Raw genomic sequence first — 70344 nt, 5'->3', positions numbered from 1 at the left:
ACAATCCCAGAAATTCAGCTAATCTTTAAAACATTACCATTATTGGTCTTTTATGGTATCCACTAGACATAACATTTGTTGCCACCAAGGCAAAAAAATACCATTAGAGACCTACAGAAACCATTACAGTTTCCATTAAAACCAATACAATTCCCATTATAACCATTGTTATAATGGTTATAATGGTATAATAACTATTGTACTCTTTTTTGTGAAGAAAAAGTACATTCATTTGAATATGTACTTTAGCAAAAGAGTATTGCTGCATCCCAATTGGCCTATTATCCGTCCTAAATAGTAAACAAGATTAGAATGAGTGTTTCCCAAATTGTAGTATGTTGAAATGAAGATCTCAAAGGCACCCGGATGGTATCTGTTTAAGTTTAGTGATGGTTTCAACGTAATGATCTATTGCTAGAATTGTAATTTAAGTTATGCTGCAGCATAAGATGTAACACTTTGGGACATGCAGTTATTGGAAAGTAATTATTAACTTCAGGCAGGGTCAGAACTGGGGCCAAATGTTTAGGGAAGTCTACATTGTGAAAAATGTGTCGTGGTTAATATATCACAAAGCTGAACATGTACTACATTAATTGCTAGCCAAATTACTAATCTCCATTATGTTATACTTCCATTCAGCTATAAACGGCTTGTCAGGTGGTGGGGACGGTTGCAGTTGCAGGTAAAGATGTTTATTATAAAACTGGCAATGGGGGGGGGAACAAGAAACTGAGTGGGATCAAAAACCAGTATATCTAAACACACCAAGAATAAGGTTTGGTAAATCAGTCAAGAATACACTGAGAGTTACTTCGGAACTAACTGAATGTCCAGAGTCTGTATGTAGAGGGTTTGTGGATAATCTGAAGTAAGTAAGTAAAATTTATTTATATAGCACGTTTCACACAGCAAAGCTGACCAAAGTGCTGCACAGAGTAAGGAAAGTAACATAGAAACAGAATTAGACCAAATAAAAACAGACAATAGACAATAGAAAAAAATTATTAAAAAATTTGTTTAAATAATTAAAAATTTGATCAAAAAGCCTGGCAGAAGAGATATGTTTTAAGCCTATTTTTAAAAGTGGTAATAGAAGGTGCAAGGCGGATGTCCAGTGGCAGTTGATTCCATAGACGGGGGGCAGCAACAGCAAAAGCTCTATCCCCCTTTGTTTTTAACAGGGAACGAGGGACATGCAAAAGAAACCTATCAGAAGATCTTAGACATCTGTTTGATGAATGTGGTTTAAGAAGATCCTCGAGATAGGAAGGAGCTTGATTATTAAGAGTTTTAAAAACAAACATCAGAACCTTAAACTGAATCCTAAAACGGACTGAAGTAGGTGAGTGCAATCAGTAGTCAGGTGACCGGGAAGTGACAGTGATTGTGTAAACTTTGGGTGTGTTTCAATCAGCTCCCTAGTTCAGTAGTTCAGGGCACTGATCAGGGAGTCAGCCATTTTAAGTGCTATCTCAATCCTTTCAGTGCACTGAAACGTTTGCTCCTTAAAAAAAAATCCCACAATGCACCGCAAAAACCAGGGAGCATCAATACTCACTATGTTCCCTTACTGGAAATGACGTCATGTTTTCTGAAGTCTCTCAACTCGAAAAAAATGGAGGATGAACTCTCAGCCAACTTCTTGTTTTAGCTCCCAAATGATTACAGTACTTATGTTATTGATTTTGAACTTTATTTGACATTCTATATTTACGGTTTGTTTGAGTCTAACGACTTTTAAATGTTTAATGATTTTTAAAAAAAAAAACCACTAGATAATGTATGATCCTGCTTGAAGTACCATGACAGAAATGTGTGTGATTAAGCTAACAAATTTATGGACAGTGTAATTATTCTTATTGGTAAAGTTTTACAACGTGAGTACGTAGTCAAATTGAGTTATCAGTGTCCCAATGTGTAGTGAGACAGGATCCTTAACAGTGCCCGAACTCATTTACATGATATACTGATTCACTACCTAGGGAGCTAGGAAGCTGATTGAGACAGACCCCGGGTGTTGTAGCATGGGGTGGTCATGCTTCTAGGCCACAAGATGTTCTGGGAATTAGAGTTTGATGCAGACATGACACTGTTCCAACTTCAGTTAGACCATTTAATTTTATTGAGTTAAATATTTTGGTTTACAAGACAGCCTAAGGTGCGTGTTGATTTCTGTATTACATTTCATGGTCCTAGGGTTAGGGTTAGGGTTAGGGTGGCCATGCCGGTGGCTTAGTAGTTAGCAGGTTTGCCCCATACCTCTAGGGTTGGGGGTTTGAATCCTAACTCCAGCCTGTGTGCATGCCTCATGCTTCGGGGGTTTCCTCCTCCAGTCCAAAGACATGTGTTGTTGGCTGATTGACATTTCCAAATTGTCCATAGTGTGTGTGTGGATTGGTACCCTGTCCAGGGTGTCCTTGTGCCCCAACTTCCCTGGGATAGGCTCCCCTGCGACCTTGTGTAGGATAAGAACACACACACACACACACACAATAATAATTTGACATACATATGAAACACTTTCTCATACAGACATTCTTACTTGTGCATACATTTGGGTGTGTTTGTGTATTCAAGACGATTTTTCACTGCCTCTGGAGGCATTTCATTGTAACAGGATCAGCAAGGTTTTTTTTTTTTTTTTTTAATGCACAGGGCATACTTGTCAGTATATGCAAAGTTTGCCAGAGTGCATACAATCAATGTAGAAAAAATGTGCCTATGCTAACTCACATAACCAGAGTAGGACACTGTAGAAAAATAGAAATATTGACACTGTTACCGCTAATCAAGAGAAAATCTCAGTCAAAATAATTCTTTACATCTTTACAGTTTGACCACGAATACGCGCTACAAAAATGACTTCCGGACACACTGAAAATGTCCAATTTAGCTTAAATCAGAGTCTGAATGGATCATGCAAACACAGTGTCTCACAGTGATGTTTATTTCCATAACCAGACACCACCATATCGTATTGAATCAGCTTATTGATGAGAGAGGTCAGAGGAGGATGGCCAGACTGATTTGAGCTGACAGGAAGGCTACAGCAACTCCGATAACCAAAAACATTGCCTGGTCTTTTTCCAGTCTTCAACTGCCCAGTTTGGGTGAGTCCATGTCCACTGTAGCCTTAGATTCCTGTTCTTGGCTGACAGGAGTGAAAATCCAACGTGGTCTTCTTTTGATGTAGCTCCTCCACCTCAAGGTTTGCTATGTTGTGCATTCTGAGATGGTTTTCTGCTCACCACAGTTATTCAGAGTGGTTGTTTGAATTAGCGTAGACTTCCTGCTAGCTAGAACCAGTCTAACCATTCTTCTCTGCTCTCTCTAATCAACAAGATGTTTCCACCCACAGAACTGCTGCTCACTGGATGTTTTTTTTTTGTTTGTTTGTTTTCCCACCTTTCTGTGTAAACACTGGAGACATGAAATGCTGGGAAAATCCCAGGAGATCAGTAGTTTCTATAATGTTCAAACCAGCCCATCTGGCACCACTAACCATGGAAAGGTCGGTCACTGAAAACACATTTTTTCCACATTCTAGTGTTTGATGTGAACATTAATTTTATTCTTCTTGAGCCACTCCTTTGTTGCCTTGGCCGTGTGTTTTGGGTCATTGTCATGCTGGAATACCCATCCACGACCCATTTTCAATGCCCTGGCTGAGGGAAGGAGGTTCTCACCCAAGATTTGACGGTACATGGCCTCGTCCATCGTCCCTTTGATGCGGTGAAGTTGTCCTGTCCCCTTAGCAGAAAAACACCCCCAAAGCATAATGTTTCCACCTCCATGTTTGACGGTGGGGATGGTGTTCTTGGGGTCATAGGCAGCATTCCTCCTCCTCCAAACACGGCGAGTTGAGTTGATGCCAAAGAGCTCCATTTTGGTCTCATTTGACCACAACACTTTCACCCAGTTGTCCTCTGATCATCATTCAGATGTTTGTTGGCAAACTTCAGACGGGCATGTATATGTGCTTTCTTGAGCAGGGGGACCTTGCGGGCGCTGCAGGATTTCAGTCCTTCACGGCGTAGTGTGTTACCAATTGTTTTCTTGGTGACTATGGTCCCAGCTGCCTTGAGATCATTGACAAGATCCTCCTGTGTAGTTCTGGGCTGATTCCTCACTGTTCTCATGATCATTGCAACTCCACGAGGTGACATCTTGCATGGAGCCCCAAGCCGAGGGAGATTGACAGTTCTTTTGTGTTTCTTCCATTTGCGAATAATCGCACCAACTGTTGTCACCTTCTCACCAAGCTGCTTGGTGATGGTCTTGTAGCCCATTCCAGACTTGTGTAGGTCTACAATCTTGTCCCTGACATCCTTCGAGAGCTCTTTGGTCTTGGCCATGGTGGAGAGTTTGGAATCTGATTGATTGATTGCTTCTGTGGACAGGTGTCTTTTATACAGGTAAGAAGCTGAGATTAGGAGCACTCCCTGTAAGAGTGTGCTCCTAATCTCAGCTCTTTACCTGTATAAAAGACACCTGGGAGCCAGAAATCTTTCTGATTGAGAGGGGGTCAAATACTTATTTCCCTCATTAAAATGCAAATCAATTTATAACATTTTTGACATGCGTTTTTCTGGATTTTCTTGTTGTTATTCTGTCTCTCACTGTTCAAACAAACCTACCATTAAAATTATAGACTGATCATTTCTTGGTCAGTGGGCAAACGTACAAAATCTGCAGGGGATCAAATACTTCTTTCCCTCACTGTATCTACATGATTTTATGCATTGTGCTGCTGCCACATGATTGGATAACTGCATATACTTACATTAAATTGTATATTGTATAATTGTAAAAGTTTTAGGTACCCTAGTTTTTTTTTTTTTAGTACAAACTATTTTATGACGTCTACATTATCAAGTCAGTACATAAACATTTTAAATTCCCAAACATTAGTTTTCCAGCACACAATTAACTGTTACAGAAAATTTTTTTGTATGTCATTAAAGAAAGCAGTATATTATATAAGAGACCACTTTTCAGACACAAAACACAATGAAGGCTGCTGGGTTTTGCTGCAAAAATAAGAAGCGAGTGCGACAGTCAAAGTCTCCAGAAGAACCGTGTCTGGTTCTGCAACATGCTCAGTAAAACCTGCAGCTCATTTCCTTTCTCATTTCCTACCTGACACTACAATTTTTTTTTAAAAGCAAAGTGTTTCAGACCAAATATTGACTTTGTTTCATTCGTTAATGTTTACTGCTCTTTGTAGTATGTTTTTTTTTAATGCAGAAAACATTTAATTTCATTATTTTTGAAGGAATAATTGCTCAGCAACATTGCTTTGCATGTGCCTAAGATATTTTCACAGTACTATATATATAAAATATGCAAGGAGAAATGGTTGCTAACAGGTTATCTATGCAAACATGCAGGTATATTCAACAGTGTCTACAGACTTTTGACGTCTCACAATATTAATATTATTCGTTTGTCTAGTCATTTGCTCTTCTGGGCATCCTCCCTTTGAAAATAGACATCTACAGAACAACTATGGGCTGGGACAGTGTGTGGATGTTTTTCTTGTGTAAATATGAACCTATTGCCCAGGTCAAGAAAGGCGATACCTGTGCTCAGATCAATCTGATATGCAGTGTTTGTCCTTGGAGGGGCATAGAAACAGCAGGGAAGCATGAAGCCGATGATCAACATCTTAAAATGGCATAGGAGTAAACAATCCCTCAGATCTTGTAAAAGCTACAATAGGGTAGTGCCCATACACTACAAGTCTCCATACATAGGGGCAATTAATAAAATGTTTTCCAAAATTTGTCATACCTAGCTTACTGTATGTATGTATGTATGTATGTATGTATGTGTGTGTGTGTGTGTATATATATATATATATATATATATATATATATATATATATATATATATATATATATATTATTCCCATTTTTTTACCAAACGTACCTGTGATCTGATTATGTAACGCCATTACATTGGATCTGTTACTCCCCAAGCCTGCTTTTGGGCTATATTAAGGGTGTTAAAGTCAGGGCCTAGAAGGCCATAAAAATATAGTTTAGTGTTATTGACGATGTTCTGGCTTACAATAACTAAGTCTACAGCCTGTATACGATGCTTTAAAGCTTTAGAGGAAGTAACATTAAGGGAGCATGTTTCTAGGTACTGGAATACCGAGGCATCCTACACTATATGTCTAAATGCATTGCATTTTATTCTTCAGTTGTACTGGAGCTGGAGGTGAATTTATATTACTCGCTACGTTTTAAGCAAAGCCCTCCTTTATTTCTCATTCCAGTCAACTCTGGTATAGCATTTGAACTTTCTATTTGGGATGCGTGCGTCAACTTCCTGTGTAAAGTGGCGTCAAGACAAGTTGTGTAAAGGAACTGAGACAAGGACAGGAGCAGGATGTGATCGCTGTTAGCTGAGATAATGAGCCCCTTGTTTCCTGGCCAGACAGATGGCATCCAGAGCGGCGACACACCTACGCAATTATCAACATACTGATGTCATTCATAGTCTATCGCACACATGGGTAAGGATCGTGACAGAAACCCAAGTCAAGAGAGTTGAGTAACCAGAAAGTCATTCTGAGTCATTTAAATTCATCCAGAGAATAGTTTAGGTGATGTTGGGATGTAAGAAGACGGATAATAGTCCCTCATCTCCACATTTGTGCAACAATTTAGAGAATTTATTTTTTAAACTAGTTATATGTCTCTTTACAGTATATTGCTATATTTTAAAAGTTAGACCAAAAGTAAGAAGCATCACTTGCGGACAGGTGTGTGTGTACGTGCACTGCTGATTACACACATCCTTTACACACTTCCTTCATATGCTCAGATTAGTTAGAATCATCAAATCATTAAATATAATGGAATCTGTTCATTCCTTTTTATTAAATCTTAGGAAATTACTGTGGGCTCAAATTAATTCCCTTTAAAACTTTAAGCACTGTGTGTGTGTGTTTGTGTGTGTGTATTTTACTTATTTGTTTTCATGTTCAGTGTTGACTTAGTTTTATTGCTTAAAAATTCTGTTCTTTAGTGTGTACTCTGCCTTTTTCGCTCTTACACCTGCTAACAAAAAAAATTAATTACTGTCGTGTTTGTTATTAGATTGATATTTTTACTCAACCATACAGTGTCAAAAATCTCTACATATATAAATCAATTTAAAAACAAATAGTTTACCCTGTCATTATAGTAATGTAAGAAATGAAATTTTACTTCACGTGTCAGTCAATCAGCCAAAACATGTTCGATGTTCTAAGTTTGAACTTTTGGTGCTGATGTTACACCATAAAATATAATGGAAACTAACAGCTACCAGTTTAATATTGTGCAAACAATGGGCCTGTACCATCGCATACTTCCTTCAAACTGTGTTATTGCATAACTTGCTTATGACATTTCTAATAATCAGAGATAGTTATCGTGGCATGTTTTTTTTTTTTTTTTGTATTCTTTTTGGTTTTTTAAAATATAGGAAAACAAACTTTGGGCAATGAATTGGTCTCAGTTGATCGACCTGGGTATATTTAGTTAGCCGGTACATTTAACTGTATATTGTAATTTTTGTGCCATTTATTTGCAGTCTCAAGATGGCTTTTATGAAGCAGTCCATTTTAGAACAGAATAGAATATACAGGGTGTCTCAGAAGTCTTCACACATAGGGGAAATTAACACTTTTTTTTTTAGCAAAATGTCTTCTAAAATATTTAATACTTTTTTAATACTTCATATTTTTTTTCAGATAGCCTTTAAGAATGCCTTTAACTAAAGAAGAACGTACTGAAATCCTTCTCATGGCTGGATCGGGAGGCTGTCTCAAGGTTTCGATGGACTTTAACAGGAAACATGGCGAGCACATCACACATGACACTGTTGCCAACTTTATTAACAAATTCACAAAGACTGGAAGTGTTGCGAACCGACCGAGAAGGAGATAATACAGCCGCAATACAAGAGCAACAGGGAAGACCAAAACTTAACAGTTCGTTTGACTTTAGAAATGCAAAATAATGTGAAAACATATTTCTCCAAATCTATGAAACTGCATTCATAATGGAGTTCAGCTGGACTAGACGCAACCAGGCCTGATTACTGCAAACCCTGTTCAATCACATCAACACTTAAATAGAACTTTTTCAACAGCATGAAGTTGGTTAAAAGGTCTTACCCAGTAACATGCTATGCCAAAGTTGAAAGAAATTTGAGAAATGTTGAGGGAGAAGGTGATTGAAATGAATCAGTCTGGGAAGGGTTGCAAAGCTACTTCAAACTCTCTGGGACTCCAAAGAATCACAGTGAGAGCCATCATCTCCAAATGGAAAAACTCAGCACAGTAGTGAACCTTCTCAGAAGAGGCCGACCTTCCAAAATTCCTCCAAAAGCACAGCAACGACTCATCCAGGATGTCACAAAAGAGCCAAGGACACCATCAAAGGACCAAAGGCCTCTCTTGCATCAGTAAAGGTCACTGATCATGACTCCACTATCAGAAAGACACTGGACAAAAATGGCATCCATGGAAGTGTGGTGAGGTGAAAACCACTGCTAACCCAGAAGAACATTTAGGCTCATCTGAATTTTGCCAAAAAACACCTTGATGATCGTCAAACCTTTTGGGAGAATGTTCTGTGGACTGGTGAGTCGATGTTTGGAGGACAGGGGTCCTTTACATCTGGTGTAAACCAAACACAGAATACCACAAAAAGAACATCATAACTACGGTCAAGCATGTTGGTGGAAGTGTGATGGTGTGGGGATGCTTTACTGCTTCAGGGCCTGGGCCCTGATGTTTCCCTCAATAATTGAGGGAAACATTCTTCTCTCTACCAGAAAATCCTAAAAGAGAATGTCCGGTCTTCAGTCCGTAAGCTGAAACTCAAAGACAAATGGATTCTGCAGCAAGACAGTGATCCAAAGCGTAGGAGTAAGTCCTAGTCATAGAAGTAAGAAATAACGATAACCGTCTCCATATCATGGTTAAACTAAGCTGTGATAACTGATACAGTGCCCTCCACTAATATTGGCACCCTTGTCAAATATAGGCAAAGAAGGCTGTGAACAATGGTCTTTAAATATTTTTTATAAACCTGTGTTTTGCGTGCATTTGTTCGATCTCCCTGACAGCAGAGTATTTTTTGTGAATTTTTTAAACAAAAGATCAAAAGGTTAAACAATAAAGACAATTTTTCACAGCCTTCTTTGCTGATATTTACCGAGGGTGCCAATATTAGTGGAGGGCCCTGTATCTGAGCTCACTTTTATGGAAAGAGTACAAATACCCAATTAAACAAATACTGAATTTGATTCTAAAATGCTATCCCCGATTAGGCATAACCTGATCAACAAAGTGCATATTGATAAACTAATTGTTCTTATCATTGGCCTGAAGTTTAAATCTTACGATCTGTAAGCAACACTAAAATCATCACACTAAACTTTAGGTATTCATGCAGCATGTTCATGCTCAGGATCTGAACACACACACATACACACACATATGTACGTGCAAATACACAGTGGACCATTAAGATACCACTTTATTTGTCATGTCTCAATAAAAGTGATGTCGATTGAGGGTTCCTCCCAGAGAGGGAGGGTGGCATTTAGGACAGAGTAAAAGCAATATAAGGGGTCTGAGAGCTGGTAGAGGTAGCAGCACCTTTGCTTGACCTGAGGAGTGTGGACAGATCCACCCTCATTCCCACCATGGCGTGGAGTAAATCTATACTCTGTTTTCTGGCCCTGGCTGTTACCTGTGGCCTCCAGGTGAACGCAATGCGGGGTAAGAGATGATCAATGCTTTGAACAGTCTTGTAGCATCATATTGTAATATTTGTAATATACAAGTATACTTGTTTATCATAGTATATATTTACAACTATTTATACGATGTGTAACAGCACCAAATGACTCTTAAAACATGAACAATGTCCATAGGAAGTTTTTGAAAATGTTATATGAAGAAGCACTGTTTCAGAAAGGTGTAAGAGTGTGAGGATATTTAGATTAAAACGCACACACACACACACACACACGCACATATAATGCATGTTATGCATTGCATTAGAGAGTGCACCGTTTTACTCATTTTTTTTGTCGATTTGCGTATATAAGAGGACAAGGGTTCTGTAAATGCTGTACATGCATTATGCCACAAATAAAGCTTTTTTCTTTATATTGTTCTAGTATATTAATGAAAACAATATATGCGTTTGCTTTGTTATGTTTATCGCTACCATTTCGTGTCACCTCAGCACAAAACCGAAAATAACAGAAAGTAACGAGTAAGTAATAAAGAAAGTAACAAGAAAATATAAAAATATGAGACGCAGGTTCAAAGAATTGTGTAAGAATTGCTTGTTGTTGTTTTTTTTTTCTAGTTTGAAATTAGAATTTTACTGTGTATTAAAAGTCAATGAAAAAAAGGGAACTAAAATTCTCCTGAAGTTTCATCATAGAAGAAGTAACCAGTATTTGATAGGATCGATCTTTCGCTACTGCGCATCCTGTTTGCAGCTGTAAAAGTTCATGTCTCATTGAACAACGGCACAGGGTGACTAGGGGAAAATCTTTGGGGAGTTCTGTAGTGTCATGGATCAACTGTTGAAGTTTACTCACTGGAGTAAAACCTTCAAAAATGAACAACTCCATTGTAACTCGTTTCAAAATTTTGCTTAATGTCTTGTAATGCTTCTCCCCCCAGTGCGAAAGAGCAATCATGTCAGCAACATTTGCAGCATGTGGGGAAATTTCCACCTTAAAACATTTGATGGAGATGTCTTCCAGTTCCAAGGCACTTGTGAATATAACCTAGTCTCTGACTGCCATGGGCCTGTACAGGGTTTCTCTGTGCACGTGAAAAGAGCAGAGACCCCTGGGAATCCACAAATCATCAGAGTGCTGGTCACTATAGGAGACCTGGCCATTGGGCTCACCAAGAATATGGTTATGGTCAACGGCGAAATGTAAGACAACTAATTCTTAAAAGGAAATGCAACAATATCAGTGAACCGTTGTGTTGTTTTGTTATGGTTGAGAAGTTTACTTTACTAACCCCCTGTGAGCTGAATAATCATTGCTTTTTTCCCCTCAACTCTCTCTTTCTCTCTTTCTGTATCTCACATTAGTGTAAAACTCCCACACTATGTAGCAGGGGTGATGCTTGAAGAGAACTCTATCTACATTAAACTGTACGCCAAACTGGGCCTCAGTGTCACATGGAACAAAGATGATGCTGTCATGGTAATATCACCATTAAAATGTCCACTTTGCCAGGAAAAAGATATCTACAATATATTCTCAAAGTAAAAAAAAAAAAAGTATTGTCATTTGAGATGAGAGAATAATTTATGAGCTGTACAAGCTGTTAGTGAAAGTGCATTGGAAGGACAACATTACAAAAAAAGTTATTAGAATCGTTTGCGCAACCCATAGAATGGTTGTTGAGTGATTTAGCATATTGCATTGACATAGCCTTGTAAGGGCAAGTCCCTTTCTGATCATCACTTTTCCGAGAGCCAGAGTCAATTACTAAATTTACGTTTGCTGCTGTTGCATTTCAGCAGCTTATTAATTCATACAACATATACGCAAGCAGAGTGAAAATGTTATGTGAATTTAATAGATTTGAATGCCAAAGATTTTAGAAGCTCATATGTCCCCAAGTTCAACCACATTAAACTAGGAGGAGAAACTAATGCAGATGTAAAAGTAATGGAGGTGAGGAAAAAAGATGAAGAAAAATGCCTGAAGGTTGAAGGAGGAGACGCAGAAAAGTGTGCACTAGTTCAGTACAGAGCACTCAGTACTATGACAGCTAGCTGTGTGTGTGTGTGTGTGTTTGTGTGTGTGTGTATTTTGGTAGGAACCTATCCCCACAATTATAGGAATATCTGATTATTTTTGACCTTGTGGGGACATTGGCTGGTCCCCACAAAGAAAACTGCTTTTCTAAGTAAACAAACAAACAAATAAATAAATAAACAGCCCTGAAGCTGTAATAAAAAATAAAATAATATAAAAAAAAAACTATAAGAGCTTGTTAAGGTAAGGTTTAGGGATATGGATAGTATTAACTAGCTTCATTAATGATTATGTTAATGAAAGGTCCTCATACAGATATTAAGACAAATGTGTGCAAAGAAGCCATGTGAAAAGTTTACGTTGTAAAAACTACTATATAAACCAAATACCTTTCCTTGCCTTTCTAAACCAGCTGGACCTGGACCCCAAATATTCTAACCATACCTGCGGACTCTGTGGAGATTTCAACGGGGTTCCTGTTTTAAACGAGTTCCTAAGTGATGGTGAGTTGCACCAAAGTGGCTTCATTAAAAATTCTGTTAACACAAACATACGATATATTACAGTATACAATATGAGCCAAGGAGGAAGAAGTCTTCTCTTCTCTCAGCAAGTGTGCTGGAATAGTTGAATAGCTGAATAGATGCTTACATCATATTGTCTCACACAGGTCGTGTAATTGGCTTCATTGAGTTTGGCAACAAGCACAGGATCCACAACCCCAATAACTTCTGTGAAGACCCTTATGAAGAATTTGACAATGAAGAAAATTTGCTCGACAAGTGCCAATCTTTTGTAAGACGTAGAAAATTCTTCCAGCGGCATTTATTACTTTGAAATTACATATTGCACAATGAAAATGTGTCAAATATCAATTATGTTATTGAATCGTGTTTAACTAGTTTGTAATGTGTCCTACCGCCCTACTATTTTATCTTCGGTAAGATAGTTTAGGAAAAAGCTCATCATTTACATTAATTTGTTCACAAAATACTGGCTTAATTGGGTTGTCAGCTGTTTTACACAAACCACTTGAGGAAAGTGATGTTTGTGCTTGCCATATGTGCAGAGAGAAGACTGTTCCGAGCTGCTGGTGGATGAAACCTGGTCCTTGTGTAGGAATGTTTTGAGTCCAGAACCTTATGTCCAAGCTTGCATGATGGACAAGTGCAGGAGTCGCCCAGGGGACACTGAGGACACTACTCTCTGCAGCACCCTGTCCGAGTACTCGCGCCAGTGCTCCCATGCAGGGGGAAGCCCACCCAACTGGAGAACAGGAACCTTTTGTGGTAAAGACTTTAATACTGCTACTATTACTACCTTTAAATCCTCTGAAATAACTAACCTGGTTAGTCGCAACATACTGACCTGAGAGAATGCAGTCCTGTGTCCAATTATCATTGCTCAGCTAGTTTAAATACAGTCCTGACCCAAGCCGATTTTGATCTGATGCTGTGGTTTTTTTTTTATTCGCTTAGCTGTAACTTGCCCCTTTAACATGGAGTACTCTGAGAGCGGTTCGCCCTGTCTGGACACGTGCACACACACAGACACCAGCTCACTGTGTGAGGAACACAAGATGGATGGCTGCTTCTGCCCATCTGGTCAGTCACAAGTATACACCCAAGTATACATACAAGTAGTCACATGACCAAAAATGAAGTCTTCTACCATTTATCTTATTCTAAAACGTGATTATGATTTTGGCTGCTGCAGGTACTGTGTTTGATGATATCTCTGAGAGAGGCTGTATCCCTCAGGAACAGTGCCAGTGTCAGTACCACAAGAACGTGTTCAACCCTGGAGAGGTTCTAGCCAAGGATGATGAAGAATGGTAAGTGCAATTTTGATTGGCATATACAAAATCATTTCAATTCTATTCTAATGCAATCGACATCACGTTCACATTTTAATCTACAACCGCACCATACCAAGTCATTACAGTTACGTTATTCATCCTGAAAGTGTATTGGTTTGTTGAGGTGCTGCAGACTGATAGCGCTGTGTGTCTTAGTGTGTGTCAACAGGGAAGGTGGATCTGCAAGAGTCTGTCTCTCCCAGGTGTGTGTGCTATGGAGGAGGGTTCCCATTTCACTACTTTTGATGGGAAAGAATTTACCTTCCATGGAAACTGCTATTATGTTCTTTCCAAGGTAAGTGAATTACCACGAATAAACATGCGAAACATGTCACCAGGGTTGTTGATACAACTCTCAGATTGTTGAATGAAATCCACAATGTTTACGTTACATGCAATCGTTTCATCATGTAGGCTTTATCCAGAAACATTTCTATATTCATTCTTTAACTACATATAGTATATACCATCTTAACTTCTCACACAGATCTTGTTTACTCTTTGAGCCACTTAATTTGGCATTAATGTTTAAATTGCGATGTTTTCTATGTTCCTCTCTCTTTTCTGTAGGACTGTGTTGGCTCAAAGTTCACTATTTTGGGACAGCTTATTCCTTGCGTCGCCCAGCATACAGACACATGCCTGAAGTCAATTGCATTACTACTCAACAATGACAAGAGCAATGTGAGCATCAATTTTCCAATCTGTCAACCACTGATGCATGTCATCACACTATAACTGAAATTATGATAATAACACAAAAATCCACAAAATGTATAAACCGTACTGTTATGGGACATGCTATGTCCTGTCAAAAAGCCAAAAAAAAGGTGATACTGACTAACTTGATGATGGATCTGTCTTCCTCAGGCCTTAATCTTCAAAGATGATGGCATAGTAAGGCACAACGGAGATGTAATACTCCCTTACACCACTGGTAAGAATGATTTCATTACCGCATTTTAAGTCTGTACAATATGAGCAGTGTTAAATAAAAGAGTATATTCAACATGCAGTCTAATGCTTTGTGTAAATGTAATACTCACAGAGTAAAATAGTGATATTGGTTTCTATAGTAACTGTTGTGTTCACTACTGGTGTTAATAGGGCACTTATAACTAATAATTCACTTGATACATATCCAAACACAGCACCGTTTGACCCATATTGTGTTCATATTTCTATATGCTGAATATTTCATGCTTGAAGCTGGAAATATGATATATAGCATCATTGTAGAGCAGCTGGATTTTTGTTGTGTTTGATGCGAAACGCCAACCCACACCTTTGTAAGACCTTTGGTTCTTTGTTTCCCAGCTGAATTCACCGTATTCAGACCATCGTCCTTCCACATCATGTTGCAGACCACTTTTGGGCTCCAGATCCAGGTGCAGCTGGTTCCACTCATGCAGGTCTACATCACCCTGGATAAGCGCTTCCACACCAAGACCTGTGGTGAGTGCTCATTTGTCATTTAATTATTAGATGAGTAAACAAGAAATTGGCAAACAAGTAGGTATAAGACAGCATGACGACGTGATTGTCTAATTGTCTAATGTATGTAAGACCAACTCCAGTTTCAGGTTGAACATGCTGATATCACTGGGAGGGAAATTAACCTTGTCTTGAAACATTTTGCGCACTCGTAAACGCTTCCCTTCTCTCAATGCTGTGTTTTGGCGCAGGTCTGTGTGGAAACTTCAACTTGGTGCTGTCCGATGAACTGACGAGCCCACAAGGTGTTGTTGAAGGGACAGCCACATCATTTGGGAATTCCTGGAAGGCTCAGTCCAACTGTCCTGACCGTACAGAGAGGCTTGATGACCCCTGCAGCTACAACATTGACAGTGGTGAGAAGACCTTTACTCAAACTTCAACATTCTTTTCTCATGCTTTTCTCTCAGAAATTAAGTTACAGTAATGATAGACAAAATAACCCTTTATGAACCTGATTGTGGTATTACTAATGAAGATTTAACGATCTTTAGAGAGCTATGCAGAGCACTGGTGCTCCAAACTGAAGGAGAAGGAAAATGTGTTTGCCAAATGCCATTCTACTGTTAACCCTGAAAACTACTACAAGGTAACCTGAGCATTTTGGAACACTTTGCATTAACCGGACAACCTTAAAAAAAACATTTCAGTGCAAAACATTGTCTTTGACCATATACAGAGGTGTAAATACTCAAGCTGCATTTGTGAGAAGAGCGAAGACTGCTTGTGTGCTGTTTTCTCCTCCTACGTTCGGGCATGCGCAGCAAAGGGGGTGTTCCTGCAAAGCTGGAGAGACACAGTGTGTGGTAGGAATCAACCTCTTTTATCAGTGTGTGCTAGCATGACAAAATATATGTCAAATATTGTTCAATAAGAGATGAAGCAGGAACAAAATGTAGTACTGTATTAACCCCTAAGAAACTACTATTAACTGCTAATGAATACTGGGTAATTACTCAGAAAGTAATACACAATGTATTACTTTCTGAGTAATACTTTTCAGAAAGTAATCACACAATGGTTTGGTAGTTTGTAATGAACTAGGCAATAATTACATGTCTTGTATATCTTAGTGGTTAGCACGTTTGGCTCGCATCTCCGGGGTTAGTGGTTTTAATCCCACCTCCGCCCTGTGTGTGCCTCCCAATGCTTCGGGGGTTTCCTCTGTGTCCATAGACATGCATTGTAGGCTGATTGGCATTTTCAAATTGTCCGAAGTGTGTGATTATGCCCTGCAATGGGTTGGCACCCCATCCAGGGTGTCCCCCTTGTTGTGCCGTGATTTCCCTGGGATAGACTCAAGGCTCCCCCACGACCCTGTGTAGGATAAGTGATACGGGAAATGGATGGATGGATATACATAAAAGATTAATGGTGTTATGATCACAGGAATGAAGGGACCCAGAAGCAGAACACAGACTCAAGGCGTGAAGGTTAACAGGTTTTATTTAGGAGGTACTCTAGGAGTGTGTGGGAAAGAAGTGGGGTAATTGTGTCAGTAGAGGTTGGGACTGCACTCGAAGCTGGAACGATCTGGCTGTGAGTGGCTGGAGAACTGGGGTTATATACTCCACTGATTGGTGAGCTGATGAAGGACAGGTGTGCTCTATGATTACATCAGGGAGAGGCATGAAGTGGAGCGCTATGCCCAGACACACACGTACAAATACAAACAGAAATGAGAGGGAGGGAAGATCCTGGAAACACGGGGAAGGGGAAAAACAGGGAAACAGGGGGAAGGGGAAACACACGGGAGTCTTGGCCCAGACCATGTCAGATGAAACACAAGAACCTATTCTACTATACGCTAGTGTTTTAGATTGAAAGCTCAATAGATAGGTAGATAGATACCGTATACACACGGTATATATAACGTTTATTAATTGCTAATAGTAGCTATGTGTGAGTTATAGATCAGTATTTTACAGTGTTAGCAAATATTTACCTTATTTTCCTTGTGTCTCTTACAAATACAGAGAAATACACCAAAAGCTGCCCAGATTCCCAGACTTTCACCTACAAGCTTCAGCAATGTCAGCACACATGTGAGTCCCTTAGCTTGGAACGTCAGGGCTGCAGCACTGACTATGTGCCTGTGGATGGGTGCGCCTGTCCAGAGGGGCTCTATGAGAGTGAGAATGGTGTCTGTGTGCCCATGGACAAATGCCCCTGCTATTACAATGGAGCGCACATTAAACCTGGCAAGTCAATCAACATCAACAACGAGCACTGGTAAGTAATTAGCATTCAGTCAGAAACATGACGTGTGTTAAATACATTGCAATTAAAGCAAAATACTTAACACTGTAACGTATGTGTTCTCTTAGTATTTGTACAAATGGAAAGCTTCAGTGCCAGTCCTGGAGGCCTCACAGTAAAGGTTAGTAAATTTACCTTTACGCAACAATAAGTTGACAGAAATGAAATGAACACATTCCTACAGAGTTCTTTTTCCCCCCGTCAATTTTAAACAGAGCTAATAAAATGCTTTACGAGTACATATAAATTTTGCACACTTCTTAAACCTCTCTGTATCCCACAGAATGTCAGGCTCCAAAGGTCTTCTTTAACTGCAGTACAGCAGGGCCAGATCAGCATGGGTTAGAGTGTGCACAAACATGTGCACAAAAGAATGTTGATTGTGTGAGTATCCTACCGATGACTTCCAATCTGTAGTCACTTACTGCTTTTATCACAGGAGAAACAACACCACAGCTCTGTTTATGACACTGTTCATTTGTAAAACACCCAACTGAACACTGTAATTCCATATTTTGGATCAAATCTATTCATGCATACTAACTGTACACCTGTACCAATATTTATGGCATTTAGTAGACACCCTTATCCAGAGCTATGTACAATTATCTAATTTATATAACTGAGGGTTAAGGGATTCTTCCAATCTGGCCCTCGAGGTTCACTGTCATGCAGAGTTTATCTCCAACCCTAATCAAACACACCTGAACAAGCTAACCAAGGCCTTCAAGATTAGTAGAATATTACAGGCAGGTAAGTTTGGAGGTTGGAGCTAAACCTCACTGTTATCAATATCAAATGTATTAACATTTTAGACCTCATTGACAAGTATAAGCGATTGTTTGTCAATCATAAACACAATTACTGTACAATACTGTTCGTTTTTCTTATTTCTATGCTTATATTATATCTGCTAATTTCTCAAAATGCATGAATAAAGTAGGCTTTTCCCCAGAAAAAACAATTTAAAAAATAAATAAAATAAAAAACAAAAATAAAAAACAGCTGGTGCCAAATACATGCGGTAATCACTCAAAAAAACAACAAAAAAAGAACATTTAAAAACCTCCTAGCAACCAACTTTATAGTTATTGGACCACTTGAGTTGGACTAACCCAGTGAAAAATTCTTTACATACTTGAATATACTATTTATGCACTTAAGTATGCTTAGCTTGCACACTATTTACTTTACTTTTCAAACATTTCATGATTTTATTGAGATGGTAGCAATTCTATTCACATAACACTGCACATATAACACAAACAATTAACCGCTGTCAGCTGACTAAAATCTGGAGAATCACTTACACATGTTCTTTTTCTTAAAAGTGTGGTTTTATCTTTTGATTTTGTGTCTCATTTCAGTATCTCGCAGAATGTGAGTCAGGATGTCAGTGTCCTGAAGGCCTGCTTGATGATGGTCGTGGTCACTGCGTTATGGAGCATCAGTGCCCTTGCAAACATGACAATCACTTTTATCCTTCAGGTTATGAAATCATAAACGGGTGTAACAAATGGTACGTTTGTAATGCATTATTCTCCAGGTGTTAAAATGTTGGGTATACTATTTCAATATTAAAACGAGTGCAAATAAGCTACAGCAAATGTCTGTATTGTGTAAATGTACAACCCCAGCATGAGTCTGCTTTATAGTACTTTTATTTGTATTATTGTAAATTGTAACATTTTGTCAATTGTACTAAATGTTTCAGTAATGGTTAGTGATGAATTATTATGACAATAATAATCAATCTAAATTGTCTGTTTCATAATTTCCTAGCACATGTACATATGGCAAGTGGGATTGTAACAAGGATAAATGCTCTGGAACTTGTGCCATCTATGGCAGTGGACATTACAACACTTTCGATAAGACAAGATTTAGTTTTAGTGGAGACTGCAGTTACATAGCTGTCCAGGTATCTATTGTTTCACTTTGTTTGCCAAATTTCTTTTACTACTTTCAGTATTTTGTTAACAGTCTGATACATTGATTAGAAATGCTAATCATAGGGGAATATCCCTACTGTGTCATAGCCATTTAATCTATTCAGCATGCATGAATACCCTGATGTCATATGGAAACCATATGGACTCTTTTGTTTTCTAATAATACTCATTTCCACTGCTTTAAAGGACAAGTGTGGAAATAAGACGGGGACATTTCATGTGATCACAGAGAACGTACCATGTGGGACAACAGGGACCACTTGTTCCAAAGCTGTTCGAATTGCATTGGGCGTAAGAACATCTTATTAATCAATTATAGTTTATACAGTACTGTGCAAAAGTCTTAGGCACCCATGTTTTTAATACACATTTTCCTCTAAATGTTAATTTTATGATCTGTGCATTATTGCCCATTGCGCAATACAATTCAATGTTGCAGATGGATGTTTGTATGTAAGTAAAGAAAGCAAGATATATATATTTTAAAAACACTTTTCAGACAAAAAACATAATGTAAAAAAATTCTGCAAGATGCTTAACCCCCCCCCCCCCCATAGTATTAAGTACTATGCAGAAATGTTTAATTTGATCATTTCTGAAGGCATCTTTGCTTTACAGTATTTCTTTGAAATAGAAGGAAAAAATACTGAAGAAGAAATGAAAAAAAGAGAAGAAATTAATAAAAATAATACAAGACTGAACAGTGTAATATGTGCTGTACTTACACTATGCTTTGTTTTGTTGTCCATCTCAACAGGAAACAAAGCTGGAGTTGAGAGATGGTGAAATTACAGATTATGGGGCTACAACTGGTAATTTCAATGTGAAAAATGTGGGTCTTTACCTGGTCATACAGACTGACATTGGCCTAACAGTGTTGTGGGACAAGAAAATGACAGTCCACATCATTCTTCAACCCCAGCATATGGTGAGTCAAAAATACTGAACCAAACTGAATTGTTTGCTTTTAATTCACATATCACGTATCAACCCATGTTATTCTTATCACCATTTATAAGGCTGGGTATACCTAATTGCTTTCCAGGGAGAGGTTTGCGGATTGTGCGGAAACTACAATGGAAATGGCATGGATGACTTCACCACTCAAGGCTTGCATGTTTCCGATGTTCTAGAGTTTGCAAACAGCTGGAAAGTACGAAGCGAGTGCCCAGATGCTAAACCAGACTTTGATACATGTTTGAAAACGCCTAACCGCCACACTTGGGCAGAAATGCAATGCAGCATCATTAAATCTGACACTTTCAAAGAGTGCCACAGTAAGGTACAGTCAAGCGAAGCTTATCTTTGCAAAGCCATTATTTAAATCACATCATTTTAAATGGGACAAGTTGTGGAGACATAGATATCATGTAGACATTTCTTTGAATATATGTATGTGCAGGTGGAGTTGACCCCCTATTTTGAAAGCTGTGTAAAAGACTCATGTGCATGTGACACTGGTGGGGACTGCGAGTGTTTCTGCACTGCTGTGGCAGCTTATGCACATGCCTGTAATGGAGCAGGAGTCTGTGTGGACTGGAGAACCCCACAGATCTGTCGTAAGCCTCCTCTCTTCTATAATATCCAATGCCTAGGTATCCAGTAATGGATGTCATATTTATAATTGACTGCTATTAGTGATTGAATACCATATACTGAAAGGTACATTTTAAGTAGTGTTCATACAATTGTATTTACTTTAATACAAAATGTATTTACTCCGCACATAATTTAAAAAAAAAGAAAAAACATTAAAGAAAAGAATAACGATAGAGATAAAGAAATAATACTTTGCAGTGTTTCGAAACATAGTCCTAAACATAAACCGAAAACACTCGATTACTGTATATCACACAATGGAATATAACTGAGACAGTTATATTTTATAAACGTGTCAATCAGAATCAAGAGAGGTATACCATAAATCCATGGCACTACACAACATAGTTAAGTTTTACACAGATTAAGCTTTACAAAATCCTTATTGGGATGCTAAACTGATTTGTGTGTGTAACTTTCCCCCAAAAAGCTGTGTACTGTGACTACTACAATCACTATAATGAATGCGTATGGCACTACAGTGCCTGTCACACATGCTACAAAACCTGCGAAAACCCTGACGGCAGCTGCACCAACCCTTTAACTAACATGGAGGGTGAGTCGAGATACAATCCTGATTGATTAGCTGTACTCTGTCTGTATGATTTGCTTTTAAAACAGTAATGCTCTGTACCAATTCCAACGTAAATCCTAAGCTCCTGCATACTTGTGTTTTTCCCCTGCTCTAACCTGACTCAAAAAGATCAAGGCCATATCACACAAATGGCACGATTATGAGCAAAATAGTTTGTATTAAGCAAGGAGAAAGCAGTATACACTATGCTGAAAGTTGTTCTTTTATATAGGATGTTATCCCAAATGTCCTGAGGACAAGCCTTACTTTGATGAGAAGAATAAGATTTGTATTGATATATGTGATGGATGCATCATCAATGGAAAGTATTATCATCCTTGGGAGCAAATACCATCTGAAATACCATGCTATTCACGGTATGATCAAGCACTGCTTCTATATATACATTTAACTTCTATATATACATTTAACACTGTATAAAAATTCATCTATGACTGAATCTATATAAATTGTATATCCTTGTAATTTTTTTCCAGTTACTGTGATGATAATGGAAAGGAAATATATGTTCCCATAACTGGTAAGCACATATAATAAAATATACACTACTGGTCAAAAGTTTAGACACACACATTCTTTATTTTTATTTTATTTTTCCACATTTTAGAATAATAATAAAGTCATCAAAACTTTGGAATAATGTAGATGGGATGTATGGGAATTATGTTGTGATAAAAATCCAAAATAAATCTAAGTAATTTAATATTTTAGCATCTTCAATGTGGACCCCCTTTTTGTCTAGAATTTCCAGAAATGTACTCTTTGCATTTTCTCGACCGCTTTCTTGATTAATTTCCCTGAGATGCTTTTTAAAGGAGTTCACACCTACACTGGACTCTTACCGGCTGCTTTTTGGAATATTTCGCTCTGAGTCCTCCATTTAAAAAAAAAATAATTTTTTTGGTAAATAAAATTTTATTTTCTATTGAAAGAAATGAATATGTTCACTACAGTGAAATTATATTTTTTTCCCCACATATCCTAGCTTGTTAGAGAGCTAGGGCCAGAGCATAGTGTCAGCCATGATATGACTCCTACTTCCTCCTGAGTCACCACTGCTTGATTTATGCTACTTTAAGTCACTTACAATTAGCATACTAAATAACTGAGTCAACATGCATCTCAAAGCTCTCAGAACTGATATCTAACAGCTAACTTTAGATATTGTCTGTAGGTTTCTATTATTTCATTACAGAATGTAATTTCTATTTTGTTGTACCAATTGTCTCATTCTGGTGCAATCTGAGTTTTGTAGAGTAACTAATGCATGCACCAAAGTCATGAAAAATTTCTTGAAATGCTGCATGCAAAAGTATCGGGTGCACCCAAGAAAATAGGACACACATAGTTATTCAATGCCCTAACTTAATGAATATAAAATTAGTTTATTAAGTTTACTCTTATATCATCAGTGATAATACTTAATAAATGCACTTTGTCTCTTAAAGGGTGCTGCAGTTACAATGGAACACAATATAATGAGTCTGATGTCATATACAATGTAACGGACAACATGGGAACATGTTACTATGCTATATGCAAAAATAGCACTGTTATCAATGGCAGCTATCCCTGCCCCACACCACTACCATCAACGACAACCGAAAGCACCACCCAGAGCACAACAGGGCCCTCTACTACTACACACACTACCCATATATCAACCACAACCCATACAGAAACCTCTACATCAACGCAAACTTCAACTTTAACACCTAGCATTGAAACAAGTACCCAACCAACAACTACTCCAGTGGAGACAACAACTACAGTCACTACACCATGCACTCCTAAATGTGATTGGTCTGGCTGGATTAACGTGGATAACCCAAAAACAGGAGGGGGAAATGATTTTGAGACATATGAAAATATCACTAAGAGTGGAAAGGAAATATGTGAACATCCAGAAGACATACAGTGTAGATGTTTACAAAGGCCTGATATGTCTCTGGAAGAATTTGTACAAGAAACAGGTCAGGTTGTTCAGTGTGATGTTTCATTTGGTTTAAAATGTGAAAAGGGGAAACAGACAGCAAGGCCATACAAATGTTTTGATTATGAAATTAGAGTACTCTGTTGTGAATGTATTTCTACACCAACAACAACACCAACAACAGTGGGGCCAACAACTACAACTCCTGTATCAAGTACAATAACTGAAAGTAGCACAACAACTAAAACTGGGCCAACACCTACCAGTGGAACAACTACCAAACCAACAACTACTCCAGTAGTTACAACTGAATCAAGCACATCTCAGACAACAACAGTAATTATTACAGGGACAACGTCTAGTGTAATTAGTACCCCTCAAATCACTGAAAGTACAACTGAATCAACAACTGCTAAAACAACTACCCAGCCAACAACTACTCCAGTGGCACCAACAACTACTCCAGTGGTGCCAACAACTACAACTCCTGTATCAAGTACAACAGCTGAAAGTAGCACAACAACTAAAACTGGGACAACATCTCCCACTGGAACAACTACCCAACCAACAACTACTACAGTGGTGCCAACAACTACAACTCATGTATTAAGTACAACAACTGAAGGAAACACAACAATTCAAACTGAGTCAATACCTACCAGTGGAACAACTACCAAACCAACAGCTACTCCAGTAGTTACAACTGAATCAAGCACATCTCAGACAACAACAGTAATTATTACAGGGACAACGTCTAGTGTAATTAGTACCCCTCAAATCACTGAAAGTACAACTGAATCAACAACTGCTAAAACAACTACCCAGCCAACAACTACTCCAGTGGCACCAACAACTACTCCAGTGGTGCCAACAACTACAACTCCTGTATCAAGTACAACAGCTGAAAGTAGCACAACAACTAAAACTGGGACAACATCTCCCACTGGAACAACTACCCAACCAACAACTACTACAGTGGTGCCAACAACTACAACTCATGTATTAAGTACAACAACTGAAGGAAACACAACAATTCAAACTGAGTCAATACCTACCAGTGGAACAACTACCAAACCAACAGCTACTCCAGTAGTTACAACTGAATCAAGCACATCTCAGACAACAACAGTAATTATTACAGGGACAACGTCTAGTGTAATTAGTACCCCTCAAATCACTGAAAGTACAACTGAATCAACAACTGCTAAAACAACTACCCAGCCAACAACTACTCCAGTGGCACCAACAACTACTCCAGTGGTGCCAACAACTACAACTCCTGTATCAAGTACAACAGCTGAAAGTAGCACAACAACTAAAACTGGGACAACATCTCCCACTGGAACAACTACCCAACCAACAACTACTACAGTGGTGCCAACAACTACAACTCATGTATTAAGTACAACAACTGAAGGAAACACAACAATTCAAACTGAGTCAATACCTACCAGTGGAACAACTACCAAACCAACAGCTACTCCAGTAGTTACAACTGAATCAAGCACATCTCAGACAACAACAGTAATTATTACAGGGACAACGTCTAGTGTAATTAGTACCCCTCAAATCACTGAAAGTACAACTGAATCAACAACTGCTAAAACAACTACCCAACCAACAACTACTCCAGTGGTACCAACAACTACTCCAGTGGTGCCAACAACTACAACTCATGTATTAAGTACAACAACTGAAGGAAACACAACATTTCAAACTGAGTCAGCACCTACCACTGGAACGACTACCCAACCAACAACTACTCCAGTGGAGACAACAATTACAGTCACTACACCATGCACTCCTAAATGTGATTGGTCTGGCTGGATTAACGTGGATAACCCAAAAACAGGAGGGGGAAATGATTTTGAGACATATGAAAATATCACTAAGAGTGGAAAGGAAATATGTGAACATCCAGAAGACATACAGTGTAGATGTTTACAAAGGCCTGATATGTCTCTGGAAGAATTTGTACAAGAAACAGGTCAGGTTGTTCAGTGTGATGTTTCATTTGGTTTAAAATGTGAAAAGGGGAAACAGACAGCAAGGCCATACAAATGTTTTGATTATGAAATTAGAGTACTCTGTTGTGAATGTATTTCTACACCAACAACAACACCAACAACAGTGGGGCCAACAACTACAACTCCTGTATCAAGTACAATAACTGAAAGTAGCACAACAACTAAAACTGGGCCAACATCTACCACTGGAACAACTACCCAACCAACAACTACTACAGTGGTGCCAACAACTACAACTCCTTTATCAAGTACAACAGCTGAAAGTAGCACAACAATTCAAACTGAGTCAACATCTACCAGTGGAACAACTACCAAACCAACAACTACTCCAGTAGGTTCAACTGAATCAAGCATATCTCAGACAACAACAGTAATTATTACAGGGACAACGTCTAGTGTAATTAGTACCCCTCAAATCACTGAAAGTACAACTGAATCAACAACTGCTAAAACAACTACCCAACCAACAACTACTCCAGTGGGGCCAACAACTACAACTCCTTTATCAAGTACAACAGCTGAAAGTAGCACAACAACTAAAACTGGGACAACATCTCCCACTGGAACAACTACCCAACCAACAACTACTACAGTGGTGCCAACAACTACAACTCCTTTATCAAGTACAACAGCTGAAAGTAGCACAACAATTCAAACTGAGTCAACATCTACCAGTGGAACAACTACCAAACCAACAACTACTCCAGTAGGTTCAACTGAATCAAGCATATCTCAGACAACAACAGTAATTATTACAGGGACAACGTCTAGTGTAATTAGTACCCCTCAAATCACTGAAAGTACAACTGAATCAACAACTGCTAAAACAACTACCCAACCAACAACTACTCCAGTGGGGCCAACAACTACAACTCCTTTATCAAGTACAACAGCTGAAAGTAGCACAACAACTAAAACTGGGACAACATCTCCCACTGGAACAACTACCCAACCAACAACTACTACAGTGGTGCCAACAACTACAACTCCTTTATCAAGTACAACAGCTGAAAGTAGCACAACAATTCAAACTGAGTCAACATCTACCAGTGGAACAACTACCAAACCAACAACTACTCCAGTAGGTTCAACTGAATCAAGCATATCTCAGACAACAACAGTAATTATTACAGGGACAACGTCTAGTGTAATTAGTACCCCTCAAATCACTGAAAGTACAACTGAATCAACAACTGCTAAAACAACTACCCAACCAACAACTACTCCAGTGGGGCCAACAACTACAACTCCTTTATCAAGTACAACAGCTGAAAGTAGCACAACAACTAAAACTGGGACAACATCTCCCACTGGAACAACTACCCAACCAACAACTACTACAGTGGTGCCAACAACTACAACTCATGTATTAAGTACAACAACTGAAGGAAACACAACAATTCAAACTGAGTCAATACCTACCAGTGGAACAACTACCAAACCAACAACTACTCCAGTAGTTACAACTGAATCAAGCACATCTCAGACAACAATAGTAATTATTACAGGGACAACGTCTAGTGTAAATAGTACCCCTCAAATCGTTGAAACTACAACTGAATCAACAACTGCTAAAACAACTACCCAACCAACAACTACTCCAGTGGTACCAACAACTACTCCAGTGGTGCCAAGAACTACAACTCCTGTATCAAGTTCAATAACTGAAAGTAGCACAACAACTAAAACTGGGCCAACATCTACCACTGGAACAACTACCCAACCAACAACTACTACAGTGGTGCCAACAACTACAACTCCTTTATCAAGTACAACAGCTGAAAGTAGCACAACAACTAAAACTGGGACAACATCTACCACTGGAACAACTACCCAACCAACAACTACTACAGTGGGGCCAACAAGTACAACAACTGAAGGTAGCACAACAATTCAAACTGGGCCAACATCTACCACTGGAACAACTACCCAACCAACAACTACTGCAGTGGGGTCAACACCTACAACTCCTTTATCAAGTACAACAACTGAAAGTAGCACAACAACTAAAATTGAGCCAACATCTACCACTGGAACAACTACCCAACCAACAACAACTACAGTGGTGCCAACAACTACAACTCCTGTATCAAGTACAACAACTGAAAGTAGCACAACAACTAAAATTGAGCCAACATCTACCACTGGAACAACTACCCAACCAACAACTACTACAGTGGTGCCAACAACTACAACTCCTGTATCAAGTACAACAACTGAAAGTAGCACAACAACTAAAATTGAGCCAACATCTACCACTGGAACAACTACCCAACCAACAACTACTGCAGTGGGGTCAACAACTACAACTCAGGTATCAAGTACAACAACTGAAGGAAGCACAACAATTCAAACTGGGTCAACATCTACCACTGGAACAACTACCAAACCAACAACTACTCCAGTAGTTACAACTGAATCAAGCACATCTCAGACAACAACAGTAATTATTACAGGGACAACGTCTAGTGTAATTAGTACCCCTCAAATCACTGAAAGTACAACTGAATCAACAACTGCTAAAACAACTACCCAACCAACAACTACTCCAGTGGTACCAACAACTACTCCAGTGGTGCCAACAACTACAACTCCTGTATCAAGTACAATAACTGAAAGTAGCACAACAACTAAAACTGGGCCAACATCTACCACTGGAACAACTACCCAACCAACAACTACTACAGTGGGGCGAACAACTACAACTCCAAAATCAAGTACAACAACTGAAGGAAGGACAACAATTCAAACTGGGTCAACATCTACCACTGGAACAACTACCCAACCAACAACTACTACAGTGGGGCCAACAAGTACAACAACTGAAGGTAGCACAACAATTCAAACTGGGCCAACATCTACCACTGGAACAACTACCCAACCAACAACTACTGCAGTGGGGTCAACAACTACAACTCCTGTATCAAGTACAACAATTGAAAGTAGCACAACAACTAAAATTTCGTCAACATCTACCACTGGAACAACTACCCAACCAACAACTATTACAGTGGGGCCAACAACTACAACTCCTTTATCAAGTACAACAACTGAAAGTAGCACAACAACTAAAATTGGGCCAACATCTACCACTGGAACAAATACCCAACCAACAACTACTACAGTGGTGCCAACAACTACAACTCCTGTATCAAGTACAACAACTGAAAGTAGCACAACAACTAAAATTGAGCCAACATCTACCACTGGAACAACTACCCAACCAACAACTACTGCAGTGGGGTCAACAACTACAACTCAGGTATCAAGTACAACAACTGAAGGAAGCACAACAATTCAAACTGGGTCAACATCTACCACTGGAACAACTACCAAACCAACAACTACTCCAGTAGTTACATCTGGATCAACTACAACATCAGTTGTCCTTACCCCAACCACAGAGTGTTTCTGCATAATAAATGGAACACATTATAGACCAGGTTGGAGATTTTTACTATTTATTTCTACCGTTCAAAAGCTTGTAAAGTATCAGAATGTAGTTTATCATGTAAAGCAATGTTTGTATTAATCAATTTTGTTTTCTTTTTTAAAATGAGCCTTACATGATTATTTTATGACATTTACCTCTTTTTCTCTTTTAATCTTTATTTTTATAGGTGCAACGATATTTGAAAATAAGCACATTGGCTCAGGTATATGTTTGACCATGATCTGTAATGATAGTTGTGTAATACACAACACAACAGGAGTATGCCCAACAACAAAACCTCCAGTGACGCCAACAACAAAACCTCCAGTGACAACAACAAAACTTCCAGGGAAAATTTGCGAAGAATGGGGAGTAACTGTAAGTATAACACAGTGGCACACATACTGTAAATAATGTAGTGCATGATAAAGCCTTTTTAATTCACACTGATTGGATACCTCTCACAGATTTATTTCCTTGAATGTTTTTAATTACATACAGTAACTGAGCCTATTTGGCTGAATTTGGCAGTATGTTTTTAATGGTGTTTAAAGGTCAGATTAAAATGGCAAGTACAATTTGTACCCTCACACTCAAAAAGAAGAAAACTTGCCAGACATTTCAACAATAGAAGTGTTAGACTTGGTTTGTATCTTTAACCAACTGTAATGGCACTGGATATTTGGGTAAAAAAAAACAAACCAAAGGTTGTAAAATAACTCAGAAAAAGTTAAATAATAACAACTGTAGTAATGTATTTTGAGATCATTAGATTTTACAAAGGTCTGGATGGAAAGTATATTTTTTTTAATTTTTTTTATTTTATTTTTAATTTAGACTAAATGAAAATTAAACATTCATTCAACTGAGAATGCCAGTTACATTTATAATATTTTGTGAATATTTACATATCAATGTAACTAAACTAATATGTTGTTTGATGATGCATAGACCACTGTTAAAATATGCTATATTTTCTGATGATAGGAAAACGAGACATTTACGATCTGTAACTGCACAATGGCCAGGTGCATTGAAAACAATACGATTGAGATTATCCCATATGAATGTAAACCTCTTGAAAACATCACTTGTTCAAATGGCAAAAAACCTGTGGAGGTGTATGATGAGTACTACTGCTGTAAAGAACGTGCTTGTGACTGTGAGTGAATTGCATGCACCCATCTAAAGTCCAAACACATGAATAATACACATATTAGTGAAATATTTCAAATTTATTCATACACTTTGCTTCCAAATTTAGATCATTATCTGAATGTTGACTAAATAAGGCCAGTGTCAAACCCCTTGCGTCCAATAATTTTTTTTTTATCAAATAAATGAAAATGTACTATTTGAAATTTAAATATACTGCAGGAAATACAAGCAATAAAATCACTTTCTCTATTTCAGGCTTTTGTGAAGGCTGGGGTGATCCTCACTATATAACATTTGATGGACTGTTCTATAGTCATCAAGGAGCATGCACGTATGTTTTAATGGAAGAAATCAGGCCTAAACACCACTTGACAATTTACATTGATAATGTCAATTGTGACCCCGAAGAGTCTGTGTCCTGCCCGAGATCTATCATTGTGTCCTACAACAATCTAATGATCACACTGAAAAACCACGACCTTATAGGAGCTGCCAAGCTGGAGGTGAGATTTAACACCAGAACATCTACACAAAAGTATATTATTGATTTTCTTACAGTCAAGAATAAGGAAATTATTTTCTGGAGTTTGGAATTGAATTGGTTATGCTAAGCAAGGTAACTGCTTAATTGTGGTTCATTTGTCCTACTTTTATCAATGCAGGCTTTATTAGAGCAGTCTGCTCTGACATTACCATTTACTAGAAATGGTGTGACCGTGGTGACCTCAGGGTTGAACTTAATCCTAAGGATTCCACGTCTGGGGGTTGTTGTGATGTTTGGAGTCACTGGTTTCAGTGTTGAACTGCCATTCCAGCATTTTGGGAACAACACTCAAGGACACTGTGGTATGGAAATATAATTGCAACTATTTTATAATAAAATGTTTAAAAAGTTTAACTAAATGAAAAACTTATATCAAGAGATATATACTTATCTATTTACATTAAGCCTGGCATTAATAGCCATTCATGATTATTTTATTATGTTGTTAAACATCATGTCAAATTATTACATAATTGCACAATATATGCATTATGGCAATGTCTAAATCTTGTACTTTTAATTCTCTCAGGTACCTGCAACAACATCAAGGAAGATGACTGCATGCTACCAGGTGGAAAACTTGTAGATAGCTGTGCAGTAATGGCAGACTACTGGCAAGCTAAAGACCTGAACATAAACACAGAATGCAAACAACCACCAACAGAGAGGCCAGTAAAGCCATGTCCAATCAACACAGTGTGTGAGCTTATGAAGAGCGAGTGAGTATTATATCCATTGTTCACTTTGCTAGGTTTCACTTTAAAAAATGAACACACTTTTTTCTTTGTAAACTAAGTACAACTAAGTAAGAGGTGAAAATCATCTAATTTCTGATCAATTCAATTCTGTTTGCATTGATACCTGTTTACAACTTACCACAAGAGTCTAATACCTGGCATTGGACAAATCCAGGATCGTTATCAATTGATATATCCTACTGCTCATTTTGTTAGCAGCAGAACTGCAGTCTTTCACACAGCATATGCAACTTTTTTACAAGTTTGACTCACTTTCTTCCAGAGTGTTTAGCGAGTGTCATCCCCACGTCTCCCCTGAAAACTTCTTAACTGGCTGCCAGTTTGACAGTTGTCATATGACCAACCCAGCTGTAGTCTGCACCAGTCTTTGGACCTATGCAAGAGTTTGCTCAGAGTATGGTATCTGCATAAACTGGAGGAACCACACTGATCTATGCGGTAAGCCAACTGACCATATGCAGCAGGCCATTTTATGAACATGCATCAGCCCAATCTCATGAAAACATAGTGACAGAACACAAAATGCAAGTGAAAAAATAACAAGTATAAAATTTGTATTGTAAGATAATGTATTGATGCGCTCGAGGAGCTTGTTTGTCCATAACAAGATGTTATGTTGAATGTTAATTCCTCAGCTCCCGATTGTCCAGCAGACAAAGTGTACCAAGCCTGTGGACCTCCTGACCCTCCAACCTGCAAAGACACGTGTGCATTTATATCTAATTCATTTTTCATTACTAATCACTAATAAATGTGTGTTTTACCACAATATACAGTACTAACCAATATACATATATCATCTAACTCATTGTACCTGAAGTGGCTGTGTATGTCACTAAGGACTTGTGATAAAGGTGGCTGATATGTGAATTCAGTCTGCATTTATATTCCTAATGTCAATGGGAGCACAACTATTAGGATGCATTCAGATAATGATGTAATTTCTGAAGGTTAAGTGTCTTTAATTATTTTTATTAAAAGGCCTGGAGACAATATTCTGAACATGACTACTGAGGGTTGTTTCTGTCCTGATGGCACGCGGCTCTTCAGTAAGGAGTCAGACGTGTGTGTTGACAAATGTGGTAAGTAATTAGTCTGTCTCTATAACCTGATCGCATGAGATAAGTATAGATTCACCTTCAGAGAAGGCAGATAATTTTCATGAGAGCACAGGTTTCAGTAGGTTTAGTTATTTTGTTAAAAAAAATCCATTTACAACCAAGTCTAAATTTCCTGGCGGAGGCTACACTGTATTGTACAGTGGGTTTGGCTGCTGTTCCATGTATGCAGTGTCCATTTTTCATTCGGATGCTGTTTATGACCAAATATTTAGATTTTGGTCTCATCTGACCTTAAGATAAAACTGTAATTGTAGTTTCAAGTTCAGTTAATATTCATTTTGTGGGTTTCACAGAGGAAGGGCTTTGTCTGTACAACCTTCTCAAATAGCTTGGTATTATGGTGGCCACATCTGATAATCAATTTTGTAACTTGGAAAAACCTTTTTAAACGAATAATTGATATATTTCTTTAACTGAAATGATTATTTCTATTGGATAAACAGCATAATAATACAATCCAGACACAGCATGCTGCCTAAAGGTCACGTTCAAGGATAAAACAAATATCACAGTTCTACCATCTGGACTGTAAATATGTTAAATTAATTGTGAAGTTATGCCATGGTCAATTAAGTAGTAGTAGTAGTAGTAGTAGTAGCAGTAGTAGTAGTAATATAGTAATATCTGCCCCAATGTTTGATATCTCTCTGTCTTTGTAGGATGCTTGGACCCCTCTGGTCAAGGACGAGAGGTAAGTTCAGGTCCTTCTTGCTTAGGAAGTTAGTTAAAGCCACAACCCTTTCCATTTGTAACAACTATTCAGTAACACTGATTGATACTTTACCATGCATTATATATATTTTTTTTACATATTATCCTACTTGTTATGTCGTCATCATCAACTGGCCTATTGGTACTCTTGGTGTCTATCATCAAAATGTGTTCTCCTTGTTAGCCCAGGTCATTAGCCAAGCAAGGCATGAAGGCCATGACAACTACTAGAATTAATATATATGGGTAATTCTGCCTGGATGAATGGATGACCTCAAGAAGATATGGACATATAAGATTTAGGATAGTGTACTATCCACTGTACATCTGTAGAACCAAATAATACATTAACGTTGTCTGTGATTTTAAATGGCAGTTTGGAGAAAAGTTCCAGTATGGTTGCCAGGATTGTGTCTGTGATAAGGCATCTGCATCCATCAAGTGTAAACCAAGGCAGTGTTCAAACAACCAAGTGACTTGCAGCGAGCCAGGATTTATTGTGGTCAATGCGACAGATCCGTCAGATGCCTGTTGCACTATTCTTACCTGCCGTAAGATAGCGTCATTATTTTTGTTGTTGTTGTTGTTGCTTAATGTTTGCTTGCGATTCTTCTGTTGTATTATTGTTTGTTCTATCAAACACAGAAATCTTACATGCTTTTGGAGAATGAAATTCATTATGTAGTGTTTGTACGTAGACATGAGTCATAATGTAAGGGTTAGTTCTTCTTGTTTTGGTGAATTCTACTGCTGTCATTCACTGAAACCAGCAACATGGTATAGTGTAAATCCGTGTCTTACATTACTCCATGACTTTCTTGCACTTATTTCAGGCTGTGAGAGCAGCACCTGTCCCAGTGTAAAGAATTGGTGTACAATCGGCTTCGCTCCTGTAGCCAAAGTGCCTGAAGGGAAATGCTGCCCTGAATTCACATGCGGTATTAACACTAATGACAAATATGAATATCATTCAGCATCTCACACCATAATATCATAAATGTTTTTTGTAATATCTATTTACAATTACATGGTTTGTTCTCGCAGAGCCAAAGAATGTCTGTGTACATAAAGGACTGGAGTACGAGGTAACTGAGAAAGATTACAGCATTGCTAAAAAGTCACACACAAACTATGTGTTGCATGTATTGTAGCTATAACAACCATGTCCTCTATGAATAATTACATATTAAAACTCTCCATTCCAGCCTGGTACTTCAATCCCTGTGGTTGACTGCCAGAATTGTAGCTGCACCCATGATTTGGATCCGAATACACAACTGCGTAAGGTCCGCTGTGGCCTAGTGATGTGCAATGAGAAGTGTAAACCAGTAAGTTTTGGTTAACTTTCTCCCACAGTCCATATACCAATTTGAACAAATGTGTTACTTCATTGATAAACTCTACGTGTACATGTTATAACTTTAATGAGCTGCAGAACAATATCTGTTTTGGGAATTTATGCCTGGTCAGCAATGAAAGGAGTACGATATACAAGGAGGCATTGCGGACAATGCTAATTCAGGGGGTTTAATGCTCAGAGATAACGATCATAAGGTTCTGAGTTTGAATCTTAAGACCTGTAGCAAACCACTGAGGGGTCCTTGGGCAAGTGCCTTAACACTCAGTTGCTTGGATTGTATCCTGCCTCTATAGAAGGTCACTCAGTGTAGAAGAAACTGCAGAATGAATAGATGTAAATGTTGTATTCCATCCCATACAGTATGGCCCATATTTTCATGATCATGTGCGAGAAATAAGTCACAGTGTTATAAATTCTTAATATTACCATGACCATCAGTGCAACTGCAAAAAAATCATCTGCCTAAAACACTTTGTAAAACTCAAACTCACGTTGTGTCTTTTCATGCAGTTTAATGGGGTTCACTCAAATCTGTGTGCGTTCCAGGGCATTGTATTTATATCGATTAATGCCTCATTTCTGTGATGGCAATCAATTTGGCAAGTCTAATATTGAGCTATTTCTGTTAGACACAGCATTATGTGTCTATTAATTCTATTAATGAATCATAATTAATCTATTAATTAATCATTAATCATTGTGTCTGTTAATTCTATTAATTACTAACGTCTCATATGTAGTAATGCATCAACTGATTCATATTTTACATGAGTTCAGTAACTTCTTCATCAAATATTCCTATTTGTCAAACTTCCTGACTGAAGGAAACACTTTTTCTTGAGAGAGCAAAAAGATGGTTTTATCCTATACTGAGAAAGAGAGTACTGTCTAGTTATAGATTGGTCATTTGTACTCAATTTGTTTTTGTTTGCTATTATGCAATTTCCCAATTTGTCTGCGCGGGGAAAAAAGAAATATAAGTGAATGCCAAATATGTCATATTACATTCATATTCGACCTGTAACAAAAAAACAAAACAATCAATGCTCAAACAGTGTAACTGTCACAAACTGATGAATGTTTCTCTCTCTCAGGGATATAAGTATGTGGAATCAAACACTGCTGAATGCTGTGGAAAATGCGTACAGATCAAATGTGTCCTTAACTACAACGGCACAACACACGTCTTGGAGGTAATGTTCAGAGAACTATTGAGGTGTAGGAAATAAATCATATGCAAACATTCTGAAAGTGTAAGTGCAAGTGTACAATTTATGGCTGTTTGTTAGGTCTGTAAAAGCGATACTCTAAAACGAGTACAAATGTGACTTCTAAGTTTTGCTTTTGTCGAGGAGTACTCTGTGAGATTTCATGTGTACTGGTCTGTGTGCAGAGTGGAAAAGAATGGACTCCATTACACAGTCCCTGTGAAACGTTCACCTGCACAAAGACTAATGGAGAATATCTGGTTACTAAGTACAATATCCACTGCCCACCATTCAACCTCAGCGATTGCCAGCCTGTAAGGGTCTCACACACACAAGACTACTAACTTTAAGTACTGGATTGTCGAAGAGATTATGTGCTTGCTTGAATAAAATGAACACATTATATAAAAATGACCAAATACTACAATATATGTTCATTTGTGCATGGATTTGTCCTGAGAATGAGCATGTAATGTTTCTCATAAATTCTCACAAATTCCATATGTAATATAACCGGTTTGAGGTTAGTAATAATAATAAGGACTTTTACTGTCTATTATAGAACATTGTTGTATCATAATGGTCATTGTTGGAATTTATAGTACAGATTAGGAAAAGAAAATTGGGAAGTTAAATATGTTTTTGTATAAGGACTGCTTATGGTTAATTGGTTTTACGATCATACAACAACACAAATGTTCTGGTGTGATCTTTATCTGCAGGGTACTGTGCTGCTTTCTGCTAACCGTTGCTGCAAAGAATGTGAGTAGCACTATACAATTACTGGACAACACCCAATAATTCATCAGCTACAGTGGTTCAAGAAAATTATGGTATTGTGTGTGTGTGTGTGTGTGTGTGTGTGTGCGTTTTCAGGTGTGCCGAAGGACACTGGATGTAAAGTTCAGACCACTTTTGATCACATCATTCACAACAACTGCTGGTCAAAGGTCAAGGTGGAACAAACACACTGTCAGGGACACTGTAACAGCTATAGCAAGTGAGTATATGCTTTCGCTCTCTCTCTCTCTCTCTCTCTCTCTCTCTCTCTCTCTCTTTCTCACACACACACACACATACACACGCAAGTACAGTACACATATATACTTGTAATGTATCTATATATAAGGAATCGGATCACACTATAGGAAAATAAGACATGTCGAGGTGGTGTACAAAGTGAAACATTTTTCTATAACAGCACATCTGAAAAAGTGTTGTTCCACTTATACCAGAGATATTTGCCAGTGATTACAATTTTAATTTATTATTGAACATGTTGTGCATTTTGACAGTTTATAGTTATATATAGTTATATATGTCATATATAGTGGCGCATCCATGAGACGATTTAGTTCCTGTTAACACTTATGTTATAGCAGCTATAAACGCTATGAACAGACATTCCAGTCAGTCAGCTTGTCATTTTACAAAAACACACACACACACACACACACACACACACACAAAGAATAAACTCTTTTGTCTTTAAGACATCCACATACTGGGAAACTTTACAAAGCGCTATGGCTGTTACATAACGCTCAGACCCGTGACTCCTAACAAAAAAATTCACCATATCAACTACACAAGTCCCATACAAGTCCCTGAGCTGTTGCTATAGAAACAGTAACATATTAGAAAGAATGCATTAAAATAAACCTGACGTTCATGTTACAGAGGGAACCTCTGTCCCAGCCATGCAGCTAATACACACCTTCTGACCAATCGGCCCTGCTGAAAAAAAGCATAAAAGAAATCCTAATGGTTTCCACTACAAATACCATTACAAACCAATTAAACCATTACCATTATTTGTCCTTAATGGTATCCACTAGACATAACATGCCACCAATGGAAGACAACAAACTACCAGTAGACTCCGACAGGGACCATTACAGTTTCCATTAAAACCAATACAATTCCCATTATAACCATTACAAATTCTAATGATTTTAGATCAATTCAACCATGCTGTTGTATTTCATATCTATCTGTTTGTCTGTCTGTTTGTTTCAGGTACAGTGATTTGGGCTCTTCAACTTGTAGCTGTTGCCAAGCGAGCCGCACCAGTAACCGTACAGTGAGTCTGGACTGCCAGAATGGACATTCAGTAACCCACACCTACTTCCATGTGGAGGCGTGCAGCTGTGACCAGACTAAATGTCTAAGCAGTGTCCAGGACACACAAACTCACAAAGGACATACTCGCAAGAGACGTAGCTTCAGACAGCCCTAAGGATGTGTTCTGTGACAACAATGTCATAGAAACAACAGTCACAAAGAACCTATACTGCATTTTTCTCTCAGATATTTAGAAAAGATTTCAAGTAGCTTTATCATGATTATTTTCAAAGGCGTCTTTTAAAGGACCAGATTGCCTTGCTTTTAATTCAGAAATACATATAGCTGTTTAAACAAAGTGCAATTTAAGTGCAATTTGTGTTTGCTCACTTGTGATCAATAAGACTATTTAATAAAAAGAAATAGCATATAAAACGCTTATTGTCTGAGAACTGTTTTAATCCAGCACACACAAAGCAGGCTGAAAGTAAACAATACGCTAATATCAGTGGTCACTTCACTTTTTAAAATTCATGTGTTTACTGAGTGATAACTAACAAGTATTAAGTATAATGTTATAGAGCTTAATTAATTAATCCACTGGTAATATATGAAAATATAATTATTTCAGTATACACTGCATTATTTCATATGAACTGCAGACTCCTATAGCACCGAATTCTGAATTCACAAATACATGTGGACATACATGCTTTTGTAAATTTCCCCTAGGGCATTAATAAAGTTTAATCAATCAATCAATTATAAGCCATAAATACATGACCATTTACTTTCTTCTGCTACAGAATAAACTTTTAACATTTGAGTGCATCATTCAGAAACTCAGCACATTTTGCCCTCATCACACTATGAGACAAACAGAACCCTTTATACAAGCGTCAAAAAAGCTAATCATGCACAAGGGCAGGGAGGGTAACATTGCTGTCTCACAGCTCCAGTTTCCCCATTCTGATTTCAAGCTCAGGTTACTGTATGGATTGAGATTCATAGGTTCTCCAGTTTCCTCCCCCTTCCCAAAAACCTGCTGGCAGGTTATACTAAATTGAAAGTGTAAATGTGTGTGTGTGTGTGTGTGTGTTTGTGTGTGTGTGTTTGTGTGTGTTTGAGAGAGAGAGAGTGAGTGACTGGGAGTGGCTTAGTGGTTAACACGTTTGCCTCGCACCTCCGGGGTTGGCGGTTTTGAACCCTATCTGTGTGAGTTTGAATGTTCTCCCTGTGTTTTGGGGGTTTCCTCCGGGTACTCCGGTTTCCTCCCCCCGTCCAAAGACATGTATTGTAGGCTGCGTGGCATTTCCAAATTGTCTGTAGTGTGTGAATGGGTGTGCGAATGTCTATGTGCCCTGCGATGGGTTGGAACCCCGTCCAGGGTGTCCCCCACCTAGTGCCCGGAGTTCCATGAGATAGGCTCCAGGCTCCCCAACGACCCTGTGTAGGATAAGCGCTATGGAAAATGAATGGATGGATGCCGAAGTCTATCAACATTAAAACCTGTGGCAGGTTTTTTCAAAGGCACACTACCAGAAACCAATTGACCGAGGGTGTTTGTTAGCTTATTTCTTTAGCATTTAGCTTGTGCAAAGGACCAACAACTGAAGCTCTGATGCTTTTGAGCTGGCACAGTTCTCTTGGTTTTTCTCTGCTTGCTCAGTGAGAGAGAGAGTTAAAATAAATAGTGCAGATAGTTATCTCACAGGTTTCAGGTGTGACACATTAGTTATCTACATACACACCCATTGCAGTTTCCAGCTAAACCACACGCTTATCCGCTTTCAAATACTTTTGTATATTTATGGCCTGGTGATGCAGCGTAGCATTGCCGCCTCACAGCTCCTGTATAATGGATCGATCCTGAGTTTGAGTTACTCTCCGAGTGGGGTTTGGCCTTTTCTCTCTGTGTCTATGTGAGTTTCCTCTAGTTTCCTCACATCTCCCAAAAAACATGCATGTAGGTGGATTGGCTGCAATAAATTGCCCCAAGGTAGAAAGGCATGTTTGAAGGTGTGTGTGCTTGGTGCCATGCAATACTATCGGTATCCCATCTATGCCGTCACAACCAGGGTTCCTGGAATAGGTTTCAGCTCTTCCTGTAAGCATAACTTCCTTACAGGAATCTTTATTCAGGTCCAGCAATTCTGTATCCATCTTCAGAGTTTAATCCCAGCAGCATTGCAGGTCAGAACAGACTGAAGGTCTGTGCTGAGTTTGGTGGTCATAGATTTAAAGCTCCAGGACTAGTTAGAGTAGGAAATTTTAGTTAAAATTTTAGGTTGAGATTTCCCCCATACAATGTAAAGCACTTTGAGTGTCTAGAAAAGCTCTATATAAACGCAAGGAATTAGTTAGTCTCATAAAAAAAAGTAAGAATAATAAATTTAAATAGCATTTCAGTAGGTTGGCTTGACAAAATAATGTCAGTGTTTCAGTCAGCTATAGGGCTTACCAGAAATCATTTTACCCTGTATTTACAGTACGTATTTCAGGGGTTTTCCCCATTGTTTACAAAGGTTATGTGAGAACATTAATTTCCCTGTATGTATGAATGATTAGTAGCTATGATCAGTGTTGCAAATAATATGTAAATACCAACAAAAAAAATGTTTTGTGTGAATGCTTGTCAATTTGCTCACAGCATCCTGCTTACAAGGTAATGTAGCTCCCATAGATACATCCTGTGAGTCTCAGCAGTGAAGGACACAGTGCAAGGACAATGGCGTAAAACATAATGAGTGTACTTCTAACTTCTAAATCCTCAAACTGTACATCCTGCTGATTTATCATAGACTTTTTGTCACGGTCCGGGCTGGAGAATCTGTCTATCATTTGTCCTTTTCATATTCAGTTAAGAACCAAATATCAGAAACTGAAAAAATGGCTTGTTGTTTTTATTATTCATTTACAAATCCAAAATGAAAAAAAAAAAAGAATAATAAGTTGTACTGCTAAGTTAGCAGTGGTAGATCAGTGGTTAAGACAGTGGACGGTGGTTGGAAGGTCATGAGTTTAAATCCCAGCTCTATCAACCTGTCACTGATAGACAGGCCCTTAAGCAAGGCCCTTAACCCTGTATAAAATGTAAGTTGCTCTGGATAAGGGCATCTGCCAAATGCCATAAGTGTAATGTAAATGTTTTCCATTCTTTCCATCTCATACTCAAGTTAAAAATAAGAAATTAGAAAATGGGTCAAATATCAATTTTTTTTTTGGTTGGCTTTGACCCGGAAGTTACTTGTTTCTTCACATGTTGTGCTGGGTAAAGGTGTTTTTTTGCTGAAGAGCATGGAGAGTTTCGTGCTATTTAAGGAAGCCAAACGTGTAACCCTCAGAAAGGACTGCAGAAACATTAACTGCGGTTAAATCAGTCGCTCTTCCTGAAACTACGGTTATTAGATGCAGGTAAATTGTATGTAAATAACAAAACAAACACACAACAATTCACAGTATTCGACGAGAATACAGACTAAAAGGTTTTATATTTATAATTTGAAATGAACAGTCTGTAAAACTTCTCTTGGCTCACTGTGATTCATTGATCTCTTAAACTTGAAGTTGAAATATGCTAACTTTCTAGAATAAAATTAATAACTTTTATTCGGCACATAGACTACCTTACTGTGAACTGATATGAGTGGATTTAATCGTCGGTCAGGGATTTGACATGTAGAGTTGGCATACTCGATTCCGAAATCAGATTCGATTCCAATTATGAATGATCTCTGGCTTGTCACGCACTCGGGTATATTTATTTGACTGGCATAAAGTTGGCTTGATGGAGAACATTCAATATTTGCAATTTAAGGGACTGTCTCGCAAGTTAAATACGACATTGGTATACACGGTTCAACTTCAGTGGAATTTGAAGAGAATGACTTATAGTCACAAAACCAACTGTAAAGTTGTTTACCAAACTGTAAACACCTTTTAGAGTTCTGATATTTATTCAAATAAATTGTCAAATCATATCTAAACATTGTGATATTATTATACCATATGGATTCGTACACTAAATATACCATAATTTAAAGCTGAACAGCATTTGAAGAGAATGATATACAGTCACAAACCCAAGTGTCCAGTCTTCATGTAGGTGTCAGCTATGATGCACACCTTTTAGAGTTCTGATATTTAAATCAGCATTTACATATATTCTCTTAAAAATGCTGTAAACATATTCATAGTGAGTGGTTGTGGCATTAATGGAGTTTCATGTTTTCCACTAAAGTCAGTCCAGCCAACTGAGGTCTGAACCCTTGTGCTTTGAGGACTACCTGTCATGCTTGGAGACGGTGACTGCTTTCTTTAAGTCATGTTAAGTCAAGTGCAAGTCTGTTCTTAACCTGTTTACATTTGAAGAGCCACCTATGCTCACAGTAGTCTAAGCATTTGTCAGAGAATCATGCTGATTTTAAAGCAATAGTTCACCCAACAATGTAAATTTGCTGAAAATGTACTCACCCTCAGGCCATCCAAGAGGTAGAGGAATTTCTTTTTTCGTGGGAACAGATTTGGAGAAATGTAGCATTACATCACTAGAATAAGAGTTCAAGCTGATGAAAGAAATATCACAATAATCCACACGAATCCATCAAGGCGTTTTAACTTTAAAAAAAAAAAAAAAGATTTTTATTTGTAAATAATATCGCAAACTATACAGCTTTTCCCCCACAGCTTCAATATTATGAGTGATTTTGTGTAGATTCACAAACATTAATATACATTAATATTCTAATATTAATGTATATATGACCTCAAAATTTTTAAGTTGATAAATCAATTTCTTTAAGCCAAATACACTTAAATATAACAAGTTTGAGTTACATTTTTGTTATATTTAAGTGTATTTGGCTTAAAGAAATTGATTGATCAACTTAAAAATTTTGAGGGAATTAGTTTCCTTAAATTTTTTTAATTAAATGAACTATCCAGTTTTACAGTGAATACATTTAAGTTGAAATTCCAATTCAATATACTTTAATTTAAGTATGTTTCCTTCTGTTAAGGATTACATATATTCAACTGTATGCTCTTACAATATACTAAGTATAATTTTTAAAAATACAAAAAAGGATATTTTAGGTGTATTTCGCTAAAGTACATGAAAAAAAGTTCTTCTAATATTCTTTACATATTTGAACTATACTAATTATGCTAAGTATTATACTAAGTATGTATTGTATTTCATTAGAATTAGTTTTAAATGAGGTTTTTATGATTTTGTAATTGCAAATTATAACCCAAGTCTTTGTCATCATTCAGTTTCTTGGCTCTTTAAATAAATATTAGACAAGGAAGTCTAATGACTGCAGTTCAGTACTCCTACTTTGGAAACAAACTTGTACCTGTGTTAGTATAAGAGACTATATTAAGGTTGTTACACGCACTTGTGTTAAGTAAACCAGTTATCATTCATGCACAGTGTGACAAAGGATTACTTAAACCATGTTTGATATCAAACACAAGCTTCTATGTGTTAAATATTTATTTTTCATATAGTGACTGACCAACTACTAACAATGTTAGCTAAAGCTCCACCCTGATCAGCATTCAACCAGATCCGTATTGTGTATAAAAGCCATTTTCCCGTAGCAGAAGAACTGACAGGGGTTTGCACAGCATTTTAGAGCAGTGGTCTGGCATTAATTGTGCAAAGATGCCACAAATATGGCTGCTGGGTTGGCTTACAATATTAACTGGACTGCAGTCAACGCAGCAAACAGGTTGGAGAGGCTTTGTAGAATTTAGCGATTGTGTTCCCGTGTTTTAATTTATATCGGGTCTGATTGACTGCTATTAATATTAATATTAATTAATATTTAGTACTTGAAAATCTAACTCTTCCAAAGTACGAATTATTTATATAATTATGTCTTACTTTAACATTTGATGATATTATTGTCGTGATCAGCAACATTATTTGTTTAATGTTATTTCACTATTTCAAAATTATTTCACTGTATTATATATATATATATATATATATATATATATATATATATATATATATATATATATATATATATATAAATTATTTCGTGTGTGCACTTAAGAAATGGAGCATTCCCACATCACTCCAATAATTATCAACTTATCCTGTAACTAGCCTATTTCTGTATCATTCCACATCTTGTGGAATTTTATGTACATAAAATTAATGCGTTTTAAAGTATGTGATATGTTTAAATATGTTAAATATTTAACATATTTAATTACAGCTACTATGTCATAAGTAAAAATCACATTAATGTTAGTATAAAATTTGCCATGTACCATGAGCAGTGCTTCCTAGGGTTGAAAAGGACCTGAAAGCAAATAAATCAACAGTATATGTATATTTCAATGTAACTTATTTAGTATATATTTTAACATATATTTTTGTCTGTCTGGTTTCTTTATCCTATCTGTATACAGAGGTATTTGTTTGTTGTTAACCTATCAGAGTTATTTGAATTATTTAGTCATAAATAATTATTTAGTCATAAATTGTGGTTTATTGATGATGATGTAATTTTGATCATTCTTCTCCTGGCACCTCCTGTACCTCCTGCAATAGGAATGAAAATGATGCCGGTGACACCAGGTATGCAGTTCAATGTATATCATATGTGGAACTGTATTAATATACAGTAGTTAAGCTTAATTCTATTACTTAATTCTTGATAGACTGAGTTTTTTGGAGAAAAAAAAATCGGAGGTTAGAAAATGCAGATTGAAAATGCAGATCACGTTTTTTTAGGATATAACACAAAAGGACATAACACGAACGGAGGATTTTAAAAAGAAACGAAAAGAAATACAAATATGATGTTGTATAAATGAGGAGATGGCAAGCATTCAAGTCAACATCTGATATAGAGTTGAGTGAAACGTAGTTATAATTATAACAGTATTTACTACAAATGAGGCTCCCAGTTCATCATTCAGCAATTTATAAAATAGCACTTTATCCAGCACATACTAATTTTTGAATGATGAACTAGAAGTACACCCAGAAAGCATGAACAGTTGCAGCTTACATTTACATTTATTCATTTAGCAGACGCTTTTATCCAAAGCGACTTACAAATGAGAAAATACAAGCAAAGCGATATATCAAGCAGAGAACAATACAAGTAGTGCTACCATACAAGATTTATTAATTGAGTTCCAGAAGAAGCAAAGCGCGCAGAGTAGAGGTGTAAGTGCCAGAGTAATTTATTTATTTATTTTAGGGGTTAGTTAGGTGTTCATGGAAGAGGTGGGTCTTTAGCTGTGTTTTGAAGATGGTGAGAGATTCTGCGGTCAGGATTGCGGTTGGAAGTTCATTCCACCACTGAGGGACGGTTAGTTTGAATGTTCTTGAAAGGGACCTTGAGCCACGCTGAGTAGGTAGTACTAAGCGTCGGTCGTTGATTGATCGCAGATTGCGTGAGGGAACGTAAGCCTTCAGGAGAGAGTTGAGGTAGGAGGGTGCTGTTCCAAACAAGGTCTTGTAGGTGAGCATCAAGGATTTGAGTTTGATGCAGGCGGCTACAGGAAGCCATTGGAGGGAGATGAAGAGGGGTGTGACATGGGTTCTCTTGGGCTGGTATTTAGTATATATTTTAGCATATATTTTGTCTGTCTGGTAACTTTATCCTATCTGTATACAGAAGTATTTGTTGTTTGTTGTTAACCTATAAGCGTTATTTGAATTATTTAGTCATTTGTGGTTTATTGATGATGTAATTTTGATCATTCTTCTCCTGGCACCTCCTGTACCTCCTGCAATAGAAACGCCGATGACGCCGATGGCACCAGGTATGCAGTTCAATTTATATCATATATGGAACTGTATTGATATACAGTAGCTACACTATAGTTCAGAATTTTACCTACATAAAATTTCCTTAACATAAGTAATGTCTTCAGTTAAGATGCTGTCTCCTCTGATCTCCCGCAAGAGAAAATAGAATGTTTCATAGACTTAATATATGGGCAATACTATGGGTTAATTAATTGTGTCATATTTATGTATTTATTATTGGCCTCCAATGATATTACATAGTTATATTCAGTGCAAGTACAGCACAAAACATGAATTTCAGCATGGCATATTGGGGTTATATCAAACTGTAAGACAGTGGCGCTGGATATAATATCACTCCAGAATAATGCACCAGCAACATATGCTTCTGTTTTACGGCAAGCTCAACCTTGCAAATGCAAATCTAGAGTAGCACGTGCTGTAAGTGTGTATAGTAACATCTCAGGTCTGAATAATGAAGTGGGTTTTAACTCGTCACTCTGAATATGACCCTTAGTGAGGTGTCTTTATATATACTGAATCATCTTTCTATTTTGTTTTCCTATACAGTGTCTATAGAGACAAAAATCGAGATGATCTCTAACAGTGCCATAGGTAAACATGTTTCTGTTTCCTCTAAAATTCCACTACTGTTGATTGTCAAATGCAATGCCAAACTTAACCCTAAAAAAATGTTGATAGGTGCTGCTCATAATGGACAAGTTTGCAGTACTTGGGGAAACTTCCACTTCTCCACATTTGATGGCGATTTCTTCCAGTTGCCCTACAGCTGCAACTACATCCTTACCACCATGTGTGACAGCACCCAGTCTGAGTTTAACATCCAAATGAGGAGGGAATACACTGGTGAACGTCCTGAAATTACCGCTTTTACCATAAAGCTGGGAGGGATTGTAATTATGCTTCAACAAGGCAACATCACCGTGAACAATAAAGAGTGAGTATTTTTGTCACATTCCCATGATTACTCAATTCAAAGCCATACTTTCTTTATGTGGTGCTTAACATTTTCTTAAATATTTTTAAACAGATTGATCATCCCAGGCTACTATAGTGGAATTCGGATTGAGAGAATGACCAATTACATTAAAATCCAATCCAAGTTAGGACTGACAGTGTTTTGGGATGAACACAACTCTCTCTCGGTACAGTTTGAGTTTAATTTCAGTAACATTACATGCAAGAGGCTTGATAAACTGTCAGCAGTAAGACATTTTGAAACTAGGACAGTGTTTCATACAACAGTTAAGTTATTGTACTGAAAGTAGGAGGCAGCTTAATCCCTCATTTGCTCAGCTGTTCAAATATACTTGACAAATATACATGACTAAACATTTAAGTTCAATTTGCCAACGGTCTCAAAGCTTAAAAGCGAACACTGCTGAGAAATAGAGCAAAGAATGAAAGAAATTATGAAATTAAACACATTATATTGTCACATATTATAAATACAAACCATAAAGTTATAATATAATTGTCATGTTTGCTTTGTTATAATTTTTGATATTTTATTATAATATAATTGTAATAACAAGTAATGTAATCAAAAACTAGAACACAACTAGGTGATACTATTCCATACATTCACATGTGTAAACATATATAAGCTTTATAACCCGTCTTTGTTTATATCATCAGATTGAGATCTCCAAAAACTATAGGAATCAGACATGTGGACTTTGTGGGGACTTCAATGGCATCCTGAAGAATGAGTTCATTGAAAATGGTGAGCCAAATTAGTTGAAAATAATTAAGTCCAAAGAACAAAGCATAAAAAAACATAAAAACTATGCATATGTCCTGCATTGGTGTTGAGAAGAACACCTCATGGTGCCTTGTAGCTCACTCACTAATGAACACGTAACAGACAGTAAGGCCCATTTTACACCAGGCTCAGTAAGCATGTAGAACAACTACCTACATTAAATAGGGTGAATTCAGATTTATTGGGACATTTTTTGAGTTTCCTGCCATTAGTCAAAAAAAAAAAAAAAACACACACCAATACATGACACACATGAAGGTCCTGACTACACATGAAGGAAAAAAGTTTATATCATATTCTGACGAAGCATAGCTTACTCTTTTGTCAGGAGTGATTGAAAACCATTTTTTAATGATGTTTGTTAAAATGGGACACATTTTCATTGGTTTAGGCCTTGACTTTCATCTACAATTTAATATGGCTGGACTTTCATTCAAATTCATCATCACAATATTCTAATACTATGTGAACACTGTAGACTGAGTAAAATTGACTATGTACAAAGGTGTTGGCCTGAGGAACATTCAGAAATTCATTTCTTACAGCAGTAACAACAATAAAATCTCTGCATAACCACTAGTAGGCCTAAGTTTTGGACTGCTTATTAAGAGGTTTCAGAAAAACACCATTTAATGCATAAATAAATAAATAAATAAATAAATAAATAAATAAAAATCCAACAGTATATCGCTGAACCATAGTCGAGGGGTGTTTCATTCATTTCTTTATGTATCCATTATATCCCTTCATTTTTCCTTTCTCTATTTATTGTATTCTAAGACTGTCCCAATTAACCTGAAAACTGCCTTGGGACATGTTTGGTAATTTCTGACGTCTTGAAAATGATGAAATTACAAACATATGTATATAATTTCAACTAAATGTATGCTTCTTTTATTACAGAAGTACATGTATTATGTATTATATATCAATCTTGACAATTTTGTAATTTATAGATTGGGACATACAGTACATACAATATATATAATGGGACAGTGTTGAGGCCCTGCTTTGTAATTTTTTGTGTGTGTTTATTATTAGTGAAATCGAATAATAGAGTAGTTTTTAAATATTTTGTAGCCAAAGACATTTTAGCAGATATGATATTGGCTACTGGTTGTTTTGTGAACATAATATTAAAGTCAAGTCAAGTTCAAGTGGTTTTATTGTCATTTCAAACATATACACTGGTACAGTACGCAGTGCTACATAAAACACACACGAACCACATGAGACGACACAGAACTAAATAAGATCTACACATTCTCCATAAAGTGTATGTGCAAACATGTAGAGAAACCACTAAAACAGGACAATGGGCATAGTAAGAGACAGTGTAGCGCTGACCAGTACACAGTTCTAGTGTGTAAGTGTCCGATATAACAGATATAACAGTGCAAAAGAATAACAATATAATTTAAAAATGCTGTGAAAGTAAACATACAGTAACATGCTATGACATAGTATTCAGCAGATTTCCTTATACCAAATATGGACATAGCAGTTATTGCAGTAGAAGCCAGGTAAAGAGTATAATAGTGAGAAGATATTTTCATAAATACATTAGCAGTAAAAAAAAATAATAATAATAAAAAAATGCAATGCATTCAATATTTGTACATTTCTGTATTGACTGTATTGACCCACTCAGTGTCTTTTCATTGAGCTGTTTATTTTATAAAAAACTTTCTCTGTAAGGATATAATTTTTGTTACCTAAATCATACAGTTTCTTGCTTTAACTATAGTCATATCCACTTTTTAAATTCATTTTCTAGGCCAACTATTAACTCCTGAAGAATTTGGCTATAAATGGAAGATGGATCTACCCACTGAAACATGTGTGCAGACTGAGATCTATCCAAAGGACAACTGCCAGAAACAGGTATCGTTACAAGTTTTACTCCCAAGCCTAACTATTAACATAGAATTTAAAATTCACTAATAATTGTTTTTATAACACTTATTCTCTCAAAAATAATCGGTGTGTTGATTCTTAGGCCATGAAGAGGCCTCCATAAGGGAGTAACTTATATATACATATATATATTTTAATCCTTCACAGACAAACACATGTCAGGACCTGCTTTACCATCCCGCATTCGAAAGCTGCCATAACTTGTTGCCCACAAATATGTATTTGGAAGCGTGTCTTGAAGACCTGTGTCAGTGCAACAGCAGTCAGGATAGTTGCCTATGCGACACACTCTCAGAGTTCTCACGTCAGTGTGCGCATGCTGGGGGCACCCCAGCGAGCTGGAGATCTCACAAGTTCTGTGGTACGTCACTATAATAATTGAAATAACAATATATGAATGTAGGTACCATATACATTACAGTGGAGTAGTGAAAACTACGCTCTAGTTGAAACTCAAGAACAAGAAAGGAACGGTTTATCACAAATACCTCCATAGACACAGCAGTCAGTGATGGACAAATGCAAAGAAAACACAAGAAAGCCTGGACAATCATAGAGCAGAGCAAGTAGGTTTTGTGAATTACACTCAATAAGAGTCTTCATAGTCTAATAAAGCTGAAAGAAAACCTTCACTGCAGCCTCAAAGAGAGGACAGGGGTCTCTCGCTAGCTCCATTTGTAGTCACAAGCTGTTACACAGATAGCTCCAGTGTGTATGTGAGATCTGACATGTGCATGAGGTGAGAAGAAATTGAATATTTTGTATTTATATCAGTTATATACATTGTACTGCCTCTGTATGGATTTGTGCACAAGAAGGTATGCAGATGATGCTCACTGCCACTGGTGGTAAGGAGGGATTGAAATAGAACAATTATCTTTTAGGTGCTAATGTTGTTTGTTTTTTTTTCTCCTGTGTAGGAATAACATGTCCATTAAACATGGTGCACAGTGAGTGTGGGAGTCCATGTACAGACACCTGCTCAAACCAAGAGGGGATACAACTCTGTGCAGATCACTGTGTGGATGGATGTGTCTGTCCACCTGGTACGACTTTGTTAGACTTTGCTCTTTCTCTTTCTCTCTCTCTCTCTCTCTCTCTCTCTCTCTCTCTCACACACACACACACACACACACACACATATCCTATAGGGCGCATGATCAAAAGTTTTCAACCAATCCTGTTATGACAAAGTTTGGTCTGGGTCACATGACTTGATTCAAATGATCTGAGATGGTTTAGTCAGCCTGACCAGGAACCATCATGGCTGCTCAAGGTGCAGGAGGTGCTGAGCGTGTGGTAAAACCGACAAAACCAATGTGGTAAACCTGGTTAAACCATCTCAGGTAAATTGACCCAAGTCAGAAAACTTTTACTCATGCCCCCTACAAGATACCAAAGACAACATACCTCTTTGTTATGTGTTTATTCAAGTGTGTCTGTCTGTTTAGGAAAAAAATGTAAACAATATGTAAGACCAAACCTCATCATTTTGGTTCAATTTCTTCATTAAGTAAAACACAGTTGATTTAGATGTTTTTAAACCTTAATAGGGTAACATATCCTCAGAGATACAACAAAATATACAATACAGCACACCAATGGGTTGAGCTGTTTACCATTAATAGTTGAGAAATTGGATTAATTTCTCATTCAGATGTACTTATAGTATTGGTTGGAGAAACCTAACGTGCCAGCATGCATTAAAAAAACAAAAATACGGCTAAATGCTAAGATCATCCAATTTAATTAATACTTATATTGGTAAGAATTTTTACTAATAAATGGTATATATTTTGATTATACCCTTATCATGCTAGAGTTTTCCAGTTACCTCAGCCAGTTCAGTAGATCACATAAATTCGCAATTATCTCTTTGTACAGGAACTGTGCTAGATGACATTAATAATACTGGCTGCATCCCTGTTGATGAATGTCCCTGCACCCATAATGGCAAAACCTATTCACCAGGAGAATCATTTACAAGGACTTGTCAAGATTGGTAAATAAATTTGTACTCACGCACTGCTGCCATGGTTTGGCTCAACTTGTATATATACTGTGTGTGTATATATATATATATATATATATATATATATATATATATATATATATATATAAATATGGATTTTTTTGGTGTACACACCTCACACCCGACCATCACACCCCTATGCGTTCTGAACATACCATTCCAGATTAAATCCCTGCTTTGCTATTATAACGTCAATCCTTCCAGGAAGGAAGAGAGCATTACTGACTTCAGGCCTGAACTGATGTTGGGTGAGAAGGTCAGGGCTCTGTGCAGGACACTCAAGTTTTTCCACTCCAACCTTGGCAAACCATGTCTTCATGGAGCTCGCTTTGTGTACAGGGGCATTGTCATGCTGGAACAGGTTTGGGCCTCTCAGTTCCAGTGAAGGGAAACTGTAATGATACAGCATACAAAGACGTACATACAGTTGTGTTTCCAACTTTGTGGCGACAGTTTGGGGAAGGAATACATATGGGTGTAATTGTCAGATGTCCACAAACCTTTGGCTATATAATTTATCTCTTGGATATACACTATATATATATTTTTCACTATAAATGTGTCTTTATTTTAATGCCTGCTTCATTTTGTTTCAGTGTCTGTTCAAATGGGCGGTGGAATTGCATTACTCTGGACTGCTCTGGCACCTGCTCTTTGCTGGGAGGGTCTCATGTCATCACATATGACGGCAAAGCTTACAACTTCCATGGAAACTGTGATTATGTTCTTTCAAAGGTCATTGCCACTAAGCCTATTTATAAACAAGAACTGTCACTCACATATGAAAATACTGTCTGTAATGTTGTTGATCATGCAGAAGTTGTACACTGTGAGATGTTGACAAATAGTAATATAATTTACTATGCAGGCATAGCATTTTAAATATGTTTTTTTTCTCTTCTTTACAGCATAACAGTAGTGATATGACTGTGTTCGTGCATCTGGCACAGTGTGGGGTATCAGAGAGTGAAACATGTCTGACTTCTGTGAAATTCATCATCTCAAACTACCCTGTAAGTGCTTCAAATTATCAAAAAGTTTATGGCAGTACTAAATAAAAAACAACATGGGATTTTTATGATCCCTCTTATTTGGTTAACAGTATTAAGACTTAGCAGAATCTGCAAGGAGTATGCAAACTTTTGGGCACAACTATACATATGTTTAATAATATTTCTCAATTTCTGAAATACAGGTTACGATCACATCCACTGGCAATGTACTTCTAAACGATGTTGCAACCAAGCTTCCTGTTGTTACTAGTGAGTTTTTAGAAAGTCTTTTCTGCCTTATGATAAAAAAAAAAGTCGTGGTTTTAACTTGTCTTTAATTATTACTACCATCTAAGTCGTGTTCTCTAACGTTTTTCAGATCAAGTGAAACTCTTCAAGCCTTCTACATTCTTTATTATTGCACAAACACCTAGTATTCAGATCATCGTTCAGCTCGTTCCAGTTATGCAGGTGTACTTGGAAGTCAGCTCAAAACAAAAGGGAACACTGAGCGGTAACTTTAACTTCTGAAACATTATAAATATCTTTCCTTTTTTTAATTGTTTAATTTTTTATTTATTTATTTATTATTTTTTTTACATGATGAAAGCTTCCATGACTAAGACTAATAATGTTCTTCTGTTAGGTCTGTGTGGGAACTTTAATGACAAGCAAGGAGATGACTTTAAGGCAAAATCAGGTCTCATAGAGGGAACAGCCACAACCTTTGCCAGCACCTGGAAGACCGCGCTATGTCAAGATTTTAGTACTAGTCTCAATGACCCCTGTAGTATGAGTGTGGAAAAAGGTACACATCTAAAAACCTTACAAACATATCAGTGGATGACAAAACCTTTTTAAAAAGAGTGCCTGATAAAATGCTTTTAGATCTTTTATCCGATTTCAGTTTAAAATTCTCTTTCAGAGAAGTATGCTATGGAATGGTGCCAGATGCTCAGGGATCCAGCAGGAGCGTTTGCTCCCTGTCATGTTGAAATCAACCCGAAGGATTATGTAAAGGTACGTTTTGACCTGTCAGTTGTTTTATGAAAAGTTAGTGACCACTTAAAGATACTAAATGCTCACTTGTGTTGCTTTTTTTTTCCTCTAGAGATGCAAGTACGATGCATGTGTTTGTGCCCATAGTGAGGACTGCATGTGTGCTGCTGTGTCTTCCTATGTTCATGCATGTGCTGCCAGAGGTGTAATGCTGAAGGGCTGGAGAGATATCATTTGCAGTAAGTGCACTTTTGACATCTTTGAAAAAACAAATGATCGATGTTACACCATTGTTTGTTGCAATGTACCTTGTTTGGGAATAAAAAATAAATAAAATGTATTTTTGTATAATCTTCATTTTTAGCTTAGTTTAGTTTTAGGTTATTTTGGGGGGGGGGGTTTACTCGCAAAGATCAACATCCTAGAGAAACAAGCTAATTACTGTTTGGGTATGTTTGAAGAATGGATTACTTTGATAACTTTTATTGTATATTTGGGGTTTTTTTCTGGCTTTTTGTTGTTGTTGTTTTTTAATAGGGTTTCTTTTAATTACCAGGACTTGCACATGAGATTATTTCAGTACACTTTTTAACTCCAGTACAAATAAAGTCAGTCCCTCCAGGATTTTGCGATCAAAGAAACGAACGTAAAATCAAGGAAACTCTGCGATATTCGGAGCAATTTTTCAGAATTACCACAAATTTTCTGTGGTTTTGAGCCAAGACACGTCATGTCATTCAGCCAAAGCCGTCTTCGATTCACGTGTGTCGATCATGAGTAGAGCTAAAAGGTCTCAGTTATTAAACAAACATCACTGAAAGACCGTGCATACCAATTGCAATTTCGCCAATTGAAGATGCAAAAAAAAAAAAAACCTCTGCAAGTTGCATTGCAAACTTTGAAAAAAGCTGCAGCAAAATCAAGCATCACAAAAAAAAACCCTGAATCCTGTACTTTATTGTAAAGTAACCACCATCATATTTAACAGAGTAATGCTGACATTTTTTTTTTTTTTTTTGTGGTTCCCTTACAACAAAAACCAAAACCAAATATGATAATGTTTTGTGCAGACACGTTCACACAGAATTGTCCAGGCAATATGAAGTACTCCTATAACCAGACCAGCTGTAGGAAGTCCTGCCGCTCTCTTAGCGAAATTGACCATACTTGCTATCTGCCATATACACCTGTGGACGGTTGTGGCTGTGCCGAGAACACTTACCTCAATGACATGGGTGAATGTGTGCCTTCCTCTGACTGCCCCTGTTACGTCAACAATGAGATTGTGGCCCCCATGCAGGTCATCAGCAAGGCTGGAAGTACATGGTAAAAATGTGATTTTTTTTTTAATAACATGTATATATGTTATAGATCTATGTATATACAGTACTTAAAGCTTTTGATGACTTCAGTGAGGATTAATCAGGAGTACCTAATTTTATCCTGCTTTTCCACAGCACTTGTAGATATGGCACACTACAATGCACTGGACCTAAGGAAGTTACTAGTGAGCCTTAATTTCATATTTTTACGCTTTCTACTAATCCAGTAACTTGGTTGTTTTTTTTGAAATTGATCATGTTTCGTTGCGTGTTTAATTTTGTATTAGCCTGCACAGCTCCTATGGTCTACTTCAACTGTTCGCAAGCTGCACCTGGACAAAAAGGAACAGAGTGCCAGAACATCTGTGAGACCCTGGACTCAAATCCGTGTGTAAGTGAATCAACAGACACATGTGGCTGAATAAATACTGTACACGCAGTAGCTGGGTGTGTGGATGGATGGAAGGATAGATAGAGCATTGATCGTGACACCTTTACCCTTATTTTTTTATTTTATAGCTTGATACCAGTCGACAAATTATCATCATGTCTTGTGCATCAGTGCTTTAAGCGATACCTTTAATCAAATGGATACAAACAAACGTTTTCAAACCAAGAAGTCACATTTTTGAAAGAAGTCACATTTATTTTCCTTCATTACCCACAATTCCATTCGATTACCTGTTGATAATGGTTTAGCTCTCGCTTCATCTCTACCTAAAGAGAATGATGCAGCAGGGCTTCAGTCCTTTAGTCTGTTAAGCTCTCTCACTCTCTCACTCTCTCCTCATCTTATACACTCTGCTCAAACAGATCAGGTTGCAAAGCTTCAACTTTCATGCTAATACCGCTATCAATGCCATCACACTCATCATCTCATAGATCACTAACCAGATGAGTGAGTGTCTGCTGAAACTCAGCACAACTGCGTGGTATATCTGAATTGCAATGTGGAAAAGCAAAATCTGACTACTTATGTTTGAGACAGATGAAAATGTTTCTACTACTGAACACCATTACAACTGCGCTAGCAATTTCCCCTTGTGGTGTCATAGTGGGTGTGTATGTTGGGTGGATGTGTCATAATGCAATTAATACTGTCCCTCGTTTGGTTTATGCCACAGATGAGCACACAGTGTAAATCAGGGTGTGTATGTCCTAATGGTCTACTGGCTGATGGCCAAGGAGGGTGTGTGACAAAAGAGCAGTGTCCATGTGTTCATAATGGAGCATTTTACCAACCTGGAGAGACAGTAAAATCAGACTGCAACAACTGGTAAGAAAAACCAATGCAGTGGATTTTCTTAATACTAAGGAGATTATAAGGAATGGTGATGATGGTGTATGCTGTGTTCAATCCACACTTTACATAAGCCTAGGTGTCTATACATGTAAAAAAAAAAAAAAAAAATATATATATATATATATATATATATATATATATATATATATATATATATATATATATATATAAGTATCATTTTGCATGAGCTTAACCAGAACATATATTATGGTCATTTCAGCACTTGTAAAAACAGGAAGTGGATCTGCACAAAAAAGGAATGTAACAAAATATGTACTATTTACGGTGACAGTCATTACATTAGTTTTGATGGTAGGAGATATACTTTCAACGGCAACTGTGAATACACCCTGGCCCAGGTATGTTGTCTGTTATTTTGTACTTCCATCTGCTTTAAAATAAAACCCTGAAAATCATAAAATGTTTATTAGGATTTGGTGTGGTTGGAATATTTTAAGATTTGTCATTTTATGTACGCTCATAGTATTTATCGATTAGTTGGTATTCTGTGTTTGATTTGATAGGAAAATGGTATTTAAAATATATGCCAGGTTATCATATAAAGACCCCAACCCCCCCCCCCCCCACCCCACACACACACACACACACACACACACACACTCTTCTTTTTTTTGGAACATTACATGTCTTATTTGAATAACCATTCATTTGAATATAGAACATATATTATGGTCATGAAGTCTAATATCTTTTTTTCACAGTTAGAATACAAAATCCTCCATTCATGAAAAACATTCGTTTAGATTCGTTAAGATCCTGTTTTTTTGTTTTTTTTTTAAATAATAATTGTCATTGATATTAAATGTCATACAGACATGCCTAAGTGAAAGTTAAGTTGAAGAAAAAGCCTTTATTGGTCACATATACATTATAGCACAGTGAAATTCTTGCTTTTTGCCTATCCCAGCTTGTTGGGAAACATGGGTCAGACATGGTACAGCGCCCCTGGAGCAGATAGAGTTAAGGGACTTAATCAAGGGCCAAACAGTGGCAGCTTGGTAGTGCTGGGGCTTGAACCCCCAACCTGCCAATCAGCAACCCAGAACCTTAACTGTTGAGCCATCTCTGCCCTATGATTGGCGGTTGTAGTTGGCTTTGTAGAACAATTGATGCCATGGAGTATTTTCATGATGTACTATGTAACTTCCACATTTAATGACAATGGCTAATCTTCACAGGACTACTGCAGAAACAGCAACGAGGGTTCATTCCGTATCATCACAGAGAATATCCCCTGTGGCACCACTGGAACCACCTGTGCAAAGTCTATTAAAATCTTTTTAGGGGTGAGGTTATCATTTATATATATATATACATCATAATCATCTTAACTAAATACAGTGGGTATAAAAAAAAGTCTACACAGCCCTGTTAAAATTGCAGGTTTTTGTGATATAAAAAATGTTCGGGTTTTATAAAAATAAAACCCACGATCGATCCTTTTCTACTGTAACAGATGTGTGTATACTTTTTATATCCACTGATTGCAATATAATCTATTTTAATAATAATGAGTAGAATTTACTAATAACTGAGTATAAGTCTGTGCTGGACCTTTAATACTAGTCATTTGCAAGCCTGCTAGATCACCTTGAATAACCTTGAAATTTGAATTCATACAGAACAAACAGTTGCTACTGTCCGAGGAGAATATAAAATCTGTGCATTATGATAATGGCACAGAAATCCCTTATAAAATACATTCTGTGGGGATATACTTGGTTATTGAGGCTGAAAATAGTCTCACCCTGATTTGGGATAAGAAGACAAGTCTAATGGTCAAACTCGGGCCCTCGTTTAAGGCAAGTAGTAAAACACTTCATTCATGCCTATTCTTATGAATCTTATGATTTACTGTTTAATTAATTATTTTATTTATATGTTTTATTCTCATTAATAATACATACTTTGCTCATTCTGCTTTGTATTTTTTCTCATCAATCTTTTCACAACATTAGGGTGAAGTGTGTGGACTTTGTGGCAATTATGATGGAGACTGGAATAATGATTTCATGACTCGTGGTGGTGAGGAAGTGGTTGAGCCAACTGAATTTGGAAACAGCTGGAGAGTTTCTGCTACATGTCCCGAAGCCAGTGGTGTCCTCAGCCCCTGCAGTATGAGACCTTACCGGCAGGCCTGGGCCATAAGACAATGCAGCATTCTCAAGAGTGATGTCTTTAGCAAATGTCACACAGAAGTAAGTAATTTACATTTGCATTTAGCAAACGTGACTTATAATGAGGATTGCTACCATTCCAAGATTTTTTCTAGAGCCGTTCTAGAGGAGCAAATGAGCGCAGGTATGAGTGCATTATTTTTATTTTAATGGGGGGAGAAGGGGACAAGTTAGGGGTCAGTTAAATGTTCAGGAAAGAGGTGGGTCTTTGGCCGTTTTTGGAAGAAAGTGACGGATTCTGCTGTCCAGATTGAGTTTTGAAGTTCATTCCACCACTGAGTAACAGTCAGTTTGGAGGTTCTGGAAAGGGACCTCATGCCTCGTTGAGTAGGCACTACCAGGCGTTGGTCATCAACTGATCACAAGATGTGCGCTATGAATTTGATGAAACCGAGAGAGAGAGAGAGAGAGAGAGAGAGAGAGATTAATAATCCTACTTGTTGGAGACCCCTGCATTTCACAGTTCAGGCACAAACATGTTTACTGGTCAAACAACAGTGTATTATTGTGTTGTTGTTTTTTTTACAGTTTAGGTCTGTTATTTTTATAGACAGAAAAGGACGTGTTTGTTCTGATATAGGTGGAGCAGAACAGCTGAGGGCATGACATTCAAAACCACTGTAAGAGCAAATCTCACTTTGGTCCCTTTTTGGCCCCTCAACAGACCTCCTTTTAGCACAAATGTAATGTCAGGACACAAGGCTATTTCAACCAACTCCTAAATAAATATTACTGACTGAAATATTTATGTGTAAGAAATAAGAATAAACAACAAGATATTATTTAGTGATATAAACACTTTGTAGGCTGATTGGCATGTCTAAAGTGTCCGTAGTGTATGAATGGGTGTGTGAGTGTGTATGTGATTGTGCCCTGCGATGGACTGGCACCCTGTCCAGGGTGTACCCCGCCTTGTGCCCGATGCTCCCTGGGATTGGCTCTAGGTTCCCCGCGACCCTGAAGAAGGAGTAAGCGGTAGAAGATGGATGGATGGATGGATGGATAAACACTTTGTCCTGATGTGCTCACACTTGTCAGCCAAACAGTTATTTCTGTTTGTCACAATTTTGCCCTTGCCTCTGTCCATCTGTGTCAGTGTGCATTACTGTGACTTGCCCTCTGCCTGTAATATTTATGATTGACCTTTTTCGGATCTCTGTATTAGCCTGATATCAGAATAAACTTTTCCAAATCCTGTTCTACAAATATGAAACCTTTGTAGTTGTCTCAAAGCATGATCATGGATAGGAACTACTGCATAAATTCTCTAATTCAATCTACTTTTTAAATAATTGCACCCAGGTGGACCCAACACAATATTACGAGGCCTGTGTGCAAGACACATGTGCCTGTGATGCTGGTGGAGACTGTGAGTGTTTCTGTACTGCTGTGGCAGCCTATGCTGCAGAATGCAGTGGGAAAGGAGTATGCGTAATGTGGAGGAGCCCAACCATTTGCCGTGAGTCTCAGCAAAGAAAACAATTAGTCAATATATATATATTTTTCAGATATATATATATATATATATATATATATATATATATATATATATATATATATATATATATATATCTGAAAAATTAAGTACACCCCATGGAAATTGTTGGCTTTTTTTTTGTGCTTTTTTTTTTTTTTTTACATGTTTTGCATAATTGTCCACTAGTCTCTGACACTGGCTTGCTGGAATTTTTTTTTACCACTCTTCCATGCAATATTCTTTCAGTTGCAAGGTGTTTGAGGGTTTTCTTGAATGTACTGCCTGTTTCAAATCCCCCCACAACATGTCAATGGGATTCAAATCCAGGCTTTCACTAGGCCATACCATAACCCTATATTTCTTCTTCTTGAGCCATTCCTTGGTGGATTTGCTCGTGTGCTTAGGATCATTATCTTGTTGAAAGGTCCACTTTAACTTTCGGACAGATGGCCTCACATTATCTTCAAACACTCTTTGATATGATGCAGAATTCACAGTTGAATCAGTGAATGCAAGCTGTCCAGTCCCTGAGGCAGCGAAGCAACCCCAAACCATAACATTTCCACCACCGTGCTTCACAGTTGGTATGAGGTGCTTCTCCAAACATGTCTCCTGTTACTGTGGCCAAACAACTCTATCTTTGATTTGTCCAGAGCACATTATTTCAAAAGGCCTGGTTTTTGCTTATATGCTCATTGGCAAACTGTTTTCTTGCTCTAATTTCTTTTTAGACAGCAAAGGCTTTTTCCTGGCACACCTCCCATGCAGGTCAAATCTCTTTCTGATTGTAGAAGCATGCACTTTGACACCAACAGTTGCAAGACTTACTAGCAGATCCTGTGATGGAATTCTGGAGTTCTTGGAGACTTCTTTTTGCAGCACATGGTCTGCTCTTGGGCTGAATTTGCTGGGATGGCCGGTCCTGGACAAATTGGCAGTCATTTGTAGATGAATTTCCTTACAATGGAATGATGTATTTCGAATAATTTGGAGATCTTTTTAAATCCCTTGCCAGACTCATAGGCATCCACAGCCTTTTTTCTGAAAACCTTACAGAACACTTTAGATCTTGGCATGATGACACCACACACCTCAATACCAAAGAGAACACCAGACACTAGATATGAGAGGGGTTTAAATAAGGCAGGTTCCACCTGCACTCCCTAAGCAGGTTCTAATTACTGGCACACAATCTTGAACACCTGATTCTAATTTTATGGATTTGAAGGTGTGATAATATTTTGTTAATGTAGATTCTGAAAATTGCACTGTTTCACAGAGAATCAAATGTTTGCTTGCCCAAATATGTATAAAAAAATAAATCCATGGGGTGCCTTATACTTATTTTCTTCCACAGGCAGTCATTGCCCTTGATTTCACAAGTTGTTGACTAATCTAAACCATTCCCACAGCATTGTTTTGTGACTACTATAACTTAAATGAAGGCTGCGAGTGGCACTACAAACCCTGTGGACAATCCTGCATGAAAACCTGCAAGAACCCCACAGGAGTATGCTACAGTGAAATTCCTCCATTAGAGGGTAAGGCTTTCCTGAATAATACTCCATCATACTTTATGTACTGCTGAGTACATTTAAACCTTTCACTACTAAATGTGATCCAGTTACTTGATGTTAAAAGCAAACATTCTCGTGGAATCTTCTTCATATAAATAAAAACTTCTGAGTCTCAAGGTTTACTTGATGGTAAAAGACTTTTATTACAATAGTAACAAGAGCCAAATCGGCCTGCAAAGCGACTCCCGAGCCCATCTTGACACACTGTTTTATACCCCTCCAACACAAAGACTCTCTACAACCCATCCATCTCTTCTGTAAGAGTACGAAGGAGGTATTTTTGCAAAGTAACTCCAACCGATGCCCTTTAATCATTGGTGCATCCTCCCTAAAACAGGTGGCCTTACCAGTACGTACATATACTGTATTTTTCTAACTTCCCACTCATAAAGCTTGGCAAAAATAGTGGATACACGCTAAGGAATGACAGATAACAAGATAAAGAGCTAGGAAGAAAAACATAGAAACTGCAATGAGAAATGTGTGCTCAGTGATTCCTCACAAGCTGGAATTACATCAGCTTGTCCTGGTTTCTTTGATTAATACACATGAGTACTCTCTTATATCTTATACATTGATTATAGATGATTAAATTAGATACTTTGATTAAAACACTCATATATTATCACAACATAGTCATATGCTTAATATGTTTAAATGATGGTTTAACATTAAGTCATTAAGTCATTGTTAAGCCTTTGAGGGATTAAAACATTTCTTATCACTTTGATTATTTTAACTTCTGATTGGACCTGATGGATTACATAATAAACATATTTAAATCATAGTCTGATCAAAGAAATTCTTCTATTACATCATTTGCTTATAACTTATGGCTTGACATCATGAGAAATTTTCACCAGGTTTTGTTTTGATGAAGCAAATATTGTCTTATCTTGCTATTGTGGATACAACAATTCTTGGCACATTTTTATAGAAAAAAACCCTAAGAGTGTGTGTTAGGGGTCTAACCAAATACAAGTACATTACTTGGATTAAACAGATAGACTAATGCATCCTAAACAAATATGAATACAGATATAACAAAAATAGGCAGAGTATTCAGGGTTTTTTGAGGTCTGTATGTTTGTTTGCTTGTTTGTTTGGTTTAGAAAGACTGCCAGCTTTAGGGACTGGGAACCAAGATGAAAAAAAAAATTCAAGAACAACTTGCTGATCCTCAAAACCCATAGAGTAGAAACCACAAAAAGTAGAAGATGTATTGTTCTGTTTTATTCTGTTTCTCAGGGAAACAAGATAACAGTTGTGCACATTTCTAATCTGTAGTATTTATCTGCAGTATACAGGCATTATATACAGAACCTAGCAACCCAAGTTGTGCCGTGCATTGAGCAGCCTTTCTCTATGGGACTCTATGTAAAAATAAGCATAATATATATATATTTTTAATATCGAAAAAGTTGTGCATTCCTTGCATGTGTTTTTTGTCATTAATAAATGAGTTTTCTCCATCGTTATTAAAAGTATACATAAAAACCATATAGGTATTATATGAAATAAAACTTAAAGGATCGCATTTTGACCACCAGTCTTATCTTTGTGGAATGTAATTGAATGATTTGAAACATAGTTAGCTTGCTTAATTATCCACATTATACAGAAAATAGAAAGCTTTCCAGAAAGGTCCACAGGGCATGTGGTTCAGGAGTTAAATAAAGTTATGCTCTGAAAATTTATGAATGTAGAATAGTTTGTTCAGCAGGAAAGAGATAGAGATATATCAAATATAAATAATAGCATTGCATTGTTTTTGTTGTTGTTGTTGTTGTTGTTTGTTCATTTGTTTGTTTGTTTAAAACTTAAAGAACCAAAATCTTCCCTTAGGTTAACAGTTACATATTCTTAACCCTTTTAATTATGTAAGTAAGCTACTCTTATTATGTAGGCCTTCATATAAGGTATATCTTATATAAATGTGCATTTAACAATGTCAAAAATTGCCATCAGAAATTCAGATGAATTTAATTAAAGCCATTCAGTTTTGGCTACTATAGTCCTGGTTCCTGTTATTTCAAAGAATCACTAACTATGAAATACAGTTCAAATCTCCAAATTCACCAGTTCCTCTTGATCACACCTAAAAGAAAAAACAAAAGAAAAAAGAAAAACCTAATGAGAATGATTACATTTCACCATAAAGCTTTACCATACTAATCACAATTATACAATAGGCAAAGTTATTTCATTTGAATAACCAGGGGTTAAACAGAAGAAACCTCAAAAATATCTATGATAAATTGGTTGCATGGCATTAAGTCACCTTGCACAGGAACAGTAGCTTTACAATGTAATTTCTAACATGTTTTTTTTAGCTTTACTTGCGGATTAAGTCACGCAATTAATAGTTTAATAATTCAATCCCTCTTGAACACTGTTATGCTGTAACCATTTTACTTTTGTTGTCCATCCTAAATTGGTTAGGTTTATACTGATTTCTTGTTCTCAAATGCTATTGACTTTTTTGATAGGATGTTTTCCCCAGTGCCCTTCAGACAGGCCATACCTGGAGGAGGCAACAATGAAGTGTGTTGCAAGAGAGGAATGTGGCTGTTATGATGATGAAAGTAATACACACTACAGTGTGGGAGATAGTATTCCAACAACCTTGAACTGCAATAAATGGTATGTCTTTGGCACTTCTTATATGCATTTGCCTATAAACAAATCAAGTGAATGTTTGTAAATACCTTCTCATAAGAAGAATGCCTTTATTTTTTCTGTTGTCCACAATTTAGAAAAGAGTGAACACATCAGATGTATTAAATATCATGCATACAATTATGCAAATTCGTCAGAATGCTATGTTTACAGCTCTGTATGTGTCTGGCATTGTGGATAATTTTCTAACAGTCTAATGCTTGATCTGTTCTTCTTAAGATACTAAAATTGACAGAATATAGTGTAGTGTCCATTATGTAACATTCATTTGACATTCACACATTCTTTTCAAAGCTACTGTACTGCACAAGGTCCTTCTTGTAGCTACAACGACACAGGTCAGTATAAATTTTTTTTTTATATCAATCACACAGAATCTTGCTTTTCACTATTTAATAATTGCTGATTTGAAAGGACATGTATGTTTCTAACTTGTATCAACATTTGCTTGATTTAGATTGCTACTGTGAGTATAATGGTCAGACATATAAAACTGGACAGATAATATACCACACAACAGATGGCGATGGAACATGTATCTCTGCTATATGTGGGCAAAATGGAACAATTAGCAGGATCATGGAGCTATGCACCACTACTCCTACTCCTACTCCTTCTACGTCTCCCACAGTTTTTAATTTCACATCAACCAGTAAGTAGAAAATAGAAACAGAAAATTGCTTTAATTAAATAATAATCATAAATAATCCACACAATCATTGTGAAACCATAATCAATTATGAATGTTAAGTTAGTAATCTCTATGTTCAACAACAGTGGAAACATGGAGCACAACCACACAAACACCTGTTTCTTCAACAACAATACCGGGTACTACAGTAACTACTGTAATTCCACCAACCACAACAGAAACAGTTTCTACACCAACAGTGGAAACATCGAGCACAACCACACAACCACCTGTTTCTTCAACAACAATACTGGGCACTACAGTGACTACAGTAATTCCACCAACCACAACAGAAACAGTTTCTACACCAACACTGGAAACATCGAGCACAACCACACAACCACCTGATTGCCAGCTTTGCCAATGGTCAGAGTGGTTAAACAACGACTATCCCTCTAGTACACGAAATGGAAAAGACATTGAATCTATATCTACGTTTCGGAATTCAGGAAAAATTAGCTGCGAGAAACCGGACGAAATTCAGTGCAGGGCCACTCAATATAAAGACACGTCTTTATCAGACTTGGGCCAGAAGGTGATATGTAATGTTACTGTTGGTCTGATTTGTAATAACATAGATCAAGATGACTATCATTGTTTTGATTATGAAATACGGGTGAAATGCTGTGATGAAATGTGCCCTCCTACAACAACACCAACAGTGGAAACATCGAGCACAACCACACAAACACCTGTTTCTTCAACAACAATACCAAGCACTACAGTAACTACTGTAATTCCACCAACCACAACAGAAACAGTTTCTACACCAACACTGGAAACATCGAGCACAACCACACAACCACCTGTTTCTTCAACAACAACACCAAGCACTACAGTAACTACTGTAATTCCACTAGACACAACAGAAACAGTTTCTACACCAACACTGGAAACATCAAGCACAACCACACAACCACCTGATTGCCAGCTTTGCCAATGGTCAGAGTGGTTAAACAACGACTATCCCTCTAGTACACGAAATGGAAAAGACATTGAATCTATATCTACGTTTCGGAATTCAGGAAAAATTAGCTGCGAGAAACCGGACGAAATTCAGTGCAGGGCCACTCAATATAAAGACACGTCTTTATCAGACTTGGGCCAGAAGGTGATATGTAATGTTACTGTTGGTCTGATTTGTAATAACATAGATCAAGATGACTATCATTGTTTTGATTATGAAATACGGGTGAAATGCTGTGATGAAATGTGCCCTCCTACAACAACACCAACAGTGGAAACATCGAGCACAACCACACAAACACCTGTTTCTTCAACAACAATACCGGGTACTACAGTAACTACTGTAATTCCACCAACCACAACAGAAACAGTTTCTACACCAACAGTGGAAACATCGAGCACAACCACACAACCACCTGTTTCTTCAACAACAATTCCGGGTACTACAGTGACTACTGTAATTCCACCAACCACAACAGAAACAGTTTCTACACCAACAGTGGAAACATCGAGCACAACCACACAAACACCTGTTTCTTCAACAACAATAACAAGCACTACAGTAACTACTGTAATTCCACTAGACACAACAGAAACAGTTTCTACACCAACAGTGGAAACATCAAGCACAACCACACAACCACCTGTTTCTTCAACAACAATACCGGGCACTACAGTAACTACAGTAATTCCACCAACCACAACAGAAACAGTTTCTACATCAACAGTGGAAACATCGAGCACAACCACACAACCACCTGTTTCTTCAACAACAATACCAAGCACTACAGTAACTACTGTAATTCCACTAGACACAACAGAAACAGTTTCTACACCAACAGTGGAAACATCAAGCACAACCACACAACCACCTGTTTCTTCAACAACAACACCAAGCACTACAGTAACTACTGTAATTCCACTAGACACAACAGAAACAGTTTCTACACCAACACTGGAAACATCAAGCACAACCACACAACCACCTGATTGCCAGCTTTGCCAATGGTCAGAGTGGTTAAACAACGACTATCCCTCTAGTACACGAAATGGAAAAGACATTGAATCTATATCTACGTTTCGGAATTCAGGAAAAATTAGCTGCGAGAAACCGGACGAAATTCAGTGCAGGGCCACTCAATATAAAGACACGTCTTTATCAGACTTGGGCCAGAAGGTGATATGTAATGTTACTGTTGGTCTGATTTGTAATAACATAGATCAAGATGACTATCATTGTTTTGATTATGAAATACGGGTGAAATGCTGTGATGAAATGTGCCCTCCTACAACAACACCAACAGTGGAAACATCGAGCACAACCACACAAACACCTGTTTCTTCAACAACAATACCAAGCACTACAGTAACTACTGTAATTCCACCAACCACAACAGAAACAGTTTCTACACCAACAGTGGAAACATCGAGCACAACCACACAAACACCTGTTTCTTCAACAACAATAACAAGCACTACAGTAACTACTGTAATTCCACTAGACACAACAGAAACAGTTTCTACACCAACAGTGGAAACATCAAGCACAACCACACAACCACCTGTTTCTTCAACAACAATACCGGGCAGTACAGTAACTACAGTAATTCCACCAACCACAACAGAAACAGTTTCTACACCAACAGTGGAAACATCGAGCACAACCACACAACCACCTGTTTCTTCAACAACAATTCCGGGTACTACAGTGACTACTGTAATTCCACCAACCACAACAGAAACAGTTTCTACACCAACAGTGGAAACATCAAGCACAACCACACAACCACCTGTTTCTTCAACAACAATTCCGGGTACTACAGTAACTACAGTAATTCCACCAACCACAACAGAAACAGTTTCTACACCAACAGTGGAAACATCGAGCACAACCACACAACCACCTGATTGCCAGCTTTGCCAATGGTCAGAGTGGTTAAACAACGACTATCCCTCTAGTACACGAAATGGAAAAGACATTGAATCTATATCTACGTTTCGGAATTCAGGAAAAATTAGCTGCGAGAAACCGGACGAAATTCAGTGCAGGGCCACTCAATATAAAGACACGTCTTTATCAGACTTGGGCCAGAAGGTGATATGTAATGTTACTGTTGGTCTGATTTGTAATAACATAGATCAAGATGACTATCATTGTTTTGATTATGAAATACGGGTGAAATGCTGTGATGAAATGTGCCCTCCTACAACAACACCAACAGTGGAAACATCGAGCACAACCACACAAACACCTGTTTCTTCAACAACAATACCAAGCACTACAGTAACTACTGTAATTACACCAACCACAACAGAAACAGTTTCTACACCAACAGTGGAAACATCGAGCACAACCACACAACCACCTGTTTCTTCAACAACAATTCCGGGTACTACAGTGACTACTGTAATTCCACTAGACACAACAGAAACAGTTTCTACACCAACAGTGGAAACATCAAGCACAACCACACAACCACCTGTTTCTTCAACAACAATACCGGGCACTACAGTAACTACTGTAATTCCACCAACCACAACAGAAACAGTTTCTACATCAACAGTGGAAACATCGAGCACAACCACACAACCACCTGTTTCTTCAACAACAATACCAAGCACTACAGTAACTACTGTAATTCCACTAGACACAACAGAAACAGTTTCTACACCAACAGTGGAAACATCGAGCACAACCACACAACCACCTGTTTCTTCAACAACAATACCAAGCACTACAGTAACTACAGTAATTCCACCAACCACAACAGAAACAGTTTCTACACCAACAGTGGAAACATCGAGCACAACCACACAACCACCTGTTTCTTCAACAACAATACCGGGCACTACAGTGACTACTGTAATTCCACCAACTACAACAGAAACAGTTTCTACACCAACAGTGGAAACATCGAGCACAACCACACAACCACCTGATTGCCAGCTTTGCCAATGGTCAGAGTGGTTAAACAAAGACTATCCCTCTAGTACACGAAATGGAAAAGACATTGAATCTATATCTACGTTTCGGAATTCAGGAAAAATTAGCTGCGAGAAACCGGACGAAATTCAGTGCAGGGCCACTCAATATAAAGACACGTCTTTATCAGACTTGGGCCAGAAGGTGATATGTAATGTTACTGTTGGTCTGATTTGTAATAACATAGATCAAGATGACTATCATTGTTTTGATTATGAAATACGGGTGAAATGCTGTGATGAAATGTGCCCTCCTACAACAACACCAACAGTGGAAACATCGAGCACAACCACACAAACACCTGTTTCTTCAACAACAATACCAAGCACTACAGTAACTACTGTAATTCCACCAACCACAACAGAAACAGTTTCTACACCAACAGTGGAAACATCGAGCACAACCACACAAACACCTGTTTCTTCAACAACAATACCAAGCACTACAGTAACTACAGTAATTCCACCAACCACAACAGAAACAGTTTCTACACCAACAGTGGAAACATCAAGCACAACCACACAACCACCTGTTTCTTCAACAACAATTCCGGGTACTACAGTGACTACTGTAATTCCACCAACCACAACAGAAACAGTTTCTACACCAACAGTGGAAACATCGAGCACAACCACACAAACACCTGTTTCTTCAACAACAATACCAAGCACTACAGTAACTACTGTAATTCCACTAGACACAACAGAAACAGTTTCTACACCAACAGTGGAAACATCAAGCACAACCACACAACCACCTGTTTCTTCAACAACAATACCGGGCAGTACAGTAACTACAGTAATTCCACCAACCACAACAGAAACAGTTTCTACACCAACAGTGGAAACATCGAGCACAACCACACAACCACCTGTTTCTTCAACAACAATTCCGGGTACTACAGTGACTACTGTAATTCCACCAACCACAACAGAAACAGTTTCTACACCAACAGTGGAAACATCGAGCACAACCACACAAACACCTGTTTCTTCAACAACAATACCAAGCACTACAGTAACTACTGTAATTCCACTAGACACAACAGAAACAGTTTCTACACCAACAGTGGAAACATCAAGCACAACCACACAACCACCTGTTTCTTCAACAACAATACCGGGCAGTACAGTAACTACAGTAATTCCACCAACCACAACAGAAACAGTTTCTACACCAACAGTGGAAACATCGAGCACAACCACACAACCACCTGTTTCTTCAACAACAATTCCGGGTACTACAGTGACTACTGTAATTCCACCAACCACAACAGAAACAGTTTCTACACCAACAGTGGAAACATCGAGCACAACCACACAAACACCTGTTTCTTCAACAACAATACCAAGCACTACAGTAACTACTGTAATTCCACTAGACACAACAGAAACAGTTTCTACACCAACAGTGGAAACATCAAGCACAACCACACAACCACCTGTTTCTTCAACAACAATACCGGGCACTACAGTAACTACAGTAATTCCACCAACCACAACAGAAACAGTTTCTACATCAACAGTGGAAACATTGAGCACAACCACACAACCACCTGTTTCTTCAACAACAATACCAAGCACTACAGTAACTACTGTAATTCCACTAGACACAACAGAAACAGTTTCTACACCAACAGTGGAAACATCAAGCACAACCACACAACCACCTGTTTCTTCAACAACAATACCGGGCACTACAGTAACTACAGTAATTCCACCAACCACAACAGAAACAGTTTCTACACCAACAGTGGA

At 37.6% G+C, this 70344-nt stretch overlaps 3 protein-coding genes across 3 annotated transcripts; all 3 read left to right on the top strand.

Moving 5' to 3' along the window:
* The first annotated feature begins 9640 nt into the window (after positions 1 to 9640).
* LOC128617737 (mucin-2-like) lies at positions 9641 to 29196 on the top strand. The gene is made up of 29 exons (XM_053640915.1): positions 9641 to 9790; positions 10712 to 10973; positions 11136 to 11250; positions 12224 to 12314; positions 12482 to 12606; positions 12881 to 13100; positions 13290 to 13415; positions 13528 to 13645; positions 13826 to 13964; positions 14240 to 14353; positions 14540 to 14606; positions 14987 to 15124; positions 15355 to 15519; positions 15658 to 15752; positions 15843 to 15969; positions 17140 to 17395; positions 17491 to 17543; positions 17706 to 17806; positions 18790 to 18941; positions 19205 to 19343; positions 19561 to 19665; positions 20132 to 20302; positions 20420 to 20656; positions 20777 to 20933; positions 21404 to 21529; positions 21780 to 21924; positions 22045 to 22088; positions 23017 to 26006; positions 29149 to 29196. The coding sequence occupies exons 1-29, from the start codon at positions 9715 to 9717 to the stop codon at positions 29194 to 29196; spliced, it is 6702 nt and encodes a 2233-aa protein (XP_053496890.1). The 5' UTR covers positions 9641 to 9714.
* On the top strand, positions 28836 to 38338 carry LOC128617668 (intestinal mucin-like protein). The gene is made up of 19 exons (XM_053640789.1): positions 28836 to 28971; positions 29149 to 29339; positions 29949 to 30123; positions 30375 to 30622; positions 30782 to 30965; positions 31193 to 31382; positions 31684 to 31859; positions 32057 to 32126; positions 32403 to 32503; positions 33202 to 33233; positions 33630 to 33804; positions 34087 to 34191; positions 34298 to 34338; positions 34459 to 34581; positions 35708 to 35806; positions 36007 to 36135; positions 36544 to 36583; positions 36698 to 36821; positions 37841 to 38338. Exons 2-19 carry the CDS (start codon positions 29199 to 29201, stop codon positions 38058 to 38060), a joined length of 2373 nt encoding a protein of 790 aa, XP_053496764.1. The 5' UTR covers positions 28836 to 28971; positions 29149 to 29198; the 3' UTR covers positions 38061 to 38338.
* A 5157-nt stretch (positions 38339 to 43495) lies between these two features.
* LOC128617735 (mucin-2) lies at positions 43496 to 68544 on the top strand. The gene is made up of 34 exons (XM_053640914.1): positions 43496 to 43620; positions 44454 to 44480; positions 45653 to 45679; positions 46236 to 46280; positions 46368 to 46623; positions 46717 to 46831; positions 47325 to 47412; positions 49229 to 49335; positions 49516 to 49729; positions 50289 to 50414; positions 51253 to 51370; positions 51997 to 52135; positions 52309 to 52413; positions 52596 to 52662; positions 52772 to 52906; positions 53039 to 53200; positions 53318 to 53412; positions 53504 to 53630; positions 54462 to 54717; positions 54849 to 54898; positions 55001 to 55104; positions 55838 to 55989; positions 56237 to 56375; positions 57216 to 57323; positions 57660 to 57839; positions 57996 to 58235; positions 59517 to 59673; positions 61104 to 61232; positions 63758 to 63911; positions 64242 to 64285; positions 64405 to 64599; positions 64725 to 66862; positions 67195 to 67418; positions 67827 to 68544. The coding sequence occupies exons 1-34, from the start codon at positions 43554 to 43556 to the stop codon at positions 68542 to 68544; spliced, it is 7008 nt and encodes a 2335-aa protein (XP_053496889.1). The 5' UTR covers positions 43496 to 43553.
* Positions 68545 to 70344: the final 1800 nt, after the last annotated feature.

This window comes from Ictalurus furcatus, chromosome 14 (assembly GCF_023375685.1).
Source record: "Ictalurus furcatus strain D&B chromosome 14, Billie_1.0, whole genome shotgun sequence".
NCBI lineage: Eukaryota > Metazoa > Chordata > Actinopteri > Siluriformes > Ictaluridae > Ictalurus > Ictalurus furcatus.
This window is presented reverse-complemented; position numbering and strand designations above follow the sequence as displayed.

Bases quoted from the DNA above. Each gene is read 5' to 3' on its own strand.
- LOC128617737 (XM_053640915.1), top strand. From the start codon at position 9,715: ATGGCGTGGAGTAAATCTATACTCTGTTTTCTGGCCCTGGCTGTTACC. The intron at 15,753-15,842 runs GTAACCTGAGCA...GACCATATACAG, and splicing joins ACCCTGAAAACTACTACAAG to AGGTGTAAATACTCAAGCTG. The intron at 19,344-19,560 runs GTATCTATTGTT...ACTGCTTTAAAG, and splicing joins GCAGTTACATAGCTGTCCAG to GACAAGTGTGGAAATAAGAC.
- LOC128617668 (XM_053640789.1), top strand. From the start codon at position 29,199: ATGATCTGTAATGATAGTTGTGTAATACACAACACAACAGGAGTATGC. The intron at 30,124-30,374 runs GTGAGTGAATTG...TCTCTATTTCAG, and splicing joins TAAAGAACGTGCTTGTGACT to GCTTTTGTGAAGGCTGGGGT. The intron at 31,383-31,683 runs GTGAGTATTATA...ACTTTCTTCCAG, and splicing joins TGTGAGCTTATGAAGAGCGA to AGTGTTTAGCGAGTGTCATC.
- LOC128617735 (XM_053640914.1), top strand. From the start codon at position 43,554: ATGCCACAAATATGGCTGCTGGGTTGGCTTACAATATTAACTGGACTG. The intron at 47,413-49,228 runs GTGAGCCAAATT...TTCATTTTCTAG, and splicing joins GAATGAGTTCATTGAAAATG to GCCAACTATTAACTCCTGAA. The intron at 55,105-55,837 runs GTAAGTGAATCA...TTTATGCCACAG, and splicing joins CCCTGGACTCAAATCCGTGT to ATGAGCACACAGTGTAAATC.